The sequence below is a fragment of the Hyla sarda genome, chromosome 4 (assembly GCF_029499605.1).
Source record: "Hyla sarda isolate aHylSar1 chromosome 4, aHylSar1.hap1, whole genome shotgun sequence".
NCBI classification, from domain to species: Eukaryota; Metazoa; Chordata; class Amphibia; order Anura; family Hylidae; genus Hyla; species Hyla sarda.
In genome coordinates, this window is record NC_079192.1 from 381068787 (window position 1) to 381140875 (window position 72089).

At 45.8% G+C, this 72089-nt stretch overlaps 1 protein-coding gene across 1 annotated transcript; it reads left to right on the plus strand.

The window, feature by feature from the left end:
* The first annotated feature begins 19689 nt into the window (after positions 1-19689).
* ARSI (arylsulfatase family member I) lies at positions 19690-34630 on the plus strand. The gene is made up of 2 exons (XM_056516942.1): positions 19690-20777; positions 31106-34630. Exons 1-2 carry the CDS (start codon positions 20461-20463, stop codon positions 32511-32513), a joined length of 1725 nt encoding a protein of 574 aa, XP_056372917.1. The 5' UTR covers positions 19690-20460; the 3' UTR covers positions 32514-34630.
* The last annotated feature ends 37459 nt before the right edge of the window (positions 34631-72089 follow it).

Sequence of the window (72089 nt, forward strand, 5' to 3'; positions counted from 1 at the left end):
TTCTAGAAAAACTCCAAAGGCAAGATTGTAGCCTGTGGTTTCTTTTCTAAGACTTTCTTGCCTGCAGAAAGTAGCTACTCTATTGGAGATCGGGAACTCCTTGCTATTAAGTTAGCCTTGGAAAAGTGGCATCACTTATTAGAAGGTTCACCTCATTCGGTCAGCATCTATTCAGATCATAAGAACCTCCTATATCTCCAATCTGCTCAGCGGTTGATCCTTCGCCAGGCTAGATGGTCTCTTTTCTTTTCCAGATTTAATTTCTTCATAAATTTCTGCCCAGCCAACAAAAACATCATAGCTGATGCTCTTTCCAGATCCTCCGATGTCGTGGGAACGGACTCCACACCTAGGCACATTATCTCTCCAGAGCGATTGATATCAGCAGCTCCTGCCGATCTTCAGCATCCTCCTCCTGGGAAATCCTTTGTGCCCACCAAATTGAGAAGCAAAGTCCTCACATGGGATCATTCTTCTTTGTTGGCAGGTCTTCCAGGAATTCGTAAGACCTTACTACTAATCTCCCGGCACTACTGGTGGTGGTGGTTGATCAATTTTTCAAGATGGCTCATTTTATTTCACTACCAGGTCTCCCATCAGTTCCACAGCTGGCGAAGCACTTCCTTCAACATATTTTTCGCCTTCATGTCTACCAAATCATATTGTCTCGGATCACGGAGTTCAGTTTGCTTTCAAGTTCTGGCGAGCTCTCTGTTCTCGTCTTGACATCAATCTGGACTTTTCCTCTGCCTACCACCCTCAGTCCAACAGTCAGGTGGTGCGGGTATATCAAGTTCTGGAAACTTATCTCCGTCATTTTGTTTCTGCTCGTCAGGATGATTGAGTCGACCTTCTACCTTGGGCTGAATTTTTCTATAATCATAAGGATTCAGAGTCCTCCAAGACCTCTCCAATTTGTGTTATTTGTGGACATCATCTTTGTTCTCCTCCTTCAGTTTCTGTTTCCTCCGGTGTGCCTGCTATTGATGAACTGGTTCGAGACTTCTCTTCCATTTGTCAGCAAACTTGGAATTCTTTGTCTCTTTCCTCTTTTCGCATGAAAGCTCAGGCTGATAAGAAAAGAAGACCTCCTCCGTCCTTCTTTCCTGGTGATATAGTATGGTTATCGTACAAATTCATTTGTTTCAAGATTGGCTCCTCGTTTCCTGGGCCGGTTCGAGATATTGCAAAAAATCAATCCAGTCTCTTATAAACTCTGTTTGCCTTCTTCTCTTCATATTCCCAATTCTTTTGTGTCTCTCCTTTTGTGTCTCTCCTCAAGCCTCTTGTCATCAACCGATTCTCTCAGAAGAATTTTCTTCCCACGCCTGTCTCTGGCTCGACGGATGTCTATGAAGTCAAGGAGATTTTAGCTTCTGAGACCATGAGAGGGAACCAATTCTTCTTAGTTGACTGGAAGGGATTCGGTCCTGAGGAGAGATCCTGGGAGCCAGAGGAAAACATACTGGACCGTAATCTTCTCAGGCATTTTCTGAACCTCAAAAAGAGGGGGAGACCAATGGGGGGGGGGGCTGTTACAACCAGCGCTCTGGCCAGATACGCTGGTCGTGAGTGCTCTCTTCCTTTCCCCTCTCCAGCCGGCGTGGCTAGGAGTCCCAGCCCGTCTCTTACCTGTCGCACTGGAGCTCTCAGATTTAAAGGGCCAGTATGCCCTTAATTAGTGTATTCACCTGCACCTTTGTTATAAGTACCTGCACCTCCCACATACCCCTGCCTGATCTTTGTTGCCCTAGTGCCCAAGTGAAAGGGTTTTGTTAGCTCTGCCTTGCCATTTTCCGGACCCCATTATTCCGTGAACTGACCTTGCTCCTTGCCGCTTGCCTAGAGACCCTTGCTATGTTCCTGACTGTGCACCTGTGCCGCCTTTCCTGACCTCCTGTTATCCTGACCTTGACTTGCCGAATCTCTCCTGTGCCTCGCATCACCTCAGCCGCCTGTGTGGTCGAGTCATGCCAGGGGTAACGACCTGGGTGCCACCTGCCGCAGCAAGATCATCCCGTTTTAAGGTGGGCTTTAGTGAAAACCAGTGGCACCTTAGACTCTGCTCCCTGGCACGGCTCACGTCATCTGCCACACAGGTCTAGCGGATATACTACCACTGTGTGTGTCCAGCCTACTGCCGTCAGTCTTTACAATTATTAGTTGGTAAAATTTGTGTTTTTATAGATGTCTTCACTTGACTTAATCCCTATATTATAATTCAGAGCTGTATTCACAATTCTGGCCTGGAAGCTTCTCACCAGGAATGCCTATTAGAGCCTAGCTGAGCTATTATATTGTGACCTGCCAAATTAGATTTTTGTACATTGCTGATGTAAAATAAAACATTACGCAATAATACCCAATAGAAATTGTCAACACACTGCTACAGGATAAGGCAATCTTCACACGGCAAAATTTCCGTGCAGAATTTCGATGAAAAATTCTCCCAGAAATTAAGCCGGAAATCAATTTAACCCCTTAACAACGCAGGACGTAAATGTATATCCTGGTGATGTGGTACTTAACGCACCAGGACGTACATTTACGTCCTGAGCATAACCGCGGGCATTGGAGCGATGCCAGCATCATGCGCGGCAGGTCCCGGCTGTGGATCACAGCCAGGGACCCGCCGATAATGGCGGACACCCACGATCCCGAGGATGTCCGCCATTAACCCCTCAAATGCCGTGATCAATACAGATCACGGCATCTGCAGCATCGCGGTCATTTATCAGGGTGATTGGATCGCCCGAAGCGCTGCTGCGGCGATCCGATCATCCTGCACGGCAGATGGAGGTCCCCTTACCTGCCTCCGCAGCCTTCCGGGAGTATTCTACTCTGATCTGCCTTCCCGCAGACCAGAGCAGAAGATGACCGATAATGATGATCAGTGCTGTGTCCTGTACATAGCACTGAACAGCATTAGCAATCGAATGGTTGCTATAAATAGTCCCCTATGGGGACTATAAGAGTATAAGAATAAAAGTAAAAAAAGTAAAAAAATAAAGTAAAAAAAATGTGAAAAACCCCCTCCCCCAATAAAAACGTAAATTGTCCCATTTTCCCTATTTTACCCCCAAAAAGTGTAAAAAAATTACTTTATATACATATTTGGTATCGCCGCTTGCATAAATATCCGAACTATTAAGATAAAATGTAAATTATCCCGTACGGTGAACGGCGTGAACATAAAAAAAAAAAAGTCCAAAATAGCTGCTTTTTTTTTTATAACATTTTATTCCCAAAAAATGTTATAAAAAATGTAATAAAAGTTTTGTATAAGCAAATATGGTATGAATAAAAAGTACAGATCACAGTGCAAAAAATTAGCCTTCATACCGCCGCTTATACGGAAAAATGAAAAAGTTATAGGTCTTCAAAATAGGGGGATTTTAAACGTACTAATTTGGTTAAAAAGTTTGCGATTTTTTTAAGCGCAACAGTAATAGAAAAGTGTATAATCATGGGTATCATTTTAATCATATTGACCCAGAGAATAAAAAACACATGCCATTTTTACCATAAATTGTACGGCGTGAAAACAAAACCTTTTAAAATTTGTAAAATTGCGGTTTTCTTTTTAATTTCCCCACACAAATAGTATTTTTTTTGGTTGCGCCATACATTTTATGGTAAAGTGAGTGATGGCATTACAACGGACAACTGGTCGCGCAAAAAACAAGCCCTCATACTAGTCTATGGATGAAAATATAAAAGAGTTATGATTTTTTGAAAGGGAGGAGGAAAAAATGAAAACGTAAAAATTACATGGTCTTAGTCCTTAAGGTCCAAATGGGCTGAGTCCTAAAGGGGTTAAATGGAAATCTGCAGTCCAATTTAGACATGGAGATTCCACCCCAGAAATTTAGTTTTCCAAACTCCACAAAAATATAAGATCAGTCTTATATTTTACAGAATTCCACGCCGGAATCCGATTGAAGTCAATAGGGCTTTAATTTTGGCGGAATGATGTGTTCTGAGAATACAAAAATTCTGCCCAAATTTTGTGGCAATTCTGATAGAATTCCTGCAGAATTCAACAATTCTGTTCAGCAAGCTTTGTTGAGCGGATTTGTGCGGAATTGCAGTTATTCCACTGTGTAAACATACCCTAATACAGGCAGAAACTCCGGAACAGCACTAGATAAGTAATTGAAGGTTTTTATAAGCTGTTCTATCCTCTACACTGGGATCTAAAATATTTAAGGAAAAATATTTTAAGTCAATATTGTCCAACCCTGTTAGGCTGGGTCCACACTACGTTTTCTCCCATACGGGAGCGCATACGGCAGGGGGGAGCTAAAAGCTCGCGCTCCCATATGTCACCGTATGCGCTCCCGTATGTCATTCATTTCAATGAGCCGACCGGAGTGAAACGTTCGGTCCGGTCGGCTCATTTTTGCGCCGTATGCGCTTTTACAACCGGACCTAAAACTGTGGTCAACCACGGTTTTAGGTCCGGTTGTAAAAGCGCATACGGCGCAAAAATGAGCCGACCGGACCGAACGTTTCACTCCGGTCGGCTCATTGAAATGAATGACATACGGGAGCGCATACGGTAACATACGGGAGCGCGAGCTTTTAGCTCCCCCCTGCCGTATGCGCTCCCGTATGGGACAAAACGTAGTGTGAACCCAGCCTAACTCTTTTCTTTCTAGCTCCCTTGGCACTCAGAGTAAATGATTCTTCACAGTCCAAACTTCTACTTCTTCAAATGGCTCTTGGCATAACCATCCTCTTACTGTGAAGCTTGGATTACATTACATCCTATTGGAAAATGGTTATTATACTGTGCTGTGAAAGAGGAAAAGAAGTAGGTAAAAATGACAAGTGACATTTCGATTTTGTCATTGTAAATTTTTATTTATACTAAATTAGCTTAAAGGGGTATTCCAGGATTTTTGATTCTTTGAATATAAGACATTAGCAGCAAAGTTAGTCTAGTCACAAATATACTTTACTTAGGCTGCATTCACATCACGATTTCTCCATCCGACCTGAGTACACGATTTTTATAACTTAAAATCGTATGAAATCGTATATAAAGCCGGATCCATTGACCTCCATTAAAAAATCGGATCCATTACACACATCCGATTTGATCCGCATCCGATTTCACATGATTTTTGTTCAGGTCTGAAATCGGGGTTGACCACGATTTCAGACCTGAACAAAAATCGTTTGAAATCGGATGCGGATCAAATCGGATGTGTGTAATGGATCCGATTTTTTAATGGAGGTCAATTGATCCGACTTTATTTATGATTTCATATGATTTTAAGTTATAAAAACCGTGTACTCAGGTCGGATGGAGAAATTGGAGAAATCGTGATGTGAATGCAGCCTTACCGGTGTTTGGTGGCTGGTTTTGAAATTCTTTGTCTTTCTTTTCCCCGGAAGATCAATTTCTGCAGTCTACAAAAAGAGTGTTGTCTTGGACCTTTTCTAGCTTTTGTGCGACCCGAGACATCACATCCCAAGTTTACTAAGAGTGGACTGTAGTTTTCTTTGTGGGTTTTAATTCCCTGCAATTTATTTTCCACGTTATTTACTAAGGTTTCCCTACATTTTGCTTTTTTTACACATGCTCTGATCTGTAGGGTTTTCCTCAGCTGAAATCCACCACATTTTCTGTGAAAACCTTTGTAAATATGTTGGGTTTTTGTGAAAATGTCGGGAACATGCCACTTTTCGGTGACCACGCCCCTTTTCCCTACAAACACGCCCCCTTTTCGGGTTTTCTTAGCAAAATGGAGAGTTAGTCGGGATTTTTTCAATTCTGGCACAAATACTATTGCAAACATGTCGGGTTTGCAATAGTAAATGAGGGCCAATGTGTGTTACCACAGAAACAGAGTGTAGCCAGTTCCCAAAAACAAGCCAGCAGCGTGATGGGGGACACAGGACACGGCAATGCACCACCAACACAAGCACAGATCTTTGGCAGGCATGTCCATTACTGTATGCCACTAAATAACTAAAGTCACCTTTTGGAATAGCCTCTTTAAATGTAAAATATTAAACAAGTTATTCAGCAGCTAACAATTTATTCCCATATGAGAGGGGATAAGAGTTTGATCGCAGACTGTTGGGACCCCTGCAACCTTCAGAATAGAGCCTGGCTCTCCCAGCTGCATGGAAAGATAGATGTCATATGCTTCCTTTACTTTCTCTGGTAGTGCCAGAAATACAGTACTTGGCAGTAGGGTAAACTGGGATTAATAATATTCAGAGATTCCAAAACCGGATTTCCAAAAAAAAAAAAAAAAAAAAAAAAAAAAAAAGGAGGAAAAAGTTAAATCCAGAGAAAAGCATTGACCAGTAAACTTGGCAGGAATTCAACCATTGTGCAGACTCCATTACCCATCCGGTCTGACTTTGAACCAAAAGAAGGGGCAGAATAGAAATGTAGAATGTGTCGGCAGATAAGCACTATTCAGCCCATCAAGTCTGCCCAATATTCTGAATACTATCAATAGTTGCTGGCCCTATCTTATATGAAGGATAGCCTTATGCCTATCCCATGCATGTTTAAACTCATTTACTGTATTTGCAGCTACTACTTCTGCAGGAAGTATATTCCATGCATCCACTACTCTCTCAGTAAAGTAATACTTCCTGATATTACTGCATAAGTCAGGGTGCCAGTGGTCGTTTCAAAAAAATCATAACCTAAAGGGGTACTCCAGGAAAGTATATATACAAAAGCCACCACACTACCTGGATATGTTCCGTGTAAACCATCCTGCCTGATGTGCATGGCTCTTGTGGCCTCTGTTGTCTTCTCTGGCTACTTTTTTTCTTCTCTCCACTGTCACGATTTGGCTGGCAGGAGGTGGATCCTCTGTGCCAGAGAGGGATTGGCGTGGACCGTGCTGGTGGACCGGTTCTAAGTTGCTACTGGTATTCACCAGAGCCCGCCGCAAAGCGGGATGGTCTTGCAGCGGCGGTAGCAACCAGGTCGTATCCACTAGCAACGGCTCAACCTCTCTGACTGCTGAAGATAGGCGCGGTACAAGGGAGTAGACAAGAGCAAGGTCGGACGTAGCAGAAGGTCGGGGCAGGCAGCAAGGATCGTAGTCAGGGGCAACGGCAGGAGGTCTGGAACACAGGCTAGGAACACACAAGGAAACGCTTTCACTGGCACAATGGCAACAAGATCCGGCGAGGGAGTGCAGGGGAAGTGAGGTATAAATAGGGAGTGCACAGGTGAACACACTAATTAAGCCAACTGCGCCAATCAGTGGCGCAGTGGCCCTTTAAATTGCAGAGACCCGGCGTGCGCGCGCCCTAAGGAGCGGGGCCGCGCGCGCCGGGACAGGACCGACGGAGAGCGAGTCAGGTACGGGAGCCGGGGTGCGCATCGCGAGCGGGCGCCACCCGCATCGCGAATCGCATCCCGGCTGGGAGAGGTATCGCAGCGCACCCGGTCAGCAGATCTGACCGGGGCGCTGCAATTGCGAGGATGTTGCGAGGGCTCCGGGGAGGAGCGGAGACCCGGAGCGCTCGGCGTAACAGTACCCCCCCCCCCCCTTGGGTCTCCCCCTCCTCTTGGAGCCTGAGAACCTGAGGACCAGACTTTTGTCTAGGATGTTGTCCTCAGGTTCCCAGGATCTCTCTTCTGGACCACAGCCCTCCCAATCTACCAAAAAAAAATGTTTTCCTCTGACCGTCTTGGAGGCCAGTATCTCCTTCACGGAGAAGATGTCAGAAGAACCGGAAACAGGAGTGGGAGAAACAAGTTTGGGAGAGAAACGGTTGATGATGAGTGGTTTAAGGAGAGAGACATGGAAGGCATTGGAAATACGAAGAGAAGGAGGAAGAAGGAGTTTGTAAGAGACAGGATTAATCTGGCACAAGACTTTGAAAGGACCAAGATAGCGTGGTCCCAGTTTGTAACTGGGGACACGAAAGCGGACATATTTAGCGGAGAGCCATACCTTGTCTCCGGGAGCAAAAATGGGGGGAGTTCTTCTTTTCTTATCGGCAAACCTTTTCATGCGGGATGAAGCCTGTAAAAGAGAATTTTGGGTCTCTTTCCATATGGTGGAAAGATCACGAGTCACTTCATCCAAAGCGGGCAAACCAGAGGGCAAGGGAGTAGGGAGGGGGGGAAGAGGGTGACGGCCGTACACCACGAAAAATGGGGACTTAGCAGAAGATCAAGGCCGTTCGGGGATAGGCAGAGGATGAAGGAGACCAGCAGGCTTCTGGCGAGGAGTCTTATCCCGGGCACAGACAGTACAGGCCCGCACAAAATCAACAACATCCGTCTCCAGAGTCGGCCACCAATAGAAACGAGAGATGAGTTGCAAGGACTTTTTGATGCCCGCATGGCCTGCGAGGTGGGAGGAGTGACCCCATTTGAGAATCCCGAGACGTTGGCGTGGAGAAACGAAGGTCTTCCCTGGAGGAGTTTGCCTGATGGAGGCTGGAGAAGTGGAGATCAGACAGTCAGGAGGAATGATGTGTTGCGGAGAGACCTCTACTTCCGAGGCATCCGAGGAACGAGAGAGGGCATCGGCCCTAATGTTCTTGTCGGCAGGGCGAAAATGAATTTCAAAGTTAAAACGGGCAAAGAACAACGACCACCTGGCCTGGCGAGGGTTCAGCCGTTGGGCAGACTGGAGATAGGAGAGATTCTTGTGATCGGTGTAAATGATAACTGGAAATTTTGATCCCTCCAGCAGATGCCTCCATTCCTCAAGTGCCAATTTAATGGCCAGTAGTTCTCGATCCCCGATGGAGTAGTTTCTCTCCGCCGGAGAGAAGGTCCTAGAAAAAAAAACACAAGTAACAGCATGCCCGGAAGAATTTTTTTGTAGAAGGACCGCTCCAGCTCCCACAGAGGAGGCATCTACCTCCAATAGGAAGGGTTTAGATGGGTCAGGTCTGGAGAGCACGGGAGCAGAAGAAAAGGCAGACTTGAGCCGTTTAAATGCGTCTTCCGCTTGGGGAGACCAGGACTTGGGATTGGCATTTTTCTTGGTTAAAGCCACGATAGGAGCCACAATAGTGGAAAAGTGTGGAATAAATTGTCTGTAATAATTGGCGAACCCCAAAAAACGTTGGATAGCACGGAGTCCGGAGGGGCGTGGCCAATCTAAGAAGGCAGAGAGTTTATCCGGGTCCATTTGTAATCCCTGGCCAGAGACCAAGTATCCTAGGAAAGGAAGAGATTGACATTCAAACAGACATTTCTCCATTTTGGCATAAAGTTGATTGTCTCGAAGTCTCTGAAGAACCATGCGAACATGCTGGCGGTGTTCTTCTAAGTTGGCAGAAAAAATCAGAATATCGTCCAGATACACAACAACACAGGAATATAAGAGATCACGAAAAATTTCATTAACAAAGTCTTGGAAGACGGCAGGGGCGTTGCACAGGCCAAAGGGCATGACCAGATACTCAAAGTGTCCATCTCTGGTGTTAAATGCAGTCTTCCATTCGTCCCCCTCCCTGATGCGGATGAGATTATAAGCACCTCTTAAGTCCAGTTTGGTAAAGATGTGGGCACCTTGAAGGCGATCAAAGAGTTCTGAGATAAGAGGTAGGGGGTAGCGTTTTTTTACCGTGATTCTATTAAGTCCGCGGTAATCAATGCAAGGACGTAGGGAGCCATCTTTTTTGGACACACAAAAAAATCCAGCTCCGGCAGGAGAGGAGGATTTGCGGATAAACCCCTTTTTTAAATTTTCCTGGATGTATTCAGACATAGCAAGAGTCTCTGGAGCGGACAGAGGATAAATTCTGCCCCGGGGTGGAGTAGTGCCCGGGAGGAGGTCAATAGGACAGTCATAAGGCCTGTGAGGAGGTAAAGTCTCAGCTTGCTTTTTGCAAAACACGTCAGCATAGTCCATATAAGCCTTAGGGAGACCGGTTACAGGGGGAACCACAGGGTCACGGCAGGAAGTACTGGGAACCGGTTTAAGACAGTCCTTGAAACAAGAAGCACCCCAGCTCTTGATCTCTTCTGTGGACCAATCAAGGGTTGGGGAATGGCGTTGAAGCCACGGTAATCCAAGGAGAATTTCGGAAGTGCAATTGGAGAGGACCAAAAACTCAATTTTTTCGTGATGAGGTCCGATGCACATTAGGAGGGGTTCCGTGCGGTAACGCACGGTACAGTCCAATCTTTCATTGTTAACACAATTGATGTAGAGGGGTCTGGCGAGACTGGTCACCGGGATGTTGAACCTGTTGATGAGAGAGGCCAAAATAAAATTTCCTGCAGATCCGGAATCCAAGAAGGCCATAGTAGAGAAGGAGAAGGTAGAGGTAGATATCCGCACAGGCACAGTAAGGCGTGGAGAAGCAGAGTTGACATCAAGAACTGTCTCACCTTTGTGCGGAGTCAGCGTACGTCTTTCCAGGCGGGGAGGACGGATAGGACAATCCTTCAGGAAGTGTTCGGTACCGGCACAGTACAGGCACAGATTCTCCATGCGGCGTCGTGTCCTCTCTTGAGGTGTCAAGCGAGACCGGTCAACTTGCATAGCCTCCACGGCGGGAGGCACAGGAACGGATTGCAGAGGACCAGAGGAGAGAGGAGCCGGGGAGAAAAAATGCCTCGTGCGAACAAAGTCCATATCCTGGCGGAGCTCCTGACGCCTTTCGGAAAAACGCATGTCAATGCGAGTGGCTAGATGAATAAGTTCATGCAGGTTAGCAGGAATTTCTCGTGCGGCCAGAACATCTTTAATGTTGCTGGATAGGCCTTTTTTAAAGGTCGCGCAGAGGGCCTCATTATTCCAGGATAATTCGGAAGCAAGAGTACGGAATTGGATGGCGTACTCGCCAACGGAAGAATTACCCTGGACCAGGTTCAGCAGGGCAGTCTCAGCAGAAGAGGCTCGGGCAGGTTCCTCAAAGACACTTCGAATCTCCGTGAAGAAGGAGTGTACAGAGGCAGTGACGGGGTCATTGCGGTCCCAGAGCGGTGTGGCCCATGACAGAGCTTTCCCAGACAGAAGGCTGACTACGAAAGCCACCTTAGACCTTTCAGTAGGAAACTGGTCCGACATCATCTCCAAGTGCAGGGAACATTGTGAAAGAAAGCCACGGCAAAACTTAGAGTCCCCATCAAATTTATCCGGCAAGGATAGTCGTAGGCCGGAAGCGGCCACTCGCTGCGGAGGAGGTGCAGGAGCTGGCGGAGGAGATGATTGCTGAAGCTGTGGTAGTAGCTGCTGTAGCACCACGGTCAGTTGAGACAGCTGGTGGCCTTGTTGCGCTATCTGTTGCGACTGCTGGGCGACCACCGTGGTGAGGTCGGCGACAACTGGCAGTGGAACTTCAGCGGGATCCATGGCCGGATCTACTGTCACGATTCGGCTGGCAGGAGGTGGATCCTCTGTGCCAGAGAGGGATTGGCGTGGACCGTGCTGGTGGACCGGTTCTAAGTTGCTACTGGTATTCACCAGAGCCCGCCGCAAAGCGGGATGGTCTTGCAGCGGCGGTAGCAACCAGGTCGTATCCACTAGCAACGGCTCAACCTCTCTGACTGCTGAAGATAGGCGCGGTACAAGGGAGTAGACAAGAGCAAGGTCGGACGTAGCAGAAGGTCGGGGCAGGCAGCAAGGATCGTAGTCAGGGGCAACGGCAGGAGGTCTGGAACACAGGCTAGGAACACACAAGGAAACGCTTTCACTGGCACAATGGCGAGGGAGTGCAGGGGAAGTGAGGAATAAATAGGGAGTGCACAGGTGAACACACTAATTAAGCCAACTGCGCCAATCAGTGGCGCAGTGGCCCTTTAAATCGCAGAGACCCGGCGCGCGCGCCCTAAGGAGCGGGGCCGCGCGCGCCGGGACAGGACCGACGGAGAGCGAGTCAGGTATGGGAGCCGGGGTGCGCATCGCGAGCGGGCGCCACCCGCATCGCGAATCGCATCCCGGCTGGGAGAAGTATCGCAGCGCACCCGGTCAGCAGATCTGACCGGGGCGCTGCAATTGCGAGGATGTTGCGAGCGCTCCGGGGAGGAGCGGAGACCCGGAGCGCTCGGCGTAACATCCACTTGCCTATATCTCCCAGTAATTATTGCAGCTCTGCTCTGCCAGCCTCCACCCTCCTGCTCTGAGCAGCAGAGAGAGATTTAGTGTGTGATTGGCTAAGGCAGCACAAACCTCCCAGCTCTCAGCACTAAAGAGAGAATGAGTCATCAGTGCAGGGCAGAAACTGCATGATCTGTGTCTCTCAGGAGGGTGGGGGCTGCTTTCAGAGAGGGATTTGGACAGAGATAGAGTGGATGGCTGGATGATGTAATTCCCTCACTTCATTCATGTAAGTGACAACCAAAGAGGGGTTATATAGTTAATGAATGATAGTTAGACTATTAAAAAGGTTGATGAGAGGGAAAGTATGGGCTATGGGTTTAGTTCCTCGGAGTACCCCTTTAAAAATATTGAGTTATGCGTCTCTCCCTGTGTATATCTGTGTATAGGGAGAGATGCTTTACTCAGGGCTGATGGGGCAGAGGGTAGCTGCTGAGACCCAGACAAATGACTAGTTGCCCAGGTCCCAGCGGTATTTCTAAACTATGATTGATCTAAAACGCCTGAGCATTTTAGAGTAAATTATATTGTGTCAACACATCACTGCCTGCACCTGTTTTTTGCTGCCCATGGTTTGGGCAGCATAAAACTGATCAGAGGTTCCCTTAAAATTTTAGCATAATCTGCTATTTGATCTGCAGTTGCAAAAACTATTTGATTTCCAGGTAGAAAAGTGGATTTACATGATAATGTTACAGATTTAAGCCATGTTAACACACAGTTAATTTGATCATCTTTTGTAGAAATTTTTAAACAAATCAGTTAAAAAATCTAACAATTTGAAGTACTTTCTGGCTGATTTAGTTTATCCGGCCTTTTTTTTTTTTTTTTTTACCTAAAATTGGCTAAAAAAAAGACATGACATGAATTGAACTGATGTTGAAATATTGGCAGATTCCCCCACCCCCTCCCTTGTGTGCATCAACAGTCAATATTCCTTTCAAATCAATGGAACACATTATTAAAAGAAAATATTCAAATTTTTAGGCACTAATGTAGAAAAACAGACATGATCGCATATTTACCTCTTGTACAAAGATCCTGAGCTTTTCAGCATCATTTTAAAACCAACAGGCTGTTAGTATATGTTATTGTGATAGCCTGGGGGATGTAGGGTATGGGGAGTGTAGCAGTGCGGTTATTAAAGGGTGCTTGTTAACCCTTGCTATTTGTGATGCCAGGGTGAGGGGTCCAAGAGCGATAGGGAGGTTGATGATAAGAATGGATTGTCCACAACCGGAGAGTTTCTGAAACAGTATTAAAGGGGTATTCAAGGCAAAACCTTTTTTTTTATATATATATCAACTGGCTCTGGAAAGTTAAACAGATTTGTAAATTACTTCTATTAAAAAATCTTAATCCTTCCAATAGTTATTAGCTTCTGAAGTTTTCTGTCTAACTGCTCAATGATGATGTCATGTCCCAGGAGCTGTGCATGATGGGAGAATATCCCCATAGGAACTGCACAGCTCCCGGTACATGAGTCATTAGAGGGCAGTTAGACAGAAAACAACAACTCAACTTCAGAAGCTAATAACTATTGGAAGGATTAAGATTTTTTAATAGAAGTAATTTACAAATCTGTTTAACTTTCCAGAGCCAGTTGATATATATATATATATATATATATATATATATATATATATATATATAAAAAGTTTTGGCCTGGAATACCCCTTTAACTTTTACTAAAGGTTTTCTGCAAGCTTCAATAGTATAACAGTCTCTAAGCATAACAACAGCTTTCCTTGGAGATTGACAAAGGTTGGGACTTAGAGTCTTAGAGTAGCATTTAGAGTCTTTTAGTACAATGCATTGTTCCACTGGATTTAGGGGTTAGTTGCGGAGGTTTTTGAGGCCTAGCGTGTCTTTGAAAGTTGCGTAGCACTCACGAGAGCAGCAACCCAAGAGAGCGACAATTGGACACAGCTCCCTTATATGGGCAGGGGCTGGACTAATGCTAATTGGTCCATACTGATGTCAATCACCATTGCAGAGATTTGTGGTTAACACGTGACCCAAGGACCTCCTAAGGTCCTACAACATACCATAGAGGTTACTAGCATGGTCACATGACCAAAGGTCCTGCGACACTGAACAAGGTAAGTACTATACATTACTATAGAATATATATAATTACTAAATATATACATTTATTATTATTAAAGATAGACTTTAGGAGAGGCGACTAGGGGCTGTCCCATCTGAGGAACCCTACCTGAACATAGTTACTCTGACTTTGGGGACCTCTACACTAGGTACGGTATGCAATACGGTACCGGGACACCTCATTATAATCATAATTTGCAAGCCTGATAGCCACATCATGGACCCCTGTGTGTTGTGGGTCCCTTACATAAAATGACGAATGGCCCAGTGGCAGAGTAGCCCCAATGCTACCTGACCTAGCCCCTTGCTCTGGGCCACGCCACCCTACAGACACAACGCCAACGGCAGCAATCGCCGCCACACAGCACCCCCCAGAGTGAATAGATGGCAACACTCACTCCCCATGTGCTCTCAGTCAGAGGACTGCAAGACTGCTAGGAACAGACCCCTTTGCAGTCTCCTGCCATTTATATGGGCCTAAGCTAAATGAGTAGAAGATAGATCTCACAATAAGACACTAATAGAGAAAAACAGACATGATCACACATCTATTTCTTGCACAAAGATACTGTCCCTCTATCTCCCTCTTTTTTGTGTTTTACTTGATCAGCACTCGTTCAGTCCAGGCACATAGAACTAGCAGGAGACTGCAAAGGGGTTCTGATCCTAAAAGTCTTCTAATCCTCTGACTGGGAGCACATGGTAAGTGAGCATTGCCATCTGTTAAAGGGGTACTCCGGCCCTGAGACATTTTATCCTCAATCCAAAGGATAGGGGATAAGATGTCTGATCGCGGGGGTCTTGTCGCTGGGGACCCTCGCAAACCTCCAAATAGCAAGGGCGGGGGTGATGTCACACGGGAACGGAGTCGTAAATGCAAGATTGCGGGGGTCCCCAGCGGCGGGACCCCCGCAGTCAGTCATCTTATCCCCTATCCTTTGGATGACAGTTAAGATGTTTTAGGGCCAGAGTACCCCTTGACTGTTTGAGGTTGTGGACAGGTCTCTTTTATACTAATAACAAGTTCAAACAGGTGCCATTAACCCCTTTAGGACCCCGGGCATATAAATACACCCCCGTTTTAGAGTCCTTAAGGAATGAGGGCATATGGGTAAGCCCGTGGTAATTTTGGTCCCCGCCGCTAGCTGGTCGGGGACCGGATCGGGATGACTGCTGATATCTATCAGCAGGCATCCCGTGAATATGCCTATATCCTTAGACCCCCCCCCCCAAATAGGGGCAATCGCAGCAAATCGCGGTCACTTTAGAACGACGATCTCCGGCGATTCCGGGTCAAACGGGTCTCTGGTGACCCAGTGGCCCGGAAAACACTCCTATCCCCCTGAAGGGATAGGAGTGAGGTGGCAGGGGTAACACCCCTCCTATCCCTGCTATTGGTCGTTCAGAAGCGAACAATAGCAGATCAGCGGGGGGTGGGTGGGTTAAAGTTCGGTCCTCCCGCTCTGCCCACCCACTGTAGACCGGACAGAGCGGGGGAACCAACGGTGACTGGCACCGAAGGTCACTCACCATCGGTGGCGGCAGCGGGCGGTGATCGGCGGGCTGCGATAACGTGCTGCTGGCTCCCTGCTGCAGACTATGGAAGCCGGTGAGTTGCCTAGCAACATCTTGAGGGCTACAGTTTGGGATACAGTGGTCTCTAAGCTTTGGCCCTCTAGATCTTGCAAAACTACAACTCCCAGCATACCCACACAGCAGTTTCCTGTCTGTGCATGCTGGGATATGTGGTTTTGCAACATCTGGAGGGCCACAGTTTGGAGATCACTGTGCGGTGGTTTCTAAACCGTGGCCCTCTAAATCTTGCAAAACTACAACTCCCAGCATGCACGAACAGCAAACGGCTGTCTTGCCATGCTGGGAGTTGTAGTTGCCTACCTCCAGTTGTCGTATAACTAAATCTCCCAGCATGCCCTTCGGCAATCAGTACATGCTGGGAGTTGTAGCTTTGCAACAGCTAGAGTCAAACTGGTTGGAAAATACTGAAATAGGTAACAGAACCTAACTGAAGGTTTTCCAACCAGTGTGCCCCCAGCTGTTGCAAAAGTACAACTCCCAGCATGCACAGCCTGTCAGTGCATGCTGGGAGTTGTAGTTTTGCAACAGCTGGAGGTTCACCCCCCCCCCCCCCCCCTCATGTGAATGTAAAGGGTATATTCACACAGGCAGGTTTACAGTGAGTTTCCTGCTTCAAGTTTGAGCTGCGGCAAATCTTCCGCCGCATCTCAAACTCCTAGCGTGAAACTCATAAACCTCCGCCCGTGTGAATGTACCCTAAAAACACTACACTACACTTACACATAATAAAGGGTAAAACACTACATATACACCACCTTTCACTGCCCCCCCCCCCCCCCCCCCAATAAAAAAGAAAAACGTATCGTATGGCAGTGTTTCCAAAATGGAGCCTCCAGCTGTTGCAAAACAACCCCTCCCAGTATTTCCGGACAGCCACTGACTGTCCAGGCATGCTGGGAGTTTAGCAAAAGCAGGAGGCACCCTGTTTGGGAATCACTGGTGTAGAATACCCCTATGTCCATCCATATGCAATCCCTAATTTAGTCCTCAAATGCGCATGGTGCTCTCTCACTTTGGGGCCTTGTCGTATTTCAAGGAAACAGTTTAGGGCCACATATGGGGTATTTCCGTACAAGGGAACAATTGCATTACAAATTTGGGAGGCTTTTTCTCTCCTTTTACCCCTTATGAAAAGGACAAGTTAGGGTCTACACCAGCCTGTTAGTGTAAAAAAATAAAACATTTCACACTAACATGGTGGTGTTGTCCCATACTTTTTATTTTCACAAGAGATAAAAAGGAAAAAAAGACCCCAAAATTTGTAACGCAATTTCTCTTGAGTACGGAAATACCCCATATGTGGGCGTAAAATGCTCTGCAGACTCACAACAAGGCTCAGGAGTGAGTGAGCGCACTATGTACATTTGAGGCCTAAATCGGTGATTTGAACAGGAGTGGCTGATTTTACAGCGGTTCTGACATATACGCAAAAAAATAAATACCCACGTGTGACCCCATTTTGGAGACTACACCCCTCCCGGAATGTAACAAGGGGTATAGTGAGCCTTAACACCCCACAGGTGATTGACAAATTTTCGTTAAAGTTGGATGGGAAAATTTTACTAAAATGCTGGTGTTACCCTAAAATTTTTCATTTTCACAAGGGAAAACAGGGAAAAAAAGCCCCCCAAAATTTGTAACCCCATTTCTTCTCAGTAAGAACATACCCCATATGTGGATGTAAACTGCTCTGCGGGCGAACTACAATGCTCAGAAGAGAAGGAGCGCCATTGGGCTTTTGGATAGAAAATTTGTCCGGAATTGAAGGCCACGAGTGTTTACAAAGCCCCCCCCCCCCAGAACAATGGGCCCACCCCACATGTGACCCCATTTTGGAAATTACACCCTTCAGAAAATGTAATAAGGGGTGCAGTGAGAATTTGAGCCCCACAAGTGTCTGACAGATTTTTGGAACAGTGGTCTGTGAAAATTAAAAATGTAATTTTTCATTTGCACAGCCCACTGTTCCAAAGACCTGTCAAACGCCAGTGGGCTGTAAGTGCTCACTGCACCCCTTATTACATTCTGTGAGGGGGTAGTTTTCAAAATGGGGTCACATGTGGGGGGGGGGGGTCCACTGTTCTGGCACCACGGGGGGCTTTGAAAATGCTCATGGCCCCGACTTTCATTCCAAACAAATTCTCTCTCCAAAAGCCCAATGGTGCTCCTTCTCTTCTGGGCATTGTAGTGCAGCAGCAGAGCACTTGACGTCCACACATGGGGTTTTTCCATACTCAGAAGAAATGGGGTTACAAATTTTGGGGGGCATTTCATCCTATTACCCATTGTAAAAATGTAAAATTTGGGGGAAAAACTGCATTTTAGTGAAATTTTTTTTTCCCATTTACACATCCAACTTTAACGAAACGTCGTCAAACACCTGTAGGGTGTTAAGGCTCATTGTACCCCTTGTTACATTCCACAAGGGTGTAGTTTCCAAAATAGTATGCCATGTGGTTTTTTTTTCTGTTCTGGCACTTAAATAAATACTTTTTTGCCCCACTGTATATACATACTGTGTATATATATATATATATATATATATATATATAGTCCCAAAATAATGCAGCACTACTTATCTAGTCCAGCAAACAATGGTGGTGCCAGCGTCCAAAAAAAAGACTCAATCAAAGTCCTCCATAGACAGAAACCAAAAACAGGCGCAGCACTCCGAAAAAACAGTGTGATTTAATATCTCATGTCAGCATTACAACGTTTCAAATCCTCCTGGAGCCATTTTCAAGCATGCTTGAAAATGGCTCCAGGAGGAGTTGAAACGTTGTAATGCTGACATGAGATATTAAATCACACTGTTTTTTCGGAGTGCTGCGCCTGTTTTTGGTTTATATATATATATATATATATATATATATATATATATCTGCTGAGAAGCTCTGGATATCTGTGCCAGATGTAGCTTTGCGACCATGTCTGTCTTTCTGTAATTTTTTACCAGATTTTTAACTGTATACATTTTCTAATGTGTGTGAAGATTCTCTTGAACTTATTTTGCCCATGTGATTTGTAAACTTCCTTTCATCACTTTTTCCCCTGTTTATCTTTGTTAAACTTGACTGATGCTGAGTTGCACAATAGAATGATTTTCTCAGTAAATCTCCTGACACGATGTGACACATATTCCAATAATTTGGGCAAGCAGATGACATTATCAAAGACACAAACATGTCGTTCTACTTCCTACAGAAGGAAAAGGGATGGGGGGGGGGGGGGGGGGGGGGGGGGACTGGGGGTGTTATTAACTACAGTGACCAATGCCAAGTTTTATTATGACACAAACCCTAATTTCAGTCTATGGGAGTTTCCACGTTCTGGTGACAAATGAAATATATTTTTTGTGTCTTGTCTGTTTCCTGTATGACAAACTCTGCCAGGCCGAAGAATGGCACAAAACACGTCAAAATAACTCTAGGCAATGAAATGAAATGCGACCCAGATGTAGGGAGACTAAACTGCTTCTTTGTATCCCTATAAACTAAATATAGGAAGTGTCCTCAAGTATCCAGGACTGTTCTGCATTGCAGATGTCACTTAACAGGTTCTTAGCTGGAGACTCAATAAAAGAGCGGATTCCTTTTAAAGTGTTGTAAAGGACATGCAACAGCTTCCTATAGTAAATCAATGACTTGTAAAGGACTTACAGTAGCTTTCTATGGTGGGACAATAACTACTTGACCTCATAAAGTTCAACAGCAGTGATCTTGGACAGTCGCCTTCATTTGTCTACATTATGAAAGGCTGGATCATTGTTGCACGTTTTTTTTGCATCTGCTAGAGGAATAGAAAAAAAAGGAGGCACGCTAGGACCCTGGAGTGTCCCAGGCTGACTTTTTGAAGCTTCTTTTTTGGAGCAGAGGAACTGGGAGGGACCAGCATCCCGTGCTCCTTAAACCTGCCAGTGCCTGCCACTTCCAAACAGATGCTCTAACTACTACTTATTTACTTGGACACCTCTCGCACTGCTGTCTAAAGAGAGCCTCTCTGCCCTGGCTGAGTGAGTATCCAGATAAGGTTAGGGAAATCATCCAGAATCCTACTTGGCAGGGACACAGATTCATCCCATACATTTGGCAGCTCTGCTCGACTCACTTAATAAAAAAAGTTTTGCAACAGTCTTAGAGTCTGAGGATGCAGGGCTAGGATCGACGGGCAATGAAATATACTTTAGAAGATCTAACATTAAAAAGCACATATGAAGTAGTACAAGATCAACGGTGGATATTGAGCACATTGTCTGATTTCATTGGAATCCGGATTTGCAAAGTATCAAATCCATCTACAGAGGGAATGTCTTTGCTTTCGAGGAACAGAAAGAGACTGACTTAGTGGCATGGAGATGTATTTAACTCTTGTCGTGGCCACGTTATGCACATGAGCAGTTGCTGGATTCCTCAGGTGAGGACTTCTCGTGTACACATGTTGATGGCATCATTCCAAAAAGTTCAGAACATCTTTGTATATAACTTCCCTATGACTTCTTCAGGAAATCTGACCTGTTTTTATTCTACAACTACTACAGGATAACAATTTTCTAATAGGAACTAGATGGACTCTTTAGGATACACCATTACCTTTGTGGACTTGGACTTTTGTTATGTGCACTAGACTTTGCCATTAGCCTTTCATTTTCTTTTTTTTTCTGTCCTACTTGGCAACCAGTTGTAGTTGTTTGAGCTTGGTTATGGCTGTTCAGACTCTAACAGGATTTTCTCTGGTCAGCTTGTTAAGTTTCGGTTACATGTCCTGGGACTGGATGAAGCCGACTGTTCTTGGGGACAGTCCTGGTGATGATCCTTCTAAATTTCAAGCACCTTCTTCTAGACCCCCACATATTATATTCATCTTGACCGATGACCAAGGTTTCCATGACATAGGGTACCATGGCTCGGATATACAAACTCCAGCTCTAGACAGGTTAGCTGCTGAGGGGGTCAAGCTGGAAAACTATTATGTCCAACCCATCTGTACTCCCTCCCGTAGTCAACTTATCACTGGAAGGTAAGAAAATGTTATCATATCGAAGAAGCAATTGAAATTGACATTTTCATGCACACTGTATAGTATTAATATCTGAAAACAGTTCTGTAAATTTAGTTGCTGGTTTTGTTGATGCACATTTTTGTTTACCATTGTATTTTTCAGAAAGTTTAAAACTTTCAATAACTTTGATAGTTTTACATCCCATGAAGAATGTTGACTCTATGGCCATATAATTGAAGTTCTTATACAGGTCTCATGGAAGTTCAGTTGGCAAATGCCAGAAGTAGACTTCCTAGAGGGTCATTCGCTGAGGGACTAAAGTTACTGAATATGTAAACAAGAGAACACTTGTGTAGCCAGCAGCCCTTGCCAAGAAAGGAACTGTGTTGGCCCTCTTCCAGTTTGATATTAACTCTTTTGATGAAGGAAAGTGGAATGTAATGACTGAGTGTAGAAGAACTCAAGGTCCTGCACACAATAATCCTTTTAGTTTCAGTAAATGTGCACTTAATGGGTTAAATTTCTTTGAAAAATACAGATTCTGTGTTCTCTGTGTTTGCAAGGACCATGTTCCCCTCAGGTATAGAGTTTCTGCTGCGTATGTAGATTTCCCAGTAGGATCAACTTCCTGGTTCTAGGAAAGATAGGATGTTCCTACCTGAGATCCTTCTTTTTAATGCAGGATGTTGAGTGATGAAAAAGGCTCGCACATAAAGTTACTGCACAAAATACAGGTATTTGTCCTTGTGCAATGATGCAATTCCAGTTAGAAAGCTGGGGCATAGAAGAGATTGTCACCCAAAAGATATAGGCTATCCGAGAAAACCTTATCATATGGTCAATTCAACATATGCACACCAAAGATGGAGACCAAAATGAAATGGATAACTATTTAACCGTAATCATTCTTATATCATTGGTATACAAAAATATATAAAAAAAAATATACATAAAAGCCAAAGAGGGCTGGGTACATAGAATGCACAAACAGAAGACTAAGAGGTGAAGATGGTGGCATATTTAACATAATGATGCAGATTAGTGTTGAGCGGCATAGGCATATTCGAATTTGCGAATATTCGTCATATATTCGCGAATATTCGCATATTCGTAATATTCTCGTTTTATTTTCGCATATGCAAAAATTTGCGTATGTGAAAATTTACATATGCGGAAATTAGCATATACAAAAATTAGTATAAGCGAAAATTTGCAAATGCGAAAATTCGCACACCAGTATCACACAGTAGTATTAGAGCCTTCTTTACACCACACAAGCTGGAAGCAGAGAGGGATGATCACTGTGATGTGTACTGTGAGAAAAAAACAAAAAAAAAACAATATTCGTAATTACGAATATATAGTGCTATATTCGCGAATATTCGCGAATTCGCGAATATGCGATATTCGCGAATAAAATTCGAATTGCGAATATTCGCGAGCAACACTAATGCGGATGCATGGCAGGAAATGTATCAATATAAAAATAACTTGATATGGTATGGAGATTGCATATAATGGCTTAATAAGGCCCAAATGTAAGCAGGGTATCTATACAAGTATATACCAAGACAATATGAGGCAGCAGCTCACGTGTGACAATAGTAAAAGTATATAACAAAAGTGGCACATCACAGAAAGACTGGATATCCCAGTAACAGATAACAAAATTGTCATATACACAGAAGATATATAACCATGCACCCTGTAAGGAATATATATAGATATTCCCTACATTCTGCTCTCTTTACACATGCTCTGAGTTTTCGGGTTTTCAGAACTTAAATCCACCACATTTTATGTGGAAGCATAAGTAAATTTGTCGGCGGCGGTGGTCATGATGTCACAACCACGCCCCCTCAATGCAAGTCTATGGGAGGGCGTGATGACAGTCACGCCCCCTCCCATAGACTTGCATTGAGGGGGCATGGCATGACGTCATGAGAGGCGTGGCTGTGACGTCACGACCCCCGCCGCCTGCACCCAGCATTCGGAACAAAATGTTCTGTCTGAATGCTGGGGCAGTGGAGTACCTCTTTAAGATAGAACTGAGCACAGGAATGAGCACCAGAGCCCTAGGCTCCATACCTCTATGATGCTGCTCGATTTGGGCCTCCTGCATCATTCTGTTCTGGTCTGACTAGAGGAGACCAGAGCAGCGGAGCAGATCAGGAGCCAGGGCAAGTGAATATTCTATAGGGGACAGTTTAGGGTACTGGCACAATTTATTTAGGGGGCAGTGGCACAGTTTACTTATCAGGACAGTGGCATAGTTTATGGAGATAGTGGCATAGTTTATTGAAGGACAGTGGCACAGTTCATTGGGGATCAGTGGCAGAGTTCATTGGGAGACAGTGGCATCATGAATTGTTGGCAGGGGCCCAGAAGCACAATTGATTTAGGGGGCACAATTGCTCATTTATTGTTTAAGGTAGCATACTGTGGCACCATTCGTAGTCTTAGGGACTACAGTGGCCTAATCATTCAGTTCAAGAGACAGCACATGACAGTATTGTAGTCAGAGCACAAGAGGTGGCAGTATTGTAGTCAGGGCACAGTAGGTGGCAGTAATTTATTTTGGGCACAGTATGTGGCAGCGTTGTTTTTAGGAAAACAGTATGTTGGAGGATTCTATGTAGGGAGCATTATGTTTGGTAGTATTATATTTTAGTAGCACAGTCTGCGGCAGTAGTGTAGTTGGAGGAAGTCTTTATGGGGGTCTGAGAGGAATGAAGAAGAATAGAAAATATAGAATGACTCCAAACAGAGAAGATATCATCTGTGAGTCCCTGGATAAAACTGTTAATTCTGCCTCTTACTGCATCTGATCAGTGCTATTAATGATAGCTGTCTCTCAGCTGATCAGCTGCAAAATCATAAAATTATGTTTTCTTTTGAAGCTCAAGTACCATAGAGGTCAAGATGAGAATGCACCATGCACACTTCCACCCTCCCCTGCTTGGCTTACATTATTGAGCCCTGTTCATCAATCATTCAGGGCAGTAATGGGCAGAGGAGGCGGGTAACATTCAACAGCTCAGCGCAATCTCTGTGGCACTTGAGTTTGGAAGTAATTCATGATTTTACAACTTTGCAAACAGCCTTTATTTTAAAGACAGGAATCCTTTGTTATCACTTATTAGCTATTTGCCAAAATTATTATAATGTATTGTTTATACAAATTCACCAAAATGAGGACAGATGTATGATATGCTGGACTGGATCGATCCAACACTCTATTATATACCATATTGAAATGCCCACATAAGAGAATCATGACCCAAAGGTTGCACTAACGTACAAGGATTAATAAAAAAAAAGGGCAAAGGGTCCTCATTAGGTGTATAGGAATTGACTATGCATAACTTACTATCATGAAGAATTTATGGTGGAGAAATTTAGGGTAGGATGTACGTGTAAAATGGGTTTCTTGGAGACATATAATGTCAGGATTATGCTTTAGGTAATCCATCAAGGCCTTATGCTTTTTCTCTTTATAAAGTTGCTGAATGGAGCTGTAAAAAGAAGTGGTATCAAGTGGTTTAGCAGAGGTGAGTATAGACCATAAGTCCACCTTTTTGGGAGTCAGGCTGGAAGCTTGGGAGTCAGCCGGCATGTGCATTTCTGTAATTGCAAATAAGATTTATATTGTTTGAATAGACCCATAGTTTTAAATGGAGTACCTAGAATGACTCCAGTTGGAGGACTGGGCAGTTTTCTATGACAGACTGTTTCTGCTCCATTATTAATTCCCCATAAGAATCCCTTACAATTTGGGGACACCTCATTCTCTATCAGATCCCCACCATTATGATCAATGATATGGTCCTTATATTTCCTTACAGCCCCAGGCCATGTAGGTAACTGAGCTTGTAGAAGACACTTATCAGATTGCTTCTTTCATTTTGCAGAAGCCTTGTTAACCTCTTAAGGAGGCAGGGCGTACCTGTACATCCTGAGTCCACTCCCTTTCTATAACGTGGGGCCACGGCGTTGCCCCGTGTCATAACGGGTCGGGCCCGGCCTCTAACAACGTCTGGGACCCGTGGCTAATAGCGTGCGGCACTGATCGCGTTGCCGTGTGCTATTAACCCTTTAGACGCAGTGTTCAAAGTTGATCGCCGCATCAAAAGTGAAAATAAATTACTCCCGGCTAGCTCAGTGGGCTGTTCAGGTCCACCGCAGCGAAATTGCAGCATCCAGAACAGCAGGAGGCACGGATGCTGGGATTAGTTTGCTTTCACTTTAGACGCGGCGATCAACTTTGAACGCCGCGTCTAAAGATTTAATAGCACATGGCACCGTTATTAGCCACTAGTCCCAGCGATTGATAGAGGCCAGGCGCGACCCACTATGACACAGGGCAAGCTGTGGCCCCACGTTATAGAAAGGGAGCGGACTCAGGGTGTACAGGTACGCCCTGAATCCTTAAGAGGTTAACAAGGCCTCTGCAAAATGAAAGAAGCGATCTGATTGGCTGCTATGGGCAACTGCTCTGCACAGGTTTTGATAAATGTCCCCCACTGTTTCACTAAAAAATGATGGTGCATAATATATTACTTTCTACCAGGAATAGACAACTTCCAGCTTTCCAGCTGTTTTCCCACGACAGCTGTAAAGTCACAGATTATATAATACACCAGAAAAGAGGTCAATGTTTTACTTACTTACAGTCCCAAAGCAGAGGAAGAAGAAAGTGTGCTTGACATGAAAAATAAGAGGTCAAGGACCATAGTAAATCAATGATCGATATTATTAAAAACAGACTTGGAATGGTGTAATCTATAGAAGTAGGGTTTTACCATCCTAGATACTAGATGTTTTTTGTATTATGGTCTCTTTTCCTTTTCATTGGCAAATTCAGATAATGCCATTCCATGGATGCCAGGAACATTATAACAACCAAGGATTGGAGCATTTTGAAAATTGACTCCTTGTCATCATTAATGCATTTAATCCCATTTGGGGATGTTGTGTATTAATATGGGTCATAGCCAAAGGCATAGCTTATAGCTTCTAGGCCCCGATGCAAAATCTGCAACAGGGCCCCATATGCCAATTAAAATACTGGTCTCTTATGGGGCAGATGTGTTTGGGGCCCCCTCAGGCACCAGGGCCCCGGTGCGACTGCTACCACTGCTACCTCTATAGCTACCCCCCTGGTCATAGCGAATGCCTGCAAGATAAGGGGATATGGGGGAGGGGTCTGACGTGACATGTACACCAGGTGCTAAAATATAAGGGTGGGGTGCCAGCATGAGATTATTATAAAAATTTTACTATATATTGTTTTAGTAGCTGTAGTCTAGGTCAGGACTACTACCAACAAACGGAAGTGAAAATCACTGTACAGAGATTTGTAGATATTATTTAATGGAGAAGGAGCCCCATTTGTAAGAAAGCTTAGACTTATTCTGACAAGATGTATCCCATCACACTGCACCTCCACCCTAAGCCTTTTTCTAAACAAAAAAGGAAAAGTGTGTGTAGCTCATTGAGGACTAAGTATGTACCCAAGGTTACTGGTGTTGCTTACACCCAAAATAGGCCAAGGATAAATATATGGAGGAAATATCAAATATATAGATTAAATTATACTGTATATACCAGTCCTCAAAGGTACATAGGAGTGGGGAAAGAGAGAATAGATCCAGTAGTAAGGGAGATTAAATATGGTAAAATAAGTGACTATTTATTGATGTAATATAATATAAATTTACTTAGCCTCCTATCACCTCAGCAGGGCTCTTGCCCAAGATGAAGGGGCTAAATGTGCAATAATCCAAATTAAATAAAACCATGCGCATACAGTGACCCCCCGACCTACGATGGCCCCGACATACGATAATTTCAACATGCGATGGCCTCTCAGAGGCCATCGCATGTAGAGGGCAGCATCAACATACGATGCTTTTGTATGTCGGGGCCATCGCGTAAACGGCTATTCGGCAGCGCAGACTGCTTCAGCTGCCACCGGATAGCCATTTACGGTGCCCCTTGTGGTCCGGTGGGTGTCACTCACCTATACCAGCACTCCGGACCGCCCTCTTCGGGATCCCCTGCATCGCCGGCTCTCTCCATCCTCGTCATCACGTCATCACGCACGCCGTCCCGTCATCCAATAGGAGCAGCATGCGCAGCGACGTGTTGACGGCGATGAAGAGACGCAGCAGAGACGGTCCGGGGACATAGCAACAGCGATGGAGGGCGACATCCAGGGCAGCGGTGAGCGGCTGCGACAGGTAAGTACTGTATAACCTCCTATACCAGTGGTCTTCAACCTGCGGACCACCGGATGTTGCAAAACTACAACTCCCAGCATGCCCGGACAGCCGTTGGTTGTCCAGGCATGCTGGGAGTTAAAGTTTTGCAACATCTGGAGGTCCGCAGTTTGGAGACCACTGTCCTATACTTTACATTGCACGGATCCCTCAACATACGATGGTTTCAACTAACGATCATTCATTTGGATCGAATTACCATCGTATGTTGAGGGACCACTGCATATCAACTAGATATTGCAATATAATAGCAGCTGGATAGCGTATTAGTAGATTTCCTGTAGTTAGTGTTAGGCTATATATAGATAGCAGCAACTGGTTGTAGGATTGATCATAGAAAAAGTTGGTTGGTGGTACAGTGAAATAATTTTAAAGTTCCATTTATGTGGCAAAGTGGTTGGGGATATAGTAAAAGCAGTATTCCACCATAAGGGTACGTTCACACGAGCGGATCCCCAGCGCGTATTACGCTGCGGATCTGCCGCTGAAGGACGTATGTTGCCTTTACAGGTGCCTGCTTGGAGCGGCAATCCACCGCTACAAGCAGACACACTGCGATGTGCGAGTTGCCATGCGCAGTATACTTGCACATCGCGGCAGCTCTCGGCCTAGCTCATAGAGCAGGGGGAGCAGCCACGATGTGTGCGAGGACACCGCGCAGCGACTCACACATCGCTTCAGTGTGTCTGCTTGTAGCAGCGTATTACCGCTCCGAGCAGGCACCTGTAAAGGCAGCGTACAGCGGTCCTTCAGCGGCAGATCCGCAGCGTAATACGTGCTGGGGATCCGCTCGTGTGAACGTACCCTAAAACAGTGTCTATAAACAGGGTTTGGTGCACGGCATCACTCACCGATCACAGGGAATGATTCTGAAGATCGCAAGACGGGCTGGCACGGCTGCGTCTGGCACTGGAAATGATGCCCCTCTGGAAGGTGGTAAAGAACGTGGAGTCTCCTTGTCACTTGGCAGTCCTCGGTTGGCACGGCTTGAGTCCAGCCTGATGCGGGGTAATGTCCGTGGCTGGCAAGCTTGTAGTGGAGGCAGCGGGAGTGAGAGCCGGCGTCCTCGTGTGAATGATGCGCTATTAGCGCACGCTGCAGTGGTCCCCAAATAGAGCGCTTCCAGCTGTTGCAAAGGATTAATAGTTGGTATACTGTATGTACACTTGCTGAACTGTATCAATGTAATAGCTAGATGCGTTTCAAGGCCGCAGGCCTTTTTCTTCAGTAGCAGTATGGAGATGCATACAGGTTAAAAAGGTGTACTTTATATAGCCTTAATGTGATGATGTAATACACATTGAGGGGAGCAAAACATGGAAAAGACACATGGAATGGGACATATGGGTTATGTAGAATATAAGATAAATACATATGGGTTATGTAAGATGAAAGATAAATACGTACTGGATCTAATAAAAGACAAATGGGTATTAGATTGAAAGAATAAAAAAGAATAAGAAAACGGGAAATAAAAGAAACACATATGGATAAAAAATAGCATTAAAATAAACAACATTAGTTGAGAATAAATATGAATCAGATAGGATCAAAATGATAACAATACAGAACAGAATAGAATAGAATACCTAAGATTATGTATAATAATTAAATAGAAATGTATAATCCAGAAACATTATGGTTATCTCGGGCGGGTTAGACCCCAGGGGCCATCCGGGCGTCAATATGCAACCAGCCAGTGACAGTCCGTGGAGAAGAGCCAAACCACAAGAAATTCTAGAGGAAAGCATTTTTTGGGCTATTAACCCTTTAGATCCTACGATCAAAGCTGATCGCGGGGCCTAAAGCCGGCAACACAATGTTGCCGGCTGGTTGCTATGGGTGATCGGGACCTTAACTGACGACCTGAGGTTCCCTACCTTCATCTGTGGCGTCAGATCTTCTGTCTGTGGCTCCAGCCTGCTCTGGCAGGCTAGAGCAACAGACAGCAGATAACACTGATCAATGCTGTGTAATAGCACAGCATTCATCAGTGTTAGAAATCAAAAGATTCCATGTTATAGCAGAAAAAAATCCATAGAGTAAAGTGATCAAAAGTCCATTAAAGGAGTACTCCACTGAAAACATTTTTATTTAATCAACTGATGAAAGAAAGTTAAACAGATTTTTAAATTACTTCTATTAAAAAAATCTTAATCCTTCTAGTACTTGAACTTCCTGTGGAGCATACAGAAGCTTATTTTTCTTTTTGAACTTCCTTTCCAGTCTGACCACAGTGCTCTCTACTGACACCTCTGTCCATGCCAGGAAGTGTCCAGAGCAGGTGAGATTTGCTATGGGGATTTGCACCTGCTCTGGACAGTTCCTGACATGGAAAGAGGTATCAGCAGAGAGCACAGTGGTCAGACTGGTAAGAACTACACAACTTTCTGTGGAGCATACAGCAGCTGATAAGTACTGGAAGCATTAAGAATTTTTTTATAAATTAATTTAAAAATCTGTTTAACTTTTTGGCACCAGTTGATTTAAAAAAAATGTTTTCCAGCACTCTGCCCCACAAATACATTTTTTTTTTTTGGCTTCACTGTAGATTTTGAGTGATGCAATTACAAAGTACAATAAGTTCTGCAAACAACAAGCCCTATAGATGAAAAATTGGAAGAGTTATGGATTTTAAAAGATGAGCAGAAATAAATGAAAATGCAAAAAATGAAATATCGCTGCATCATTGAAGGGGTACTCCGCCCCTAGACATCCTATCCCCTATCCAAAGGATAGGGGATAAGATGTCAGATCGCCGGGGTCCCGCTGCTGGGGACCCCTGGGATCGCTGCTGCAGCACCCCGCTGTCATTACAGCGCAGAGCGAGATCGCTCTGTACGTAATGACGGGCAATACAGGGGCCGGAGCATCGTTACGTCACGGCTCCGCCCCTCGTGATGTCACGGCCCGCCCCGTCAATACAAGTCTATGGGAAGGGGGCATGGCGGTCGTCACGCCCCCTGCCATAGACTTGCATTAAGGGGACGGGCCGTGATGTCATGTTTAGCGGAGCCATGATGTCACGCTCCTCCGGCCCCTGTATCGCCCATCATTGCGCACAGAGCGAACTCGCTCTGTGCAGTAATGATGGCGGGGTGCCGCAGCGGCGATCCCCGGGGTCCCCAGCAGCAATCTAACATCTTATCCCCTATCCTTTGGATAGGGGATAAGATGCCAGGGGCAGAGTACCCCTTTAAGGGGTTAAAGAAAAAACAGCTCTATTCATTACATAATAATTATTTAAAGGCATAAATCAATAAACAAACATTAAAATCTCACAAAACATCTTCCCTGGAGATGTGGGCTAGAACAGACACCTGAGGCAACATCTACCAGACATTGACAAGCAGTGTAACATGTCTTGTACTGGGATACCACAGGGTGGTCTTAACCTCGCAGTCAGGTTCTTGCACCAATGAGACCAATGGGGACTGCCCACTTAAAGGGGTACTCCGGCGCTTAGACATCTTATACCCTATCCAAAGGATAGGGGATAAGATGCCTGATCGCGGGGGTCCCGCCGCTGGGGACCCCCGTGATCTTGCACGCCCCCTCCCATAGGCTTGCATTGAGGGGGCATTGCTCCAGCCCCGTGATCGACAGTAATCAGACCCGAAGCGTGTTCGCTCTGGGGACTGATTTTAATGGGGTACGGTGTGCAAGATCACGGGGGTCCCCAGCGGCGGGGGATAAGGGATAAAATGTCTAAGCGGCGGAGTACCCCTTTAACAATCGATAGACTGCAACAATGTCTATATCATGTAAAGAGGGCTATATCATGCCATATAATGTCTATAGAATGCAAACAACCTCTAGAGAACTGGCCACCCAGTTTACAGGCTAGGCCCTGATTACCATATCGGGACCTGAAACTAATGGCACTTATACCAAGAAAATGGGGAGAACTAAAATGGCTGAACATGGATGATCACAGCTGATGTTTTTGAGACCTTCTCTAACTAATTGATGCAATGTTATTGATCTTCAACCCATTGTCTTCTGCTGCTGTTGAGTTTTTATTTTTCAAAGATAAATTCTTACTTTATTTTCTTTTTTCCATAGGTATCAGATCCATACCGGGTTACAACATTCAATTATTCGTCCACGGCAACCAAACTGTTTGCCGCTTCATCAGGTCACCCTGCCTCAGAAGTTACAGGAAGCTGGTTATGCAACACACATGGTGGGAAAGTGGCACTTGGGATTCTATAAGAAAGAATGCCTCCCAACGAGACGTGGCTTTGACACCTTTCTTGGTTCTTTGACCGGCAATGTTGACTATTACACTTATGACAACTGTGACGGGCCAGGAGTGTGTGGCTTTGATTTACACGAGGGAGAGAATGCAGCTTGGGATCTTGCAGGCAAATACTCCACACTTTTGTATTCCCAACGTGTAAGCCACATCTTGGCAGCTCATAACCCACAACAACCAATTTTTATATACATATCTTTCCAGGCAGTGCACACTCCCCTTCAGTCCCCTCGAGAGTATATATATCAATATAGGAATATGGGCAATGTAGCAAGGCGCAAGTATGCTGCCATGGTAACATGTATGGATGCAGCTGTAAAAAACATCACTAGGGCATTGAAAAAGTATGGTTACTATGACAACAGTGTTATCATTTTCTCATCAGACAATGGAGGTCAAACATTTTCCGGTGGAAGTAATTGGCCTTTAAGGGGACGCAAAGGAACATATTGGGAAGGAGGTATAAGAAGCCTGGGTTTCGTCCATAGCCCTCTGATCAAAAAGAAAAGAAGGTCTAGTAGGACATTAATGCACATAACAGACTGGTATCCAACACTTGTAAGACTGGCGGGAGGAAATATTTCAGACACAGAGGGTCTAGATGGGTATGATATGTGGCCATCAATCAGTGAAGGAAAGGTATCACCTCGGACAGAAATTCTACACAATATTGACCCTTTGTATAACCTTGCCAGATCAGGGTCCATGGAAGAGGGTCAAGGAATATGGAATACTGCTATTCAAGCTTCTATCAGAGTCAAAGATTTTAAATTATTAACAGGAGATCCTGGGTATAGTGACTGGATTCCACCTCAGACACTCACCAACTTTCCAGGGACCTGGTGGAACTTAGAACGTCATACTGATGGAGCCCGTAAATCTGTTTGGCTCTTCAACATCACAGCAGATCCTTATGAGCGTCATGACTTGTCTGCACAGAAGCCAGAAGTGGTCAAGGAGTTATTAACACGCTTGGCTTATTATAATCGTACTGCCATTCCTGTGCGATATCCTAATGAGGACCCAAGGGGTAATCCAGAACTCAATGGTGGCGCATGGGGACCATGGGCTAGCGAGGAAGATGACGAGGATGATGAAAACTGGATTAGAGGAGGACATGTGAAGAGCGCAAATAAAAAGAAAAAATGTAAGATCTGCAAGTTAAAATCTTTCTTCAGAAAGCTAAACACACGTCTTATGTCTAATCGCATCTGACAAGTTACAGGACTTTTTTTAAATATATTTTTAGACTGTCTTTTGTTATACAATTTATACTTAAACAAAGACTTGTGCGAGGCACAGATATTTTGGAGAACTCTACAGCAAGGCTAAGTGTACAAGGAAATTCAAGGAAGGTGAATGTAACTTTTAAAGGGGCATCATGCACCGTTCTGGATATAGATAAGAAAACCTCAGACTTGACATAAGTAATCTGGATGGAGTGTTCGGACGACGCTTTTCTTAGGTTGAAACGTAATGAAATACAATTACATTCTAGATATTAAAGGGAATATTTACAAAATTTGGACTACTTCCACTGCCTTAAAGACAGTCTGTAGACATACATGTTTCAAGATGAAGGATTACTTCATGAATGTATTTATATATAATTTTTTTTTTTTTTACCATAGGCAGTATTTGCTGTGGAACGTCTTTGATTAATAAGATGTGGTCTAGCTTTTAAACTTCATATTGGGGATAATTTTGACTCTGTACAGACACCAAAGGTCTGTTTTATGAATATTTCCAAATTATTTAATACTTAGTATAACCTTTCATAGACAACCACCCTAAATCTGGTCTAGATGAGGTCTGGTCTTCTCAAAGAGGTGTTCTTTAAGAAATACTCCACCTCTGATTGACTATGTGTTAACACCATTCTAATAGAGTTTCCTTATCCGGAGTACATGGAGTAATGGTACTATCCACAAAACTACTGTTTTAGCACATTGTTCAACAGATGATGGCAGTTTCTTGGACAACCGATGAAAAGGCCATCTACATTACTACAAGATGAATAAAAAGTATGTCATATTTTAAAATGTGGCTGAACAATTTGTTATTTGCTTTACAATGAGACTGTTCTTTAGATACATACAGTATATGGACATAAAAGAGGCAAGACTGTGTAAACCATTGTGCCAACTTGATGAGTGTGATAGGTTGAGAATCTACATGTTACACCAAGATTGGTATCCAATACTGTAGGAAACATGTCATCTTGGACTGACATCCGTAGAAGCCTGCAAAGTCAAGGACTACAGATGGTCAAGTAATCAAACATTGAGGCTGTTAAATAAGGAGTCTATGTGTAAAGTCAAGTTGTCTGGTTGTTGAGTAAAGATATACAGTAGCTGGTCAAGCAACTAAAGTCTATGGAGGTAAAGAAGGTCTAGTTTCCAAGTTAAGGAATATAGAAGTTAGTCAAGGAATCAAAAGATTGAGGTGGGTAAAGGGACTGGTTGTTCATGGGAGATGTTGTCCAAAACATCTGCAGTGCTGAAGGTTGCCTATGCCTGGTCTATAGCATATGACAAAGGAAACAAAAAATTAAGGTGGTCAAAGAAAAATCTAGTTGAGAGTTAAGGTCTTAAGAAGATTGTCAAGGAATCAAAAATTAAAGAAGTTGAAGCAGGGTCTTGTTACAAAGTTAATGTCATAGAAGATGGTAAAAATAAATCAAAGATCAAAGGGGTGATGAATGGTCTGGTTGTGGCGTCAACTTCTAGAAGACAGTCAAGGAATAAAGATAGAGGGGGTTAAAATAGAAGTATAGACCCTCGATTAGCTGACATAGGAGTGGAAAACATTCCCAAATATAGGACTATTTTCTACCAAAAGATCGGTTCAGCCAACACGCTTGAAGTCCCGAGGATGTATTGTCATATCAACTTCCAAAGGGAAGGGGACCTAATTTTGACTATTGGCAAAGGCCACCAGTCCTATTGTCATCCCAAATTACAGAGGAACATATTTTAAATAAACATTAGCATGTAGTACACTTGGTCATCACTTATGGTTAAGGGCCAATACCAATTTGCCAGTAATAAGTGCAGTTGTAGAAGCACTTGGGAGCTCATGCCTCGTTAATATCCACTGAGCCTTGTAAATTCATCTGCTAATGAGTATTAGGCCAGCAAGCAAAACAGCTGCCACCATAACATGCAAGTAACACACAACCTCTCTTCTGGGGACTGCATTTTGTTTTGCTCTGTCCAGAAATTGCAATATTGACATCTAAAAAACCCATGGAAAATGAATTTGTGCAATATAGTTAGATATTTCAGACCCCGAAGGCTGTAAGAGAAAGGTGACTCATTCCAGTAGGAAGATGATTTATCAAGCGCCACGTGAAACATTAGAAATGCCTTTGACATGGCAATTTAATGGAAAAGCAAATCCTTTTACACCGTGGATTGATAATAAAAACTAAGCCGAAATAATAAAAGCATGAGCTGGTGTCTTCATATAAAAATGTTATGAAATCACACCATGTGTGGACAGTGTTGGTCATGGGAACACGGTTGCTAACAAGCAGCTCGACTGCGGTATTTAATATTTACAACACCAGTCACAGAAAGAGCCCCTATTATTTTACTTTTAACCCTTGCGTAAATCCACCAGCATTAGGGGTCACCATATAGAGGACTGATCAGCTCTTTTATTGTTTTATTGAGTGCATATGTGCATACATTTTACCTTGAATCCACATATTTACTAGACATGTTAGGAGAATTGTCATGTCCCCTTTAAGCAGAGTAATGTACTATAATAACAACTTTCACATGGTGTGCTGTTTAGTGTACAAATGTATGTATAATATACAGTGATAGGTGCCATATGATGTGGTCCCCCAATAACAGTTCCATACAGTGGTCTTATACATTTATTATACAGTTCGGGTCTCTGGGACATTTCATAAGTTTTTTAAAACAAAAAATATACTTAAAGTTTTGTAGTGGTTACCAGCCTTTAGTGACAGGCCATCCTTGGAACCGATGTTAGGGTGGGTTCACACCACGTTTTTGCAATACAGTTCCTGTATCAGGTTTTTGATAAAAAACAGATTCCTCAAAACCTGACTAAACTGTATCAAAATGTGTATACAATTTTTTATCTGTCTACGGTTAAAAACCGTATACGGTTTGAAAAATGATGTCCGGTTGCATCCATTTTTTGAGAGAAAACCGTATAGGTTTTTAACTGTTCACTCCATTTTGAATAAAGTTTTACTGATTTTGATTGAAATTCCCCCCCCCCCCCAAAAAAAAGATCAAAGCCAAAATCCGTATGGTGAAACCCGTATGGAACCGTACGCACATACGGTTCTGTACGGTTCCCATTTACTCCCATGTAAAAAAAAAAAAAAACGTATACAGTTTAATACAGTTTTTCACCCAGACCAAAAACCGTGGTAGGCCACAGTTTTCTGTCCAGAAAAAAAAAAAAGGAAAGAACCGTATGGTTTGAAAAACGGAGACAACCGCATACATTATGGTGCATACGGTTTTGAATGGGAAGTCTATGGGCACGGTTTTCTGTACGGTTGCATACGTGTTTTTTTTATGAAACCGTATGCCGAAACTGTATAGTAAAATAGTGGTGTGAACGAATCCTTAACATTGTTGGCCACATTATTTGCACTCTTCTCAGAAAGCCCTGAAAGCATACAGCAAGATTGACATTCAGCAAGTGATAAATAGGGGACAGGAGTTTTAAGAGAAATTCTCATTTCAGAAAATTTTCATGAAGACATCAAATGTTTTGATCAGTGTGGGATCCAGGTGCTGAGACCCCTGCCAATCTCTACAATGCATGGGAAGAAATGTACACATGCTGAAGACAGGCTCATGGCCTGAGCACGCCTCCCATTTCATGCTAGCGATTGATGGGAGTCCCAGCATCTGGACCGCCACCGATCAAAACTTTTTAACTGTCTCTATAATATGTCAAATCTTTTTGGGAATGACAGTTATACTGGAACTGTTAAGAATACAAATAGGTCATTAATCATTTCAACCCAGATAACCAGACCTTTATTTACCACTTTAATTTAGACCCTAGATCAGAACAATATAGGACGCCCTCTCAAATAGACTGACACTCATATCCCCTCTCTCTAAAAGAGAGTGCTGCTCAACATCCCCCTCAAACTTGACTCCAGGTATCCCTCCCCACAAATTCCCTATGCTACCCTTTTTACCTAACCCTTCTCAGTTGGGCTGTAGCTAGAGCTGAAATAAATTTTAATGACATTTACAGTAGTGTTGCACGCAAATATTCGCAATGCAAATTTTATTCGCAAATATCGCATATTCGCGAATATAGCACTATATATTCGCAATTATGAATATTCATTTTTTTTTCATAGTACACATCACAGTGATCATCCCTCTCTGCTTCCAGCTTGTGTGGTGTAAAGAAGGCTGTAATACTACTGTGTGAGACTGGCGTACACATTTTTGCATATGTTAATTTTGCATATGCTAATTTTGCGCATATGCAAATTTTCAGTTTTGCAAAATTTTGCATATGCGAATTTTCGCATATGCGAAAATAAGCCGTGAATATTACGAATATGCGAATTTAGCGAATATATGATGAATATTCATCCATATATTCGCAAAATATCGTGAATTCGAATATGGCCTATGCCGCTCAACACTAATTTACAGAAGATGTTCATGAGTTTTGCCACAATTTGTGCAAAAGCGCAGCAAGAACAGCAGTTTTGCCGTGATTATTCCCAAATTGCAGAAAAATACAAAAATATTCAGCAAGTTTATCTTTTAAATATGTAGTGGATAGTTTACATCTGGCTCAGCCCCCCCTGACCTGACAGGCACCAATGGCACCTACGGCAGTAGTTCCACCCGTGCAGGTGACCTGTGAGAAACCCATATGGGTGATGTAAAAGAGCCTGAACGTCCCTTAAAGAGGTACTCCCTCCCAAGACATCTTATTCCCTATCCAAAGGATAGGGGATAAGATGTCTGATTGCAGAGGCCCCGCCGCTGGGGACCCCCACAATCTCCCTGCTGCACCCGGCATTTGTTTAGAGTGTCGGGTGCAGTGCCGGAGGTTCGTGACATCACGACCACGCCTCCTCAATGCATGTCTATGGGAGGGGGCGTGATGGATGCCATGCTCCCTCCCATGAACTTGCATTGCGGGGTCGTGGCTGTGACATCATGAGCGGGGGTGTGGCCGTGACGTCACGAGCCTCTGCCCTGCATTGACAGTCTTCCGTCGAACTTCGCTCCGTGCACCTGATGTCTGGGATGCCGCAGCCGACATCGCAGGGGTCACCAGTGGCGGGACCCCCACAATCAGATATCTTAACCACTATCCTTTGGATAGGGGATAAGATGTCTAGGGGCGGAATACCCCTTGAAGGCTGGGGCTATTTGTGGGCACTACAGGTAAATGAAGGGGGCTTCTGGTGACACTAGTGTAAAGAGCCTGGTGGGTGTGCAGGTGCTGTAGAGGGTCTTGTGCAGCCAGCATGTTACTCTGCATCAAGAGTTTACACTGCAGCAGTTACCAGACTATGAAGAAGCAAAAAAAAACCAGATCGTGACACAAGGCAGCAAGTTCTATCGGCCTGGTGAGGGGTCACAGGGCTGAATTTGGGAATGTAGTGGAAAGTGGTCTGAAGAGCAGAGTCATAAGATGGGAGACTGACATTAGGATTTCTGTATCCAACATTGTTAGGATTCGGCTAGCTGGATGTGGATCCTCTGTGTCAGAGAGGGATTGGCGTGGACCGTGCCGGCGGACCGGTTCTAAGTTGCTACTGGTTTTCACCAGAGCCCGCCGCAAAGCGGGATGGTCTTTCTGCGGCGGTAGCAACCAGGTCGTATCCACCGGCAACGGCTCAACCTCGCTGACTGCTGAGAAGGCGTGGGACAGAAGGACTAGGCAGAGGCAAGGTCAGACGTAGCAGAAGGTCGGGGCAGGCGGCAAGGTTCGTAGTCAATAGCAACGGCAAGAGGTCAGGAACACTGGAAATGGCAAACACAAAGATAGCTTTCACAAGGCACAATGGCAACAAGATCCGGCAAGGAAGGCAAGGGGAAGTGAGGTATATATGGACAGGGGGCAGGTGGAAGCTAATCAGGCTGATTGGACCAGGCACCAATCACTGGTGCACTGGCCCTTTAAATCGGGATGCGAATCGCGAGCGGGCGCGTCCCTCATCGCGGATCGCATCAAGGCTAGGGACGTTATTGCAGCGCTCCTGGTCAGCGGGTCTGACCGGGGAGCTGCGAACAGGAGAACGCTGCGAGCGCTCCGGGGAGGAGCGGGAACCCGGAGCGCTCGGCGTAACAAACATGATGTTTGACACATCTCTGTACAGCTCTATGTTGGTTACTGACTGTATAGCGGATTGGGGGTGGAGGTATTCAAATTGGTTTGGCACCCAGTACTTTCCAGTTACGTTCTTGGGATCAGCAAGGATGCCAGATTAGAAATCTAGTTGTATGCTATAAGATTATGTAACGAAAGTTCCCCTTTAAAGGGAACCTGTAACATCGAAAATGCATTTCAATCTGCTGGCATCATATTATAGAGCAGGAGGAGCTGACCAGATTGATACATAGTTTTGTGGGGAAATTTTCAGGATAACTTGTCATGTATTAATGTTCATCTCTAAGTAGTCTTGTGGGTCATACACAGAGAGCTGTAAATCACTGAGAAGACCCGCCCACATGACTAAATGACCCAGAATGATCAGAAAATTACATTAATAAATTACTAGTAATGGAACTTTTCCTACATATCAAATATGTATATCAATCTGCTCAGCTCCTCCTGCTCTATAACATGATGCCTGCAGATTAGATAGCCTTTTCAATGGGACAGGTTCTCTTTTGGACATCACCCTCTGAAGATCTGATGATTTTTGTACACTTTACTCTGGCAATGACAGGCAAATGTTTCCTTTAAAAGGGGTCAAACCTTTTACACCGATGCTTCTATAAATCCAGTTGTTTTATTGCTGTATTATTACCCTAGTTTCATAGCCGGCAGGCCTCGGCAAACAGCCCCCAGTGGTGTATTTTATCGATGTTATGACACAGCATTGTTGTGGGACTTGTTTTATTGCTGTGTGTTTAGGATTCCTCTCAGTGCCGACATGTCCTCCCTCTGCTGGTCGTGTGTGTGAGCTGCCTGACTCTGAATTAATTTGTATGTACTTCTGATCGCTTGCTTGGGTGGTATTTTAGGTGTTGAGATGGAGTTCAGGGATTTTGGATGTGATCTGCATGTTTATGTATGTTTCAGGTACTCTGCGTAGTGTCTGTTTTGGTGGCATTCCTAATATGACTAAAGGTGACATAATGTATCACCAGGGTCGTGTAAATATGCATTAGGTGTGTGAAAGGGAACACAATATTTTTTTGCATGTTTGCTTTAGCAATACAGACTATATGTAATACAGAAATATATGCACAACTGCGGTAATTATTTCACCATTTGGTCATACATCAACCGGACAAACATTGAAAACTGTATACTTATAAAATACAGTATATCGTTTTTTGCATTGTCCTCTGTAATTGCTAAAAATAAAATAAAAAATCTGTTCCTGAGAAAGCGAATAACAAATATGGAGACCATTTCAGAGGTTGCCACTCAGCTTTCTACAAGACCGAATGTGAAAAGACCCATTTAACGTAGGGTCACATGTAGCGCATCCTCAGCGGCTTCACACTGCGGATGCGCTGACGCCAGTTACTAGAACGAGCTAGCTCTAGTGACTTGTGTCGATGCATCAGCAGCGTTAAGTACGCTGAGGATGCACTAGTAGTACCAGCTCTCCTGTCATATCTGCATTGATTAATACTTGTATTCCCTATCAACTAATAATACTGGAGCATCCCCTCTTTTTTTTCTGATGCCCCTCTGTTGTACCTCCTGAAAATGTAGAGTGACTGGCGTCGATGCATCAGCAGCGTGAAGTACGCTGAGGATGCACTAGTAGTGCCAGCTCTCCTGTCATATCTGCATTGATTAATACTTGTATTCCCTATCAACTAATAATTCTGGAGCATTCCCTTTTTTATTTCTAATGCCCCTCTGTTGTACCTCCTGAAAATGTAGAAATAAATTGACAACTAGATGTTACTATTTCCTTCAAAGCCCTTTTAATGTAAATGTATCATTTCTATTTTTCCTGATTAGAGGCAGATACTAAAACATGTTCTTTTTTATCATCATCATAATTTTTTTTTGTACATTATTATGAGGACAGCCATCTTGCCTGAGTTGTTTTTTACCGCATTTAGAGATATGCTTTATATGCTTTAGCATCATGGACATAGGCAACACTAGACTGGGTGTCTAGGTGGGCTGGGAGGGAGGGTGAGCTGTGGGCAACAGCTATTGTGTGTAACTCTGTTATCCATACACTGGTGTTATCTTCCACTGTAGTCCTGTATGTGATGATAAGGAGGAGACTGCTGGGAAGTGATCTGTACAGAACAGGAAGTCTCAGCTTAGTTTTAGGCCTAGGGGCCAGAATGGAAACTATGATATGTCAGGATTATTTTATAAAATACATAGAAAAATGGAAAATTAGAAAAAACATTACCAGAAGTTCTTTAAAAATATGTTTAACGTAAAAAGTTGATTTAAACAAGGGCTTAGCAATGATTTAAGTTACTTTATTTCCAATAGGTGGCACCATAGAGCAAGCTCTTTTGCATTGGAAGAGCTGTTTTGCATACTTTTTATCCCAGAGAGCATATCAAAGACTGTATGCCAGCATTATGGTCTCCTTAAGGAGACACATCCCCTCCTCAGACAAGGGGAATACATTTCCATTAAGAACAACAGAGGTACAGCATAATGCAAAGTTCCAAGGAAAAATACATTATAATTATTTTATGGGGAATGTGCATATTTACTGAAAGATGTGAGAGCTAATAGATCCTCTTTAAGCAGCTACTGTATTTAGAAAAAGGTATATATTATTGTATTGTTGGCCTCATTTGTGATGGGGGCTAAGGAGGGGCATGTATTGTGCAATTTATGTTAAAGGGGTACTCCGGCCCTAAGACATCTTATCCCCTATCCAAAGGACAAGGGATTAGATGCCTGATCGCGGGGGTCCCATCGCTGGGGACCTCCCGCAATCTTTTATACAGCACCCAGCTATCATCAGTCTCCAGAGCGAACATCGCTCCGGGTCTGATGAATCACGATCACGGGGCCGGAGTATCGTGATGTAACGCCCCCCCCCCCCCCAATACAAGCCTATGGGAGGGGGCGGAGAGTGACGTCACAAAGATGGAACAAATAATTGCAAGAAAAAAAATACTTTTATGTTTGACTACAGATTTAAAATGGTCACCGTGATTTCAAACAACTTGACTAGAAGATAGTCTAGACCGCTGTGATCACCCATAACCCCCCAATAATTAAGCATACACTGACTGTTACGCCTAGCGCTCCGGGTCCCCGCTCCTCCCCGGAGCGCTCACGGCGTCTCTTTCCCTGCAGCTCCCCGGTCAGTCCCGCTGACCGGGAGCGCTGCTCTGTCATGGCCGTTGGGGATGCGATTCGCACAGCGGGACGCGCCCGCTCGCGAATCGCATCCCAGGTCACTTACCCGTTCCCGTCCCCTGCTGTCATGTGCTGGCGCGCGCGGCTCCGCTCTCTAGGGCGCGCGCGCGCCAGCTCCCTGAGACTTAAAGGGCCAGTGCACCAATGATTGGTGCCTGGCCCAATTAGCTTAATTGGTTCCCACCTGTTCCCTGGCTATATCTAGTCTCCTCCCTTGCACTCCCTCGCCGGATCTTGTTGCCTTAGTGCCAGTGAAAGCGTATTGTGTGTTTTATAGCCTGTGTACCAGTACCTTTGCTATCTCCCCTGACTACGAACCTTGCCGCCTGCCCCCGACCTTCTGCTACGTCCGACCTTGCTACTGCCTACTCCCTTGTACCTCGCCTTTCTTCAGTATCTTCAGCAGCCAGAGAGGTGAGCCGTTGCTAGTGGATACGACCTGGTCACTACCGCCGCAGCAAGACCATCCCGCTTTGCGGCGGGCTCTGGTGAAAACCTGTAGTGGCTTAGAACCGGTCCACTAGCGCGGTCCTCGCCAATCCCTCTCTGGCACAGAGGATCCACCTCCTGCCAGCCGGCATCGTGACAGTAGATCCGGCCCATGGATCCCGCTGAGGTTCCCCTGCCAGTTGCCTCTGATATCACCACGGTGGTCGCCCAGCAAGCCCGACAGATCGCCCATCTAACCCACCAGATGTCAGAAATGTCCACCATTGTGCACCAACTTCAGTCGCAACTTCATCAGCAATCATCTCCTCCGCCAGCTCCTGCACCCCTTCCGCAGCGAGTGGCCACTCCTAGCCTCCGCCTGTCTTTGCCGGACAAATTTAATGGGGACTCTAAGTTTTGCCGTGGCTTCCTTTCGCAATGTTCTCTGCACTTGGAGATGATGTCGGACCTGTTTCCTACTGAAAGGTCTAAGGTGGCTTTCGTAGTCAGCCTTCTGTCTGGAAAAGCCCTGTCATGGGCCACACCGCTCTGGGACCGCAATGACCCCGTCACTGCCTCTGTACACTCCTTCTTCTCGGAAATTCGAAGTGTCTTTGAGGAACCTGCCCGAGCCTCTTCTGCTGAGACTGCCCTGCTGAACCTGGTCCAGGGTAATTCCTCCGTTGGCGAGTACGCCATACAATTCCGTACTCTTGCTTCTGAACTATCCTGGAATAATGAGGCTCTCTGCGCGACCTTTAAAAAAGGCCTATCCAGCAACATTAAAGATGTTCTGGCCGCACGAGAGACTCCTGCTAGCCTGCATGAACTCATTCATCTAGCCACTCGCATTGACATGCGTTTTTCTGAGAGGCATCAAGAGCTCCGCCAGGAAAAAGACTTAGATCTCTGGCCACCTCTCCCACAGTCTCCACTGCAATCTGCGCCTAGGCCTCCCGCCGAGGAGGCCATGCAAGTGGATCGGTCTCGCCTGACCCTGGAAGAGAGGAATCGCCGTAAGGAAGAGAATCTTTGTCTGTACTGTGCCAGTACTGAACATTTTCTGGTGGATTGCCCAATCCGTCCTCCACGTCTGGGAAACGCACGCTCGCACTCAGCTCTCGTGGGTGTGGCGTCTCTTGATGCCAAGTCGGCTTCTCCACGTCTCACGGTACCTGTTCGGATTTCCACTTCAGCCAGCTCTCCCCTCTCAGCCGTGGCCTGCCTGGACTCTGGAGCTTCTGGGAATTTTATTCGGGACTCCTTTGTGAATAAATTCCGTATTCCGGTGACCCGTCTTGTCAAGCCACTCCACATTTCCGCGGTCAACGGAGCCAGGTTGGACTGTACCATACGTTTCCGCACGGAGCCCCTTCTTATGAGCATCGGATCTCACCACGAGAGGATTGAACTTTTGGTCCTCCCCAATTGCACCTCGGAAATTCTCCTTGGACTTCCCTGGCTTCAACTTCATTCCCCAACCCTGGATTGGTCCACTGGGGAGATCAAGAGTTGGGGGTCCTCTTGTTCCAAGAACTGTCTAAAACCGGTTCCCAGTAACCCTTGCCGTAACTCTGTGGTTCCTCCTGTATCTGGTCCCCCTAAGGTCATTAAGGACTCTGCCTGCCACAGGAAATGCCCCTCCCCCCCTCCCAGTTCCATCAGGCAAGCTTCTGTGTCCCCTCATGGCCCTCGTCCTGGTGTCACACTGCCCCGTGCCAGGTCCCGCCCTCTGCCCTCTCTCCCCATTCCTACTCCTGCGGTTCTGCCTGCCGTTGAGGAATCCCTCCATCCTTTCCCGGTGTCCTCATCCCAGGGGAGGCAGTTACCCGATAAAGAGAAGGGGAGACCTAAGGGGGGGGGTACTGTTACGCCTAGCGCTCCGGGTCCCCGCTCCTCCCCGGAGCGCTCACGGCGTCTCTTTCCCTGCAGCTCCCCGGTCAGTCCCGCTGACCGGGAGCGCTGCTCTGTCATGGCCGTTGGGGATGCGATTCGCACAGCGGGACGCGCCCGCTCGCGAATCGCATCCCAGGTCACTTACCCGTTCCCGTCCCCTGCTGTCATGTGCTGGCGCGCGCGGCTCCGCTCTCTAGGGCGCGCGCGCGCCAGCTCCCTGAGACTTAAAGGGCCAGTGCACCAATGATTGGTGCCTGGCCCAATTAGCTTAATTGGTTCCCACCTGTTCCCTGGCTATATCTAGTCTCCTCCCTTGCACTCCCTCGCCGGATCTTGTTGCCTTAGTGCCAGTGAAAGCGTATTGTGTGTTTTATAGCCTGTGTACCAGTACCTTTGCTATCTCCCCTGACTACGAACCTTGCCGCCTGCCCCCGACCTTCTGCTACGTCCGACCTTGCTACTGCCTACTCCCTTGTACCTCGCCTTTCTTCAGTATCTTCAGCAGCCAGAGAGGTGAGCCGTTGCTAGTGGATACGACCTGGTCACTACCGCCGCAGCAAGACCATCCCGCTTTGCGGCGGGCTCTGGTGAAAACCTGTAGTGGCTTAGAACCGGTCCACTAGCGCGGTCCTCGCCAATCCCTCTCTGGCACAGAGGATCCACCTCCTGCCAGCCGGCATCGTGACACTGACTTGGTAGAAAAAGGCCACAGCAGCCCAATTTTATTAAATAACATATTTAAACAATATAAATAACCATATAAATAGTCACATACTAATTAGGTAAACATTACCCATAACATTTTAACAGTGCAAGAAAACAGTGCAAGAAAATCCTACAACCACTACCCCAGCGGGAAGGGGATTTGGAAGCAGCATGAATCTTCAGTCTCCTACTTTACCCTTGACCATACCTCACCTGACCCAAGGGCACCTCTTTCGGAGACCATTTCCCTCTGGGACCGCCCCCGCAGGGATTTTCTGGGTACCGCCCCATCTCCACCATACTAATTTCTCCATCCTCTTCTCCAGATCTTCTCCCAATGCCTCCAAGTCCCCTCCAGCCCCTTACTGGAGGCCGGCCACCCACAAGCCACTGCCTGTTCCACCATCTCCCGAATGGAGTGCGCCCACAAGTCAGTCCCAATGGCGTTCAAATGAATGCCATCGGACGCCATTGTGTCCCAAGAAGGCTCCTCCAAGTCCCTGTGTTGCACCACAAGTCCCCAGTTCCGAGCAACAAAATGACCTACCGCCCGATTCACCTTGGCCTGGGCCCGGTTAATGCCCTATACCAACCTTGCCTGTCGCCAATCCAGCCACGCCAGCCCACACCAGCAAGATCCCGGGAAACAAAGACCACAAATGCAACATATCCAGTTTAATATCCCGCATGAGGGACCTGGACGTTCTCACCCCCAGATCATTACCCCCCACATGCAAGACAAGCACGTCGGGGGCCCTATCCACCCCCACGTAAGACTCAATAAAAGGTAGCAAGCCAGCCCACAGCATGCCCCCCTTACTCAACCACTGAACCTGGGCCACCCCTCTGTCCAAGCCCAGCTGCCTCCCATTCTGGTGAACCAACAAGGACTCCCCCCGTTGCGGGCAAAGCACCATGAACTCCCGGAAGCACGCCACAGGGCACATAGGGGACCCACCCACCAAGGCCAGACACACCACAAACCCCCAGCCCAATTGATCCTTCTTGGAACGTCTAATGCGGCACTCCAAAACAGACCCCTCTAGCCAAACATCGGACACCAACAAGCCACCCGCTCCCTTCCTGCTGGGAGCGACCAACTCAGAAACCCGAAAAGCCCCGAAGAAAGCCAAAGCAAAGGCCAATTTAAACAGCACCACCTCAAAAACTGAGAAACACACATGCCCCAAAACCCCACCCAACTCCAACAACAGGGAAAAGGACACCAGGCGCCGAGAGTCCCGGACCACCACTACCTTCCTAAAACCCTTAGCCGCCTGCCAAACTAAAAAAGACTTGGTCACATCCCTCAAGCCCCGGATCTTAAACCAAAAGGCAAGTGCCGCCAACCAGCGTCCAAGCCCAGACGGAGACACTCCATCACTAAACAGCCTCCCCACATAAAATAAAACCAGTACCTCCCAATCACCTGACCCGCACACCCCATCAGCCTCTAACACCAACACTTCCCATTCCCCCAACAATGCCCATAGCCAGTTCACGTGGCCGCACTCACAGACATCTTCACCAGTGCCAGTGCAGCCCTCACACCACGTTCCACAGCCGAACCAGGCAGGGAATGCCCCGAGCCTCCGCCTCCGGCACCAGCTCCCGAAACCGCTCCCACTGGAAATGAGAACGAGAGTCAGTGATGTCATTAAGAACCCCAGGCACATGCAAAACAACGAACTGCGCATTCAATCTCAAAGCCCGCAACACAAGCTTCTGAAAAAAGCCGTCTTTGCAATAACTGCCAGCACCATGCACAAGTTGTCACACCAAAAACACACTTTCCGATTCGGGAGGCGGTTGCCCCAAATCTCAACTGCCACCAAAATAGGGAACAATTCCAAGAGCATCAGATTGCGCACCAAACCAAACACCTTCCACGCTTCCGGCCACTCACCCGCACACCACTGACCCTGGCAATAGGCCCCAAACCTGTGACTGCTTGACGCATCAGTGAACAACTCATTGTCCCAATTGCTGTGCCATCATCAAGGTCCTACCATTGTACAGCCCTAAAAACTCCTGCCACATCAATAAATCCGCCTGCAGCTGGACTGTCAGACGCACAAAATGCCGCGGCCGTCGATCCCCCGCCGTGGCCGCAGCCAACTGGCGGCAGAAAACCCGCCCCATCGGCATGATTCGGCACGCAAAATTCAATCGGCCAAACAAAGACTGCAGACCGCGCAGTTGAATCTTGCGCGCCCGAGCCACCGACCCAACTGCCGATCACAGCTCCTCCAACTTCCACTCTGGAAGCCGACATTCCATGGCAACCATATCAATAATGATACCAAGAAACTTCAGTTCTGTAGCAAGCCCCTCCGTTTTGTCGGGGGCCAAAGGCACCCCAAAGCGGTCTGCCACCCGCTCCATAGTCTGCAACAATATGGCACAGACCGCTGACCCTCCAGGATCGATGAACAAGAAGTCATCTATGTAGTGCAAGACGGAAGCCACCTGCGACTCCGAACGCACCACCCACTCCAAAATCGTGGCAAAATACTCAAAGTAAGCACATGGGATGGAGCAACCCATCAGGAGACACATGTCCACAAAAAACTTCCCCCAACAACACCCCAACAAATGAAAACTGCCCGGATGTCAGAAGCTGGAATGCCACCTCAATGTCAGTCTTGGTTAGCAGCGCCCAGAATCCGTACCTTCAAACCCAAACCAAGGCCTTGTCAAAGGACGCATAAGAAACGGCGCAAAGCGCCGGATCAATACCATCATTAGCCGAAGCTCCCGCCAGGTGCGAGAGGTGGTGAATCAGGCGAAATTTATTCACCTCCTTCTTCGGCACAAAACCAAGTGGAGAAAGATGCAAATCCGGAACAGGAAGCTCCGTAAATGGACCGGCCATCAGGCCCAAACTCACTTCCTTCAACAGCTTCAACAGCTTATCCCGCATTTTGGATGGCAAAATGCTGAAACTCCCCCTACTGGACGGTCGGATTCGCACAGAATCCGAATCCCATCCAAAAACCCAGTGAACAACAAACGAGCAATCCTCCTATCGGTATACCTGTGAAACATCAGGACAAACTGTGCACCCCCCGCATCCGGAACACTCGTGCCGGAAGCAACAGGACTCGCCAAACACTGGCCCTCATTAAATTGCCAGCAGCAACCCTTACTGGCCCCAGCCGGCTGCCCAGACCAAGGTCCAAAGCCGCTGGCCCCGCCCCGAAAGGACTGCTGACCCTGCGAACTCCCAACCCCTCTAGACGCAGCCATTAAGCGCATCTAAAGACTAATGTCCTTGTGATCCCACCTCAAGGACGCCCGAACCGCCTTCCTCTGACAGAACTGCTCGTCATAGCGGAGCCAGACCATACCACCATAAACACGGAATGCCTCCCCTATGGAATCAAGATAACAAAAGAGGCCCAGAGCAGTGTTCTGGCGCCTTCTCCCCAATTACACTAGCAAGAATAGCGAAAGCCTGCAACCAATTCGCAAACTTGCGAGGAATGAGGCGATACCACCACCTCTCCTCCTCCTCTTTAACTTGATCCAAGTTAAACTTCTCCAAGGGGAGCATGGAAAAAATTTCTATCTACTCCCCCTTCCACATGCGCTCCCTACCCTCCTGCTTCACATGAGCCCCCAGCGGGCCCTAAAAGCACACGTACATTTCCCCCCGCGCACCATCCGCCAAGCGCACATCCTCGCCACCCTTCGCCGGGGCAGCGGCCGCCACCACAGGCGCACCGACAGTTGGCACACTCACCCCCGGGGCCCCGCCCAGATCGCCGGCCGTCCCCACCACCACAGGAACCAGACTCTCACCTGATCACGCCGCCACCGGGGACCCCGCCTGCACCCCACGCCCATCCAACAACCCCCACACATCACACATTATTGCTTGGAAGTCCTCCAACACCCTCAACCCCAGAACTGTAGAAGGAGGTCAACTCACCAAAGCGCGCCGGAGCAGCAGACCCGGCAGCCGTATCTCCAGCAGGCACTCGACAAACTCCGGCAGCAGCAGGCATAGCACCAGGGTCCGCAGCCCCGTGGCTCGCATTCACAGCCGGCGCCACCACCACACTGTGAACTGCAGGCCGCTGGCCGGACATAGCAGGTCTCCTGGAATCAGCGGCCACACCAGCATCTTCCAAGGTCCGGCTGGGGGGGCGTCCCCCTAACTTCGTCAGCGCCCGACATCTCTGAACCGGAATCCAGATCATCAGCAGCCAGGGGGACGGGGCTCCCTCTATGCCCCCCTCCCTCAAGTCCAGAAGCATCCTCACTGTCAGAAACAGAAGATGGCCGCCGCCCCGTCCAGGACGCAGCGCGGGAAACTGCAGAAGCTCCTCGACTCCAACGGACAGGCCGCAGGTGATGCACTCGCTCTCCTCCCAGCACGCCGGGACCCGCCGGCACGCGGAACCTCCTCATGCTGGTGCACGTGGACCAAGGCTCACCTGACGGTCCTGCAACTCCTGAGGCCCCCAGCAACTGCGACTCCAGCCAGCCATCCTGTGGGCTCCAGGGCTTCTTTACAGCCCTCAACCCTGAAGTTGTTAGCCAATATATTCTAAGTCCACTAAGTGTCTCCTTTTAAAAAAAAATCTGCTGTTGACTGCCTTTTGGTAAGGGACATCCATCCCTAGCAAGGTGGATTCCAGGAAGGAAAGCAGGGTTGGCCACTCCTGTATTTTAGAGATAGGGAGAGAGAACGACGGTGTACCTGCTCTCTTCATCTGCTTTGCAAGGGATCTGCACTGTCCACTCAAGGTAAATCAAGACTTCCTCCACATCTTGTCAGCAGTATCAGTACTTAGTGTAACCCCTTTCTTTCTGTACTTCTTCTGTTTGTTCAGGGGCGGACTGAGGTGTCAGACCATTCAGACACAGTCCAAGGTGTTGAATGTCCACCCTGTTTATGTACACAGTCCAGGCTCCTGTATCTAATCTCCCCCTAGTTCCCTTTTGCGGGCTGCCTTGTCTTTAGCAGCAGGTCAGTGTTTAGCAGCTACTGTATTTTTCGCGTCTGCTCAAATGGCATCTTGCAAAGCCAATGCATCAGTAACCTAGTCTCCTCCCACATGTCATCTATAATAGTGTACTCTGTAAATCATCAGCCCAGCACAGTGCCGGACTATTTAGTGCACCTTCACCAGCCATGACATAGTGGAGAAAGTTGGTGTTGTGCGGTGCTGTGAGTGGACAGGCAACTAAGGGAGGAAGTAACTACAGTATGTATATACTACTGGCAAACAGCCCAGCTCTGAGCCTACCCCTTGCAATTGAGATAATAATTAATAGTTCTGCACCATAAAGGGGGGGGGGGGGTCACAGATAAACAATGACAATGCTAAAATCTCCTTTTCATTGCTCTTAAGTGTCAATCTTAAAATACAATGCGGGTTTATAAAAAAATATTTTGAAATAACAGGTGCACTTTAAAGTAACATATGGCTGCAACAAAATGGCCAAAAAATGGCCAAAAAAATATTAATAATAAGGTTAATATATTCAAGCTTACACGGACTATTGGCCACAGATCACTTTACAGAGATCCCTAGCTGAGGATATAGTGGTGCGATTGCTGAGCAAATATGTTTGGTTAGCTTTTGTTAAAGGGAAACTGACAGCAGGATACCCTCACTGTATATACGTAATAGTGCGGGTGATGCTGATTGTAATGCAAGTTACCGTGGCGTTCGTGAGATATATAGAAAGATCCTAATAAGCAAATCATCTTGTTAGCACTGTTCTGCCCACCCCCACCGGCCCTGTCATACACTCCTGATAAATATGCATTTTACTTGCATATGTTACATTAGGCCTGTTGCTTCCAGCTTGTATATGCCTCATCTCCTCTACACCAAGAAGCGGGGAGCAGTGCGGTATCAATACAGCACCTTTCGGCAACAAGCTGAAGCAAGGAGATCGAATATTTATCAGGGCAGGGGGCTGCATCACAGGGCCGATGTCGGCGGGCAGAACAGTGCACCAAGAGGCTGGGAAAGCCTTCAGTGCTCCAAGAAGTTTGCATATGAGAATTTTACTTATATGTCGCATATTGTAGCCAAGTGGTTAGCATAGCAACATTGCCAGAATTAAATGGATTTGTATCTGACCAAGAAAGAATCTACATAGAGCTGGAATGTTCGCCTTGGGGTTACATGGGTTTCCTCCAATTTCAACCTTGAATACATTCTTAGGTTAGTTGGCTTTTCAGGAGATTAGGATTAGTTGGTGCATATGCTACTCATCTTAGACTGTGAACCCCAATAGGGACATAAAAGTCAAAACTGTAGTTTCTATACAGAACTGCTGAATATGTTGGTGCATAACAAATACAACATAGGACCAACACTGCGGGGTAAAAATACTGAACAAGATGTCCATATATCTTTTTAATCTTACGAACCACGGTACTATGTTTTGTGAGCAGAAAAAAAATTGGCAAAAAATTGAGCACCGCTTATCCTGATTACACATTTAACCTCGCTGCTCTTTAGCTTCCACCCCCAGACCTTTCATACATCTTAATATGACAGCTTTGCTTACATTTTCACCACTTCAGTCCATTCTGTGCCTAAAAGTGTCTGTGGCAGTGGCTGTGAGAGCAAACTCTTTTTTTCTGTAACCTTTATGACAAGGACCCCGAGTTCCTTGCAAGAGGTTTGATGGCTCAGTTCCTGCCTGTCCCACACAGTGCACTGCTTTGTATTGTGTACACACACCTGGTAAGAGAAGTTCTGTTTTTTATTTGACAGAGCTGATTATATGGAAGCGGCATGAAATGCAATTAGCGGCGCAGCATAACTGCAGCGCGTGGTATTTGGAGCTGTCACAATGAGGCAGAACAGATGTCAATATGTGTCGAGCAATAAATGTTTGATAAGACCATTCTGTTGTTTGTTTGAGAAACTAGTTGGGGACAGAGATTGGAGATATCCTAGATACTGCCAGGATTCTGAACCAGGCATTGGGTGTAGGGCCTGACTGTAGACTGTTCATATCAACTGACCAAGTGTGAATGTGTGCCTATGTACTACTGACTATTATCAGTGTAATATTATTGAGTTACAATAGTACCAGAGATTTGTTCTACCTTAGACACTTGGAAATGGGAATGCAGTTGGGAATATTGCTCTTCCTCTGTCTCTACTTTTTTGCCGGTATCCTCTTCTGTTCCTTAACATCAATCAGTGCCTGAAGTTGAACTTATGCAGATAGGGTCCAGCCATACCCCAGAACAGCGCAGAAGATTCTGTCAAGTCAACCGATTGTGTTTTTATTGTGAAGACACACACTTCATCAGGTCTTGTGTCAAGCGTCCGCGTCCAAGTGGTAATCCTGGAGAACACTTGAACGCAAAGGTATGCCTCGCCTCACAGGTATCTTAACTTGGCAGTATTTCTTTGGGTGGCATTAATGTTTCTGCAGTCCATTCTGATTTGCCATCTAAGGTTTCTAATAAGCCAGTTAATGTTGTTTCATCTGAATCTGTGGTGTGACATTGAGGATGAGGATACAGATGAGGATATTGATGGTCCATCTGTTTCCAAGCCCGTACCTCTGTACTCTCAAGTTGTTAAGGGTCCGGTGGCCCCTCATAAAAAGGGGGAGGGGGGGTACTGTGATTTCTGATTCTGCCAGAAACCACAGGGTGAAATCTTTCCAGCTCTGAAGTTTCTTTTGTTTGATTTTGTTGCTGGGTTATGCCCAGCTGTCTGGGCTAGGTCAGCTGACCTCATTGGCTTTTCACCTGAGTAGCTTCCTATTTAAGCTTGCATTATGCCTTCAGACCTTGCCTGCAAAAGAGCATACTCCAGTAGCTAGTGTTATTTCTTGTATTTCTGACTTTCCGGCTTGGCATTTCGACTATTCTCCTGTATTTGTGACTTGGCACCTTTTGACAACTCCTGGTAAAGACTCGGCTACTGGACTTTGACTATTGTGTGAGTGTGTGTTTAGTTTATCTCTGTTAGTTTGTGTGATCCCATAAAGTATCCGGACCTCTGTCTGTTTAGTAGTTTATTTTGTTGACAGTGACTTCCCTCACATGTTTTGGGAGGGACTGTCACCGGGGTTGTCGATCCGCTATTTAGGCCGGATAGGAAAGTAGGCAGGGATAGAGGGAGTGGGTGAGATCAGTTCTGCACTCCTTCCCTGCCCATACATGACATTCATCCTTCCTTTAATCATATACATTTTGCCAGTACCATTTGCTGAAAAGCAGCACCACACCATGATGTTCCCACATGCAAGCTTCACTGTTGGTATGGTATTTTTAGGGTGATGCGCAGTGCCATTTCTCCTCCAAACATGGGGTACATTATAGCATCCAAAGAGTTCCATTCTGCTCTCATCTGACCACACTTTATTCTCCCAGTATTTCAATGTTTTTTCCAAATATTGGGCAGTACACTTTGAACTGATTATTATTCTCTCTCCTCTGTCAGAAATCTTGTGAGGCAAATTTATGGTGAAATAATTATGTTTCTACTTCCGTAATATGGCCCCAACAGTGCTCCTTGGAACATTCAGAAGCTTAGAAATACGCCTGTAAACAATGCCATTGTAATTAGTGATGTCGGGAACATAAAATTTTTGGTACGCGAACGGCGAACGCAAACTTCCGCAAATGCTCGCGAACCGGGCGAACCGCCATTGACTTCAATGGGCAGACGAATTTTAAAACCCACAGGGACTCTTTCTGGCCACGCTAGTGATTTAAAAGTTGTTTCAAGGGGACTAATACCTGGACTGTGGCATGCTGGAGGGGGATCCATGGCAAAACTCCCATTGAAAATTATATAGTTGATGCAGAGTCTGGTTTAATCCATAAAGGGCATAAATCAACTAACATTCCTAAATTCTTTGGAATAATGTGCTTTAGCCCCCTTTAGGCAGCACATAGAGCCCCCCTTTAGGCATCACATAATTAGATCCCCCTTTAGGCAGCACACAGATTTCCCCATATTAGGCAGCACATAGTTAGAGCCCCCCTTTAGGCAGCACATAGGTAGAGCCTCCCTTTAGGCAGCACATAGAGCCCCCTTTAGGCAGCACATAGTTAGATCCCCCCTTTAGCCATCACATAGTTAGATCCCCCCTATAGGCAGTACATAGATTCCCCCATGTTAGGCAGCACATAGTTAGAGCCCCTCTTTAGGCAGCACATAGTGGGATTTAAACCCAAGGCCCCAGCGCTGCAAGGCAGCAGTGCTAACCTCTGAGCCACCATGCTACCCTTAGCATACATCTAATATGCACGGTTGCTAAAATGGACAGAGATGTCAGCAGAGAGTAACAGAAAAATTAGGCATGTACACATGGCTCAAAAAGTTGGTACTGTTGCAGCTGCTGCTGTAGCAGTGGCCAGAAAAATTGCCGCAGCATAAAAAGTGCAGCACCAGAGGCCAGAAAAATTAGGCATGTACACATGGCTGAAAAATAAGAACAAGCGCATATCCAAGAGTCCAGAAGACTCTATAATGCAGGATGGAGAAACACACAAAGAAATTATTTTCTAAATAAAATTTTTCATGAAATAAAGAAACAGAGTTATTCCCTCTGTATTTTACTTTAGAAAATTTAAGTTAAAAAATCACACGCAACAAGCGTTCCTTTGTGTAATGGTTAGTAAATGAAGAAAAGTAGTCCAGCAGTCCCTTAAAACGTAGATTCTTTATTTCACTTTTCTTTAAAAGTACAGAGCACACACCATCCACCTTCACCTGGTCAGCAAACAACTCCTATGGAGTAGTAGGAGTTGTTTGCTGACCAGGTGAAGGTGGATGGTGTGTGCTCTGTACTTTTAAAGAAAAGTGAAATAAAGAATCTACGTTTTAAGGGACTGCTGGACTACTTTTCTTCATTTACCCACAAGTTTCAAGCCTGGCCGGGCTCGGGTCCTTGCAGACCGTGGAGGAGGTGAGCTGAGAGAACTTTATTTCTTATTCATTTGTAATGGTTAGTACTCTTGAAAATTCAAGTTTAAATTATCATAAAGTCCAGAAGACTCTATAATGCAGGACAGTGAAAAACACAAAGAAATCCTTTTCAAAATAAAAGGGTCCCTCAACAGGCACGACAGCATGAAAGACCCCATTTGCTCAAGGTTGGATGCCGAGCTACTCATGTCCTGTTCCTCGTCCTCAGTGATGTCAGGGAAGGTATCATCTTCTTCCCCCCAGCCACGTACAGCACCACAGGAACCAGATAGGTGACAATGAGCACCCTGGGATGCCTGTTGTGGTTGGTCTTCCTCCTCCTCTTCAAAGCCACATTCCTCCTCTGACTCCTCTTCCTCACAATCCTCTTCCAGCGTTGCCGCAGGTCCAGCAAGCGATGCTGATAAGGCTGTTTCTGGTGGTGATGGTGACCACAACTCTTCCTCTTCACGCTCATCTACTGCCTGATCCAGCACTCTTCGCAGGTCACGCTCCAGGAGGAAGACAAATGGTATGATGTCGCTGATGGTGCCTTCGGTGCGACTGACTAGGTTTGTCACCTCCTCAAAAGGAAGCATGAGCCTACAGGCATTGCGCATGAGCGTCCAGTAACGTGGCAAAAAAATTCTCAGCTCCGCAGATGATGTCCTAGCACCCTGGTCATACAAATATTCATTAACGGCTTTTTCTTGTTGGAGCAGGCGGTCGAACATTAGGAGTGTTGAATTCCAACGTGTTGGGCTGTCGCAAATCAAGCGCCTCACTGGCATGATGGACATAGATGTCAGCAGAGAGTACCAGAAAAATTAGGCATGTACACATGGCTGAAAAATTTGGTATTGTTGCAGCCGCTGCTGTAGCAGCGGACAGAAAAGTTGCAGCAGCAGAAAAAGTGCAGCACCAGAGGCCAGAAAAATTAGGCATGTACACATAGCTGAAAAATGTGGTATTGTTGCAGCCGCTGCTGTAGCAGCAGCCAGAAAAATTTCTGATTGTTTCCCAGCCAGAAAGTGCCCTAAAACATTGCGGCTTGAACCATAGTTGGTGGCGGATAAGTCATGCAAGTCATCCTTGGTCGCCACCTTACCCAGACGGAACGTGATTGGTCGGATTCTTCAAAAAAGAGTTGCCGCCGATGCCTCTTGGAATTCTCCAAAGAGAAAATACATGTCTCATCCCTGATTGGTCGCCGCCCGGACCTGCCCAGCAGCGATCGGTCGAATTCTTCAAAAAAGATTTGCCGCCATTGCCGCTAGGAATTCCCCAAAGAGGAATTATATGTCTTTAACCTGATTGGTCGCGGCCCGGACCTGCCCAGCAGCGATTGGCTGAAAGATTTGAAAGACATCCTGCCGCCACCAGCGGCAAAGACTTGCAACCTGAACTCATACGTCCCCTCTCTGATTGGCTCACTCGACATCACGAACAGCCAATCAGAGTTAACTTGAAAGAAGTGATCGCAGACGGCACTCACGGAAACAGCAAGAAGTTTTATTCGGGATCGCTGGTCCACGCAACAAGAACGCCAGGTAAGTCGACCGGTTTCGCACTACGCAGAGCGCTTACACGTGACCTCACGTGTAAGCGCTCTGCGTAGCGCGAAACCGGTCGACTTACCTGGCGTTTTTGTTGCGTGTACCAGCGATCCCGAATAAAACTTCTTGCTGTTTCCGTGAGTGCCGTCTGCGATCTCTTCTTTCAAGTTATCCATGCTTATGCTTATGGCGGACTGAGCACCGGATTTGTAGCATTTGGACCTGACGGTGCAGTGATCCAGTATACTCCGGCAGTATTGTGAGTGCGGCAGTGCCGACATTTCTCCTTCTCCATGTGTTCAATCAGAGTTAAGCCTACCATCCCCATGCCCATGTTTGGATGACATCCCCTCACCGACTTTTTCCTATGACAGTGTAACTGTACAGCCATGTACGGCATGTTCCTGATTGGTCGCCCCCAAACCATCCAGCAGCGAGAGACCAATCAGCTTCAAGAGGCCCGTCTTCATTCAAAATCCACCGTGGCAACCCTGCACAGCGTCACCAGGTTTACCCAATGCGCAGTGTAGGTGATATACCTGCCCTGACCATGCTTTGCAGACCAGTTATCAGTGGTCAGATGGACCCTTGCCCCAACACTGCGTGCCAGACATGCCATTACTTCCTGTTGCACAATCGAGTACCAGTTGGGGATTGCCGTTTGTGCAAAGAAATTTTGGCCGGGTACCTTCCACTGCGGTGTCCCAATAGCAAAAAAAAAATGTATTTTTTTTTTTTTATAAAATGTTTTTTTTTTAAATACATTTTTTAAAAGCTGGCGGGCTATGAGTTCAGACAAGCCAGCTGTCAGACGCTGGGCTAGGGGGTGACCTTGTGATATTGGCATCTTACGCTCAAACATGTGCTTGACAGACATAGACCTAGAGTAGACGCTGTAGGCCTGACACACACGCTTGCAGACAACTAACTGCTATTCAATCTATTACAGTCAAAATTTTATTTTTTTGGTTAAATTTACACAATTGTCGCACCAAATATGATTTGCACTAGTGTGACAATGAGCCCAGCAGGCCCAAAAACTCCCAAGTGTGAAGTGAACTGATTGATTTTATTTCACAGCCAAAAAAAGGAATTTTTTTTTTCAAATTTACACTACGGTCACACCACATATGATTTGCACTAGTGTGACAATGAGCCCAGCAGGCCCAAAAACTCCCAAGTGTGAAGTGAACTGACTGATTTTACTTCACAGCCAAAAAAGGTATTTTTTTTTTCAAATTTACACTACGGTCACACCACATATGATTTGCACTAGTGGGACAATGAGCCCAGCAGGCCCCAAAACTCCCAAGTGTCAAGTGAACTGACTGGTTTTATTTCACAGCCAAAAAAGGTATTTTTTTTTTTAATTTACACTATGGTCACCCCAAAAATGATTTGCACTAGTGTGACAATGAGCCCAGCAGGCCCAAAAACTCCCAAGTGTGACGTGAACTGACTGGTTTTATTTCACAGCTAAAAAAGGTTTTTTTTTTTCCAAATTTACACTATGGTTACCCCAAAAATGATTTGCACTAGTGTGACAATGAGCCCAGCAGGCCCAAAAACTCCCAAGTGTGACGTGAACTGACTGATTTTATTTCAAAGCCAAAAAAGGTATTTTTTTTTCAAATTTACACTACGGTCACCCCAAAAAGGATTTGCACTAGTGTGACAATGAGCCCAGCAGGCCCAAAAACTCCCAAGTGTGAAGTGAACTGACTGATTTTATTTCACAGCCAAAAAAGTTTTTTTTTTTTCTAATTTACACTATGGTCGGTCACCTCAAAGATGATTTGCACTAGTGTGACAATGAGCCCTAAGGGCCAAAAGACTCCCAAGTGTGAAGTGATGTGACTGATTTTATTGCACAGCCAAAAAAGATATTTTTTTAAATTTACACAACTGTCAACCCACATATGATTTGCACTAGTGTGACAATGAGCCCAGCAGGCCCAAAAACTCCCAAATGTGACGTGAACTGACTGGTTTTATTTCACAGGCAAAAAAGGTATTTTTTTTCATTTGCACAAGTGTCACACCAAATGTGATTTGCACTAGGGTGCCACAATTAGCCCTGCAGGCAAAAAAACCTCACAACTGTGACGTGAACTGACTGGTTTTATTTCACAGCCAAAAAAGGTATTTTTTTTTAACAACTATCACACCAAATGTGATTTGCACTAGTGTGACAATGAGCAAAAAAGGTTGCCAGCGGAGTTCCCCTTTTAAGCAGAGGTCCCCAACCAGGGTGCCGCCAGCAGTTACAAGACACACGGACTGAACTTATAGCCCTTTTAATACTGTAGTTAGTTGCTTGAAGGAAATTAAGTTTTACACCGGAGTACCTCTTTTAACCAGCGGTTCCCTCCCAACCAGGGTGCCTCCAGCTGCTACAAGACACACGGACTGAACTTATAGCCCTTTTAATACTGTAGTTAGTTGCTTGAAGGAACTTAAGTTTTACACTGGAATACCCCTTTTAACCAGTGGTCCCCTCCCAACCAGGGTGCCTCCAGCTGTTGCAAGACACATGGACTGAACTTATAGCCCTTTTAATACTGTAGTTAGTTGCTTGAAGGAACTTAAGTTTTACACTGGAGTACCCCTTTTAACCAGCGGTTTCCTCCCAACCAGGGTGCCTCCAGCTGTTACAAGACACACGGACTGAACTTATAGCCCTTTTAATACTGTAGTTAGTTGCTTGAAGGAACTTAAGTTTTACACTAGAATACCCCTTTTAACCAGCGGTTCCCTCCCAACCAGGGTGCCTCCAGCTGTTGCAAGACACACGGACTGATGTTTGAGCCCTAAAAAGAGCTTTTTTTGTGTGCTGTCCTTAAAGCTGATGTTAGACTAGTGCTTTAGGAGTAAAGTGGACCCTGAATACACCACCTAGCAGCAACCTAGCTATCACTTTCCCTATTACAGCAGGAGCAGCTTCTCTGTCCCTCCACTTCCTAAGCCTGCAGCATGCCGAATGTGGCTAAAATAGAGTCCGTGCAGGAGGTAGGAGGGTCTGGAAGGGAGCGACTGCTGCTGATTGGCTGTAATGTGTCTGCTGAATCTGACTCACAGGGTCAAAGTTTACCGCAATGTTAAAGTATAGGGGGCGGATCGAACTTCACATATGCTCGCCCGGCAATGCGAACGCAAACATGCTAAGTTTGCCGGGAACTGTTTGCCGGAAAACAATTTGCAAAATCTCTAATTGTAATGCTTTGCAACAATTAGGTTGCAAAGGTCTTGAGAAAACTCTTTGCTTTTACCCATCATGAGATGTGTCTTGTGTGACACCTTGACAATAAGACCTTTTTGTAGCCATCAGTTGGGACTGAACCAGCTGATAATAATTTTCGCTGAGCAGGGACTAGATGGCATTTTAATTACTAATGGTTTTAAGCTGTTGTCTTGGCTTTCCATGTTTTTTTGCACCACCCTTTCTTCATCTGTTCATACTTTTTTCTTGTCTCATTTCACATTTTACACATAACTTAATTTGTTTTGGTTTCATTGTATGTATGGATTACTTGTCAATAGCACCTCTGGAAATATATTAAGTGATATACATACATATATATATATATATATATATATATATATATATATATATACACACACTTTAAAACACGCAGTTAATCTGTATATATATTTACAGTGTATTCTTTTAAACCCAATTTTTTTTTATATAAAGTATAAGTAGGTACATGCCCCTGTGAATAAACATTGGTACACATTAAACAGAAGTGAAGTAGTTCTCAAAGTACTACACAATCCATGGTAATGGGCCTCCTCGGGATCTATTCTTCAGCTTGTTGCTATAGTAACATTGTGGGAATAATGCCACTAGGAATGTTAGTACATTTCTCTCATGTGGTTACATTATTCTTAAGAAATTATTTGAGAAAGTAAAAATATTTTCTTTTACATGATTTCATTTTTGTTGGTATTTAAGCGAATAGAGGAATGGGTCTGTGATTTGCGTAGAAGTGCCGATAGAATAGATAAGTTTATATCTCGCCTTCCTCCCTTCATATTTGTACCTAGTCATGGGTGCAGAACCAAGAGATGCTATTGTTTGGGAATGTATTTGTATCTAACAAATCTTTTTCAATGAACAGGAAATGGAAGGCAGCTAACAATAGAAAAGGGTACAGGCAAGGTCATGGCAGTATTTACGTGGCTTATTTTTTCTATAAAAAATCATTCAGTGCATGAAGTGAGACACTCAGTGTAACATATCCAAAGCTTTAAAGGACACAGAAACCAACGCACAAATCTTTCAAGCTTAAGGTGATAATATGTATAGTATGAAGTAGTTTCTAACCAACTCTTCCCCATTTGTTCACTTTTTTTTAATATTTAAAGGGGATCTATCAGGAAAAAAAAAAAAAGGGGGGGGGGGGATATGTAAGTCCATGGCTAGAGAGGAATAGTCATCAGGTTTCTGGGTATACCATTTTTCTACTCAATAGTCCTTTCCAGCACCAAGATATAAGCCATTTTGTTATTATGCAAATGAGGCACAAAAGCCCAGGGTGTGTTCCCCAGCATGTCAAGAGCAAGGTAAGTCCAGCTCATGCCCTTTATTACTGTTCCATTGCCTACTTGCATTGGCCTACCCCATTTGACTGACAGCCACTAGATGATGAGGGCATGGACTTACCTGGGCTCTTGCTGTGCTGGGATACACCCCCTGGACTTTTATGCCTCATTTGCACAACAAGAAAAAGGCTTATATCTTGGCACTCCAAAGGAATATGGAGATAAAATAGGTATGCTAGGAATCCTAATGTCTAACCCTATCCATCCATTTTATTAAATACATCCTTGTGTTCCTGCTGACCAGTCCGTGTTAACCATTTAAAGTCAATAGGTCAAAATGACCGTGATTTTTTTTATATATGTTTTTACAATGGAGCTTAGTTTTCTTGATACAGAGCTCCAAACCCCCTGCATAGACAGTTTATTGCTGGATTCCTAGCTACTTGTAGCAACCACAAGAGGGACGATTATTTCCTGTTACATAACTTGAACATGAGAAATAATAATTTTGCCAATACACCTACATTTATTACCTCTTCCACAATGTCCACACCATGAACACTCACCAACAGTTTGCCCATGAAATGTGTTAAAGATTGAGTTTTCAGGAGCATCATGCAATGGCAACGTCCATAGGAATGACATTTCTAAGTGATTATATGATACCTGTTGCCCTATTACATCCTTTAGGCCAGTATGTGTCCATTGGGGTATTGGGCCAGGTTTGACCAACAATTGGCCAGGTTCATGGAACACATATATGCCGAGCATACATAGTAGCCCGAGTTCTGTGTAACTCTTGGGGTCTGCTCCCACTAATGTACTATTGCTCTCAGTATACACAGCTACAGGATAAAATTTAATCACACTGTGTGGTCCATGATCCTCTCTGCTGCTGCGTTGTCTCCTCCATTCCTGATTCTGGAAGTAAAACATAGAGAGGCGCTCCATAGTGAAATACCACCAGCGGATAAACCCAGAGCAGGGAAAATTTGTGCTTACCACAGGTGGTTGTGTGAACACACACACAACAATGTAATGAGTGAGTGAGATAAAAGGTTCCCTCCATGGCCCTCCTGCTGAACAAGGATAAACAATTCAGAGACTTCTAACGGGAGCTCCAGGTTTGAAGAACGGCACTGGCAGGAATGACCACAGCTAAGATATACGGTTTAAATCTAAAACAATGCAATGTGTTTCACCATACATGCACGGCTTCATCAGGCATATCAGTACAAGGTGAGAGGTCTCATTAACCCCTTAAGGACCCAGCCATTTTACACCTCAGGACCCGGCCATTTTTTGCACATCTGACCACTGTCACTTTAAACATTAATAACTCTGGGATGCTTTTAGTTATCATTCTGATTCCGAGATTGTTTTTTCGTGACATATTCTACTTTAACATAGTGGTAAAATTTTGTGGTAACTTGCATCCTTTCTTGGTGAAAAATCCCCAAATTTTATGAAAAATTTGAAAATTTTGCATTTTTCTAACTTTGAAGCTCTCTGCTTGTAAGGAAAATGGATATTCCGAATAATTTTTTTTTTTATTCACATATACAATATGTCTACTTTATATTTGCATCATAAAATTGACGTGTTTTTACTTTTGGAAGACATCAGAGGGCTTCAAAGTTCAGCAGCAATTTTCCAATTTTTCACAAAATTTCCAAACTCACAATTTTTCATGGACCAGTTCAGGTTTGAAGTGGATTTGAAGGGTCTTCATTTTAGAAATACCCCACAAATGACCCCATTATAAAAACTGCACCCCCCAAAGTATTCAAAATGACATTCAGTCCGCGTTTTAACCCTTTAGGTGTTTCACAGGAATAACAGCAAAGTGAAGAAGAAAATTCACAATCTCCATTTTTTACACTTGCATGTTCTTGTAGACCCAATTTTTGAATTTTTACAAGGGGAAAAAGGAGAAAATGTATACTTATATTTGTAGCCCAATTTCTCTCGAGTAAGCACATACCTCATATGTCTATGTAAAGTGTTCGGCGGGCGCAGTAGAGGGCTCAGAAGCGAAGGAGCGACAAGGGGATTTTGGAGAGTACGTTTTTTTTAAATGGTTTTTGGGGGGCATGTTGCATTTAGGAAGCCCCTATGGTGCCAGAACAGCAAAAATCCCCCACATGGCATACCATTTTGGAAACTAGACCCCTTGAGGTACGTAACAAGGAATAAAGTGAGCCTTAATACCCCACAGGTGTTTCACGACTTTTGCATATGTAAAAAAATTAAAAAAAAATGTCACTAAAATGTGTGTTTCCCCCCAAATTTCACATTTTTGCAAGGGTTAATAGCAGAAAATACCCCCCAAACATTGTAACCCCATCTCTTCTGAGTATGGAGGTACCCCATAAGTTGACCTGAGGTGTACTATGGGTGAACTACAATGCTCAGAAGAGAAGGAGTCATATTTGGCTTTTTGAGAGCAAATTTTGCTCGGGGGCATGTCGCATTTAGGAAGCCCCTATGGTGCCAGGACAGCAAAAAAAAAACACATGGCATACCATTTTGGAAACTAGACCCCTCGGGGAACGTAACAAGAAATAAAGTGAGCCTTAATACCCCACAGGGGTTTCACGACTTTTGCATACGTAAAAAAAAAATAAAAAAAAATCACTAAAAGGTGTGTTTCCCCCCCAAATTTCACATTTTTGCAAGGGTTAATAGCAGAAAATACCCCCCAAAATTTGTAACCACATCTCTTCTGAGTATGGAGGTACCCCAAAAGTTGACCTGAAGTGCACTACGGGCGAACTACAATGCTCAGAAGAGAAGGAGTCATATTTGGCTTTTTGAGAGCAAATTTTGCTCGGGGGGCATGTCGCATTTAGGAAGCCCCTATGGTGCCAGGACAGCAAAATAACCCCCACATGGCATACCATTTTGGAAACTAGACCCCTTGAGGAACGTAAGAAGGCGTAAAGTGAGCATTTACCCCCCACTGGTGTCTGTCATATCTTTGGAACAGTGGGCTGTACAACATTTTTTATTTGCACAGCCCACTGTTCCAAAGATCCGTCAGACACCTGTGGGGGGTAAATTCTCACTGCACCCCTTATTACATTACGTGAGGGGTGTAGTTTCCGAAATGGGGTCACATGTGGGGTTTTTTTTTTTTTGCATTTGTCAAAACCGCTGTAACAATCAGCCACCCCTGTGCAAATCACCTCAAATGTACATGGCGCACTCTCCCTTCTGGGCCTTGTTGTGCGCCCCCAGAGCACTTTGCGCCTACATATGGGGTATCTCCGTACTCGGGAGAAATTGCGTTACAAATTTTGGGGGGCTTTTTTCCCCTTTACCTCTTGTCAAAATGAAAAGTATAGGGCAACACCAGCATGTTAGTGTAAAAAGTTTATTTTTTTTACACTAACATGCTGGTGTAGACCCCAACTTCACCTTTTCATAAGGGGTGAAAGGAGAAAAAGCCCCCCAAGATTTGTTAGTCAATTTCTCCCGAGTACGGCGATACCCCATATGTGACCCTAAACTGTTGCCTTGAAATACGACAGGGCTCCAAAGTGAGAGCGCCATGCGCATTTGAGGCCTGAATTAGGGATTTGCATAGGGGTGGACATAGGGGTATTCTACGCCAGTGATTCCCAAACAGGGTGCCTCCAGCTGTTGCAAAACTCCCAGCATGCCTGGACAGTCAACGGCTGTCCGGCAATACTGGGAGTTGTTGTTTTGCAACAGCTGGAGGCTCCATTTTGGAAAGAGTGGCGTACCAGGTGTTTTTCATTTTTATTGGGGAGGGAGGGGGGCTGTGTAGGGGTATGTGTATATGTAGCGTTTTTTACTTTTTATTTTATTTTGTGTAAGTGTAATGTAGTGTAGTGTTTTTAGGGTACAGTCGCACGGGCGGGGGGGTTACAGCGAGTTTGAGCTGCCGCGCAAAATTTGCTGCATTGCAAACTTGCAGCCCGATACTCACTGTAAGCCGCCTGCCCATGTGAGTGTACCCTGTACATTCACAGGGGGGGACCTCCAGCTGTTGCAAAACTACTACTCCCAGCATGCCTGAGAATGTTTGGGAGTTGTGGTTTTGCAACAGCTGGAGGCACACGGGTTGGGAAACACTGAGTTAGGAAACAATGTTTCCCAACCAGTGTGCCTCCAGCTGTTGCAAAACCACAACTCCCAAACATTCTCAGGCATGCTGGGAGTAGTAGTTCGGCAACATCTTTAGAGCCAGATGTTGCCGAACTACAACTCCCAGCATGCTTGGAGTTGTAGTTTTGCAACATCTGGAGGACTACAGTTTGCAGACCACTAATACAGTGGTTCCCAATCTGTGCCCTTCCAGATGTTGCAAAACTACAACTCCCAGTATGCCAAAACTGTCCAGGCATGCTGGGAGTTGTAGTTCTGCAACATCTGAAGGGCCAGATGTTACAGAACTACAACTCCCAGCATGCCTGGACAGTAAGGGCATGCTGAGGATGTGTAGTTTTGCAACATCTGGAAGGGCACAGTGGTCCAAAAACTGTGGACCTCCAGATGTTGCAAAACTGCAACTCCCAGCATGCCCAGACGCCAAGGGCTGTCTGGGCATGCTGGGAGTTGTAGTTTACAGGGTCCTATTATAGCAATGCATGTCGCTTTACGGCGACGTGCATTGCTGTAAAGGGCCCGACCGCGGCTGAAGATCTACTCACCTGTCGCCGCCGCCGCCGCCATCTTCCACGCCGGGATCCGGGTCTTCAGGGACGAGGTAAGTACCGGGGCCGGTCCCCAGCACTCCCCCGTCCCCCGCCGCGTCCTCCGGTCTTCCTCCCGTCCTCTCCGGACTTTCAGGGGCCGGGCAGGACGGGAGGAAGTAACCGCCCCCCTCCTGCGATTGGTCGGTTCACTAACCGACAGATCGCAGGGGATCGGAGGAGGTGGCCGGCTTGCCACCTCGCTCCGATACTTCAGCATGGTCCTGGCTGTCTGTGACAGCCGGGATCATGCGAAATTACCGGGCGGTCGGGTCCCAGAGACCCGATCAGCCCGGTATCGCCGCAGATCGCAAGGGCGATTTCCCTTGCGATTTGCGGCGATCGCCGACATGGGGGGCCTACATGGCCCCCCTCGGCGTTTGCCCTGGATGCCTGCTGAAGGATTTCAGCAGGCATCCAGTTCCGATCTCTGCCCGGCGAGCGGCAGAGACCGGAAAACGCCAGGACGTACGGGGACGTCCTGGGTCCTTAAGGCCCAGGGTGCGGGGACGTCCCCGTACGTCCTGGGTCCTTAAGAGGTTAAATAGCATTAATTTAACACTTTCATTTCCAGCCAAGATCGAATACTCTATATCAAAAAAATGCTTATAACCTATTTATACAAGCTGAAAACATAACCTCCATGGAATTGGACCTATGTACACATATGCAGAAAATAGCAGTGAATTCAAAAGACATTGAACTCAAAAGATTATAATGAGAACGTATTTTAAATTCACTGCTATTTTCTGCATATGTGCACATAGGTCCAATTCCATAGAGGTTATGTTTTAAGCTTGTATACATAGGTTATAAGCATTTTTTATATAGAGTATTCAACCTTGGCTGAGACTGAACTATCTCTATCAGGGTTTATATCAGGTCACTTTATAGGTCACATGGTCACTGGTACCTTCCTTGGTTACAACATATGACAACAGTATTTAAAGGCACATAGCAATAAATACACATTACATTAGATAACATAGGCACTTATTAAGTATTTAGGGAATATAAAGGAAAAGGGGGCCCAGGGGTCACTGAAATAGAGTCCACCTGACAGGGCAGCAATGGTACAGGGGTGCAACTCCTGTACTGGGCCACCACATCTGCATATGGATTTGTTTGAGTATGACTAGGAATGAGCGAACCAAATCTGAAGAACCTGAATTCGTTATGAATCGTTATGAATTTACGGAAAAAAACGATTTGTAACGAATGCGAATATCTTCACAATTTGATTGCCCGAATCGCTTCATTAAACTCCATTTAATGCGGTCCAGGCTCCAGGGGCCAGGCATCTAAAATGGCGGATCCACATGTGAGGACATGGGGCAAGGAATCCTGGGAAGGCGGAAACAAGGATCGACAGCAGCCAGCCACCCTTGTGATGTCACAGCCCTATATATAATCGGCGCCAGTCACATCAGCGTTCTATAAAAGAGAGAGATGGACAAAGAGCAGTGTGTGTGTTGCACAAAAAAGCTTTTTTATAGCAGCAATTTACCTCCCAGTCACATAAACTTTCTATTGCAGAGAGGGACAGAGAGCAGTGTGTTGCACAGAAAAGCTTTTTTTTACAGCAGCGATTCACCTCAAGCCCAAATCCAGCCTAAAAGCACTAATAGGGAAGGGAGTGAGATTGAGAGAGAGAGTGCAATTTTGGGTGTAATACACAGCATATTGTCCTCTATTAAGTGTAACCTGTGCGTACATCTAAGTGGTGTACCATTTTGTTCCTGTTAAAGTCTTAAGGGCCTAGATACTGTGAAAGGCCAGGCAAAAGTACACACCTGCTGATGTTGTAGACAAATACTGTTTTAAGTGTGCTGGAGCCCATTGTCCTCCCCTCATAAGTGCATACCACATACATACATCTAAGAGGTGTACCATTCTGTTCCTGTTAAAGTCTTAAGGGCCTACATACTGTGAAAGGCCAGGCAAAAGTACACACCTGCTGATGTTGTAGACAAATACTGTTTTAAGTGTGCTGGAGCCCATTGTCCTCCCCTCATAAGTGCATACCACATACATACATCTAAGAGGTGTACCATTCTGTTCCTGTTAAAGTCTTAAGGGCCTAGATACTGTGAAAGGCCAGACAAAAGTACACACCTGCTGGTGTGTCACGAGGGGCCGGGCGTGATGTCACAAGGGGGCGGCCGCGAACATGGAAGCCCACACACAGCTTTCGGAGTAATGAACAGGCAGGCAGGGCAGCGCACAACCCCTTTAAGGGCCTACATACTGTGAAAGGCCAGGCAAAAGTATACACCTGCTGGTGTTGTAGACAAATTCTGTTTTAAGCGTACTGGAGCGCAAATTTCCTCCCCTCGTAAGTGCATACCACATACGTACATCAAAGTGGTGTACCATTTTGTTCCTGTTACAGTCTTAAGGGCCTAGATACTGTGAAAGGCCAGGCAAAAGTACACACCAGCTGGTGTTGTAGGCAAATATTGTTTTAAGCGTATTGGAGCGCATTGTCCTCCCCTCATAAGTGCATACCACATACGTACATCTAAGTGGTGTACCATTTTGTTCCTGTTAAGTCTTAAGGGCCTAGATACTGTGAAAGGCCAGGCAGAAGTTTACACCTTCTGGTGTTGTAGACAAATACTGTTTTCAGTGTACTGGAGCGCATTGTCCTCCCCTCATAAGTGCATCTCAAATACATACATGTAAGTAGTGTACCATTTTGTTCCTGTTAAAGTCTTAAGGGCCTAGATACTGTGAAAGGCCAGCCAAAAGTACACACCTGCTGGTGTTGTAGACAAATACTGTTTTAAGTGTAGTGGAGCATATTGCACTCCCCTCATATACGTACTATGTATGTCAGGCAGAGAAGTCCCAGATAGTGCACAGAGGAGTGACAGAGGCCTAAATTAATCAGGCAGAGGTTGCAGCAGACTAGGGGTGAGTGGCAGCAGGAGTTGCAGCGAGAGGCCTGAGCTCCCGGTTTCAGCTGGAGGTCGTGTCTCGACCAGCAACCTATCTGCCGTCATAGATTGGTTAACACGGCCACCCACCTCATCACAAGTGACATCTGACAGTCAGTGTGTCCCTCAGACACGACCCTCAATTGGCATGGCCCGGGAGCAGTCCATATCCTCCCATTGCCTCTGTCCTATGCTGTTCCCTCCCCCACAGAAGTATCTTATGCTGTGGGTTCACTATTCACTGAGGACAATCTAAAGGAGAACAGTCACTAGCTATTGCCCAGCTAAGAAGTGGAGGAGACATCCGCGACTTCCTATGCTAGGCAGGCAAGTAGTGATGAGGAGAGTGGTCTGGGAGGTTGTGTTGCGATCGTTCAGGCTCCTGAAGCAGACACTGTTGAGGAACCTGAGGAGGACATCAGTGATGTGCAGACACAACTCGATGATGATGAAGCCGATCGCACTTGGGAGCCGGGTGCAGAAGGGGCTTCCTCATAATCAGGAGAAGAGGGTTGCAGATTGCCCGTGAGGAAACTGCTGAGCTAGCAACGTGGTAGCATGGTTGGCAATCCGCATGGTGGCAGAAGTGGAAAGTCTGTAGCCAAATGTGCCTGGGGTAGACAACCTGCTTCGCGGCAGCCTACCTTCCCAGGAGGTAGTGTAATGGGAGTTCCTGGAGTCAGCAGCAGTAGCAGTCAATCAGTGTGGACTGTTGGTGGGAAAATCAGCTACTCGGTGGTGTGGCAGCTTTTCATCAAGCATCTGGAGGATGTTAACCTGGCCACTTGCAAGATGTGTTGGCAGAAGGTGAAGCGTGGCCAGGGTCCCAATGTTGGCACCACGGCTCTGTATCAACGTGTGCAGCATCACCATAAAATGGCCTGGGAAAACCGTGGCTCCGATGTGGTAGTCAAGCCTCCCTTTTCAAGTGGTGGACTCTGCACCTTTCAGAGAACTGATGGCTTGTGCCGAGCCGAGGTGGAGAGTCCCAAGCCATAATTTCTTTGCGAAGAAGACAGTACCAGCCCTGCACAATTTTGTACAACAGAAGGTGGGACAGTCCTTGAGCCTGTTGGTGTGTACCAAAGTGCACGGCAGCGCCGACGTGTGGAGCTGTAACTATGGTCAGGGACAATACATGTCCATTACGGCCCACTGGGTGAATGTGGTTCCTGCACAGCCACAACAGCAATTTGGACAGGTCACTCCGCTTTTGCCTCCATGCTCTCAGGCCATTGGTACTGTGACAGTGTGCGACTCTGCCTCCTCATTGTCGACCGTGTCCTCAGCCTCCATTGCATGGGCAAGTCTCAATGCCCCTCCAGCATACCATGTGTGCAGGGCACGGTGGTGTCACACTGTTCTTCACATAGTTTGCCTTGGCAAACGGAGTCACACAGGGGAGGCACTGCTAAAAGTCATTCATCAAGAAATCGAATCATGGCTTACTCCACGAAAACTGGAAATGGGAACCATGGTGACCAACAACGGGAAGAACATATTGTTTGCGATGCGACAAGGAAGCCTGAGACATGCGCCCTGCATGGCACACGTGTTCAATCTGGTTGTCAAGCGGTTCCTGAAGTTTACACCCCATCTGCAAGACATCCTAACAATGGGAAGATAACTTTGCATGCACTTCAGTCACTCGTACACCGCAAAGCACACCCTCCTTTAGCTGCAGTGCCAGAACGGTATCCCCAACATAGTCTGATTTGCGACAATTCCACACTTTGGAATTCCACCCTCCATATGTTGGACCAACTATACAAACACAGAAAAGCCATCACTGATTTCTTGATGATCCAAGCGGATAGGGGGACTCCCCTGTGTAACTTCAATGTCAACCAGTGGCAGCTCATACGTGACACTTGCCGTTTGCTTGGGCCCTTTGAGGAAGCCACATTATTAGTCAGTCGCCAGGATTATGGGATGAACAACCACATTCCACTGCTTCATCTACTACAACATGTGTTGGAAACGATGGCTGGTCAGGGCACTAGTGAAGTGGCGCCTACATCTCATGGCCTCATGAGCCCTGTGGGGGCTGAACTGGAGGAGGGGCACAGTGGAGCACAGTTTAAGTTTCGCGAGATGGGCGGTTTTTCTAGTCATCTGACAGGAGAGGGGGAGCAGGAGCAGCTAGAGGGTTATGAGGATGGCAAGACAGAGGACCCAGACACACCGTGGCAGTATGCAGTGGAGATGGAGGCAGGGAGTCCCTCCGAGTCCCTTGCACAAATGGCACGATGCATGCTCACTTGCTTGCGTAGTGACCGCCGAATTGTCACCATTCAGCAGCGGGATGACTTCTGGCTCTCCGCCTTATTTGACCCTTGGTACCCGCACAAAATGGGGGCCTTTTTTACATCCACTGAGAGGGAGGACAAACTGACCTACTACAGAGACATCCTATGTAGTCAGTTGGCAGATGCCTTTCTACGCCATCATCCATCCTCTCGCAGGTCTGACTCGGGTGGGGGCTCTCTGCGCTCGCCTTCCACTGCCATGGCTGCTGGGGAGGGGTGGGGTGGCAGGAGCAGTACCAGATCCATCAGCAGCAGCCTGAGTCTACAGTCGCTAATGTGCAGCTTTCTTCATCCGCATAGTGAAGCAACTCATCAGCAGCAAGTAGACCTGGAGCACGATCTGAACCAGCAGGTGATGGCATACCTTGACATGACCATGCCAACAAACCTTGAAGATCCGCTGGACTTCTGGGCAGCCAAACTTGGCAGCCGCAACTAGCAGAGTTTGCCCTAGAAAAGCTGTCCTGCCCGGCCAGTAGCTTGCCGTCAGAGCGGGTGTTTAGTGCGGCGGGGGCCATAGCAACCCCAAGGAGAACTCGTCTGTCCATGAAAAATGTGGAGAGACTGACCTTCGTGAAGATGAATCAGGCATGGATCAGCCAGGATTTCCACCCACCAATGCCTGATGCATCAGAGTAGATTGACCATGGTGCCACACCAACACCTCACAAATATGGATAGTGCAAAACATGTTTAAGGTGCTGCTCCCCAGTTACAGACATTCCTCAGCATCAGAACACAAGTAAGTATTGAGGATATGCATTAGCTAAAACGTAACTTTTCTTAGGATAAAATATATGCACCCAATTTTTTTTTTTAAATCAAACAAAAGGGAAGGTGTGCACAAACACCATGTGCCACATACACCACCAAGTATTGATGTGATGCAAAGACCTCTAAAAGGTGGAAGGGAACAACATATGGTCCATTGTAACCGGTGGGGGGTAAAAACCTCCCCTGTAGGGCCCTACTCTCACATTATTAATTCCCTTCTTGGCAAGTGTTACTCACCGTAAAAAGGGCGGCCTCACACAGGAACCTCGCCCTATTTCCACCTACAAACACTGCCATTTCACAGGTTTTTCAGGTGGAAATAGGGAGAGTTTCCTGTGTGGGGCTGCCCTTTTTAGGGCGAGTAACATTTGCCAAGAAGCGAATTACTAGGGCGAAAGTAGGGAAGTAGGGCCTTACAGGGGAATTTATTTACC

What these genes read in the sequence shown, in the direction of transcription:
- ARSI (XM_056516942.1), top strand. Translation starts at nt 20,461, where the DNA reads ATGGCTGTTCAGACTCTAACAGGATTTTCTCTGGTCAGCTTGTTAAGT. An exon ending in AGTCAACTTATCACTGGAAG is followed by an intron (nt 20,778 to 31,105) that starts GTAAGAAAATGT and finishes TTTTTTCCATAG; the next exon opens with GTATCAGATCCATACCGGGT.